Source organism: Cupressus sempervirens, chromosome 6 (genome assembly GCF_028749045.1).
Source record: "Cupressus sempervirens isolate cs-2001-9-10 chromosome 6, ASM2874904v1, whole genome shotgun sequence".
In the NCBI taxonomy this organism is placed as follows: Eukaryota; Viridiplantae; Streptophyta; class Pinopsida; order Cupressales; family Cupressaceae; genus Cupressus; species Cupressus sempervirens.
This window is the reverse complement of record NC_143123.1, coordinates 233,099,834-233,171,922: the sequence shown is the minus strand read 5'-3', so window position 1 is coordinate 233,171,922 and position 72,089 is coordinate 233,099,834. Positions and strand designations below refer to the sequence as shown.

The 72,089-nt window shown below is 34.9% G+C and overlaps 1 protein-coding gene across 1 annotated transcript; it reads right to left on the bottom strand.

Moving 5' to 3' along the window:
- Window positions 1-26,713: 26,713 nt before the first annotated feature.
- Window positions 26,714-56,179, bottom strand: LOC149552109 (serine/threonine-protein kinase SRK2A-like). Its single transcript, XM_089787584.1, has 9 exons — window positions 55,642-56,179; window positions 53,647-53,721; window positions 53,444-53,545; window positions 53,304-53,357; window positions 53,079-53,171; window positions 52,760-52,852; window positions 27,642-27,746; window positions 27,412-27,510; window positions 26,714-27,291 (listed from the first exon to the last, which is right to left on the bottom strand). The coding sequence occupies exons 1-9, from the start codon at window positions 55,807-55,809 to the stop codon at window positions 27,001-27,003; spliced, it is 1,080 nt and encodes a 359-aa protein (XP_089643710.1). The 5' UTR covers window positions 55,810-56,179; the 3' UTR covers window positions 26,714-27,000.
- Between the last annotated feature and the right edge of the window lie 15,910 nt (window positions 56,180-72,089).

The following is a 72,089-nucleotide window of genomic DNA, read 5'->3' as shown; positions in this document are numbered from 1 at the left end:
GATCACTCGATAAACACTAAGTCCTTCATTTACCTTGATCACTCGGTAGACATTGATGACTAGGTGAGCACTGAGAATTTGTTAAACACTGTGAAGCTCGGTGACCACTAACTACTTGGAGAACACTGTTCTGCTCAGTAACCACTATGAACTTGGTAAACACTGTTGAACTACCCATAAGCTTGGTTTCCAAAGGAATGCTCGGTATGAGCTCAGTAAGCATTCAAAATCGAATAAGTGTTGTAACTAATGACAAATATATCATAATTCCAACACATAGATCCTACTCATGATTATGAAGGCTAATAGTCACATCATGATTATCTTTGGCATAAAGGCCACATCATCTATCACATTTTGTTTAGCCCCAACCTCAACATGCTCAACACTAACATCACACTCAACTCCATTACTGTGACATCCTCCATACTCAAAAATTATTACATAAAGGTTAGATCAATTGCAATTTAATATGCCAAATTTTATTAATAACTACATAATTAATTTTCAATAAAAATTAAATATGTACCTCTATCACTGTGATGCACATCAGGGCCTTCATCATGTGTAGGATATGTGGCTTCATAATCATGAGTAGGATCTATGTCGGGAGTAGAAGGATGCAGTGATGGCACTCAAAGCACCAAGGAGGTCTATCACATCCATGAGAAGAAGACCTTGCAAAAGAAATTAAGGGTCTTTCCATCCATCAAAAAATCTTGATCATGAAACCAAATGGAGAAGATGTCGAGGGAGAAACACAAGCTTCACACAAAAGAACGTGACAAAACAAGATCCAAGACACACACACACACACACACACACAGCCTAGAGCTCCCAAATTTTGTAGCATATATTAAATAAAAAGCACATAGAAAAGCGACCCTCAAGAAAAAAACCATGCAGCTGGAAAAATATGCTTAGGATTGAACTAGAGACTTTGAGTAGCATAACAACTATAAGGAATTTAGTCTTAACATGAAACTTAGTAAATTAGTTGCAAATTTATCCAGCTAACTATCCAAGAAAATGAGAGAAACTTGCAAATTAACTCTAATTTATAATAGTAGGCTAAGCATCTGACAGAACTAAAGAGAGATTTGCAATTTAATTCAAGTTACGATATTTAGTATTATTGGTGACTCTGGCCCAATGGACAAACATTAGTCTTAGCTAAATTTTCTAAAGTCCTCTACATTCTACTAGATAATGCAACCCCCATCAAATCCATTTGTTGTTCACTAATTTGACCATGAAAATTTTTTAATTCTATCCCCAATTCTCACACTCTTAATTAAGATTTCTAGATAAAGCAGCTACAAGAGGCACCAAATCTTTAGTAGAACATGTAAAAGTGGCCACTTTATAGAGTACAACATTAGAATAGTTAGTTGTGAAGTCAATGTCTAAGAGTATGTAGCGTTTGGGCACAAGATTAAGGAATAGTCCAAAAATCATAAACTTTAGAAGTAAACAGATGGGCAAAATCACAATCCTAACATATCAATGTGTTATTTAATAATGTGCCTGCAATATCTATGGTGGTGACTTCAACAATTGAGGATGTTGAATATCATTAGTATCTTGTCTTCTATACACACCAATGATGTCAATCATGGTGCCATGAAGACTTGGTTTGCTATGAATAGCTACAACGGAGAAACACCAAAAGTGCAGAATGCAGATGAATTTACTTGGCACAATGCATCATATGCTCTACTATGAAGCAACTACAAGATGTGCAAACAGATAGCTATTATTTTGAAGGTTCTCAAAATATGAAGAGTGTTGTCAAGATTTAGAACCCAAAGTACCACTCAATATTGAAACATTTAAGTTTCCATATTCCTTAGCCATACCCTACAGTTGGAAGCAGCTTTCCTAGATGATGATCTTATGAGTCAAAAAGACTTCATGAGACTTTTCCTCTAAAGATATGCATCAAAGTAGGACTGGTGCCATTGAAACTCATTATGAGGCATTTCATTGGTACCATAAATATCTCAAATTATTTGACATCGAAATTCATTCTCACTTCAATGCAGATGTTTGTGGTTGGGCCTATTTTATATGGAAGAAAGCTTAATTGACAATTTAATATCATTATCAAAAGCACGGGAAATTTGATCAAATTCTCTAGAGGTTAGACATTTTTCCTTCAGGTTTTCTTACATTCTAGTTGAACCAATTGATCCTTAGTCACATCTACTGAGATAAACCTATTACTCAAGCATTGATATGTAGCTGACAAATGGTGGATTTGTCGTGCATTACAATGGGAACATGAAACCATGGTTGATATTAGCAATGAACTAGTACAAACCAATGAAGGAGAAGTATGTAACTTATTCACATCTAGCTATGGTAGTAGTTGTTAATTAGAATTTGATTTAAATCATCACAAAGTTTCTAGTGCAAGTAGAAGCAATGATGCACCATAGTGTTATGGGGAGTAAATCTCATATTTTGAATGAGGCCAAAAATTCTTACATAATACACTATGTATGCTTTCCAAAACTGTATAAGATAGCAAATGCTTCTCAATCATGGAAGACAAATAAATCCTTCATCACTCTTTTAGCTTTCATTCATATTTTGGTACTTTGTTTCCAATCGTACCTAATAATACTCGTTGTCATTGAACATCTAATTTCAACCTCCAAATAAATAAAAGCATAATCTGCTAATCAAGAATTATAGCTTTACTTTAGGAATTTTTATAGGGGAAAAATGTCTAAGGTAAGAGAAATGGTAGCTCCCAATAGAGGAAAAATTGAAGCTTTTGTTTTTGGAGAAGCAACGCACAAATTGCAAAATAAAGAAAAGATGTGACTTAATGAATAGTGGGCCAACTTAGATTATGACAAGATGGCTAGTCTGGATACAGCATTGGATGATTATCAAGGGGATCCTGGTCATGGTGATTTGATATTGGAGAGTTGAGGAGGCTCAAGCTACTCTTTTAAACTTATTTTTTAGGTGGTTTCCAAAGTCAAACTCCAATTACTGTGTTTAATCTCAATGGGATTTGTTTGCAAAGATTATCCCTTCTGAATTGGAAAGTTGAAGAGGCTTCTTTTCTTTACTTAACTGGAAAAGTGAAATTTCTTAGGCTTTGACAAATCTTTCAAATTTTATTTGGTGAATGACTAGATAGGCATCTCAAGGAAACAAAGGATGTGTATGAAAAAAATAGGCATTGATCCTTATTATTACATTCTCATAGTGTATGTTTTTTATTGGATTTAAGCTGGATAACATTTTAAAATAACAATAGTAGTTACAAAGAAATGTTTTATTACAAACTACAATGAGCTACAAGTTAAAGATTGCTTTGTAAAATGTCTAGAAGAAACCCATTAAAGTCAATTATAATGGTTGCAAGAGAAACAACAACTATGCTGACATAACTGAAATAGCACTCAGTCAAACACAACAAAGAGTTACTTTAAAGCAAAGCAAGGCACATGCAAGCTTGCAGCACCAAAGGTGAATGAAAATGATAAGCCAACACATTGCAACATTTGTGAAAAATATAACAATTTTTGTTCTGGACCATTATTCTGTCTAGACTCTCAAAGTATGACTATTTTCACTGGATTTTTTAATATTTAACAAATATCATTTTAATTAGCAATATATATAGTGTTCAATTAAAAAGACAAAAAAAATGGTAACATTAAAGGTTTGTGCCCCATATAATTCTAAAGCATAAAAGGCATGCCAGGTCTCAATACCAATGACAATAACCATAGTATTGCAAGAACTAGAAGAAATAAGCAAACCTACCAGAGTTGCTAAAGAAATTCACCCAATAAGCTAAGAAATCCAAATAATATGCTTAGCTTCCAAGTAACTGGAAAGGTGAAATTCACTAGAGTTTGGCAAGTTTTCTATATCTATCCTGCCTAGCTATAAACTCCAATTATGCAGCAAAATTGCAGAGCCTAAGACTTGCAAGTAAGAAACAAAATCTAACCATACTAAAGCACCTCTATATCACCTCTTTTTCCAATGTTAAAAATCTTGAGATGTATGCTTATGGGTAAGCAAGACCACTTCCTCCTTCCATAGCTAGTTTGTTTAGACTTGCTAGAGTTTAGATGGAACTCCAAGTGACATGTCTCTTCTATTTATGATGTTTATGGGGACAAAAAAAAAGACTAAATAGAATTTTATAGTTATAATAAGAGATCGTATAAAGACTAGTAGAAAAGAAGATAAACTAAAGAACATAATAGAAGATTTCACCCCACAATTATTTTTGTCTCATGCCTATTTAAACATTGTATGCTCTCAAATAGTACGATGATGGCTCTCTAAAAAAAGGCCATTGCTTCATACATTGATAGATTTCATTCAACTATCTTAACAAACAATGCTATCTTCTCAAATCTTAATAAATTATACTTAGCTCAAGTAAGAAGAGAGATGGATTCAAGTTAAAATAGATTTGATCACTTGTCAAAGAGGCTCGCCTAAATCCCCATTCTTATAGATCATAATCAAATCATAGATATTTTATATAAAAGAAACCCAAAAATGAACATACAAAAAGGGCCATAGCATAGATAATCATTATCATCAAATGCAATTGGAATGGTTGTTACAGTAGAAAAGGAGAAACCCCTTACCAATCTGGAAGATGCAAAGCGGCATAAGGGAGAGATAAGTTTTAAAAAATTAAAGCACTATCGTAGATGAATAAGTGAAGTTCAAGACAACGAGGCTAATTTGGATTATGTACAACACAAAGAAAACCAAAATGTAATAGCAATTTTTAGCAAAGAAATGAACTATATAAACTTATAAAGCTCATAATAATAATAGGTCATAAACAAGAGCTAAATTTTGAGAAGACAAAGTCTGGACAGATGAAGCGTACCTAACTGATCAAAACCAAATCACTACCAAGCCTTTTAACCACTCCTTAATAGAAAATCCATATATTGTAGTTAAATTTCAAAAAAAAAAAAAGTTTGCATCTTCAGCTGGGACTATAAATCAGAACAACCCACAAATGAGATGTAGATGATGCAAAAACATGAAAAACCTTCAAAAGCACTATAGCCAATCGACATTTCAAAGAAAGCATATAAACAGTTTACTTCAAACACTATGCTAATACTCTCTCAATGGTTAATCTAGTCAGTGTTCCTGGAAAATCTCTCAAATATTATTACCAACTGGACAAGATTTGTAGAATTCCTCTAACAGGAAAATCGTGCACTAAAGAAAAGCATGTTGCCTACACATTTCTATGTTGCCACTCTTGATTACGATAATCAAAAATGACTGTAGTTGATGGATGTACTAGATTTTGATATTATATGTTGATATTTCTAAGTCATGCTATTGTTAAAACTTAATCTGCTTGTCAATAACTAAAGGACATTCTAAGCCTATTAATCTTTGGATGTGTATGTTATTCTTAAGATAGACATGGTTGTTTAGGGTCTTGCTAGTCCTCATGGTAGTCATGACATTGTTTGGTAGATAATAATTGTTACAGTTTTGTCCATGATTGTGTCTGGTCCAGGACACCTGGCCTTCCCTAATAGCTTGTAAGCTTACAGACTTACAATGTTTATTGATACTCCTATAATATAACCTTCTCTATCTATTTTCATGAACTAAAAATAATGCTAAGATATTTTAACCACATATGCAAAAAGATGCTAAGTGACCATTGACAAAAGAGACCTTTGTTAATGGCAAATAATCAAATAGACATAGAACAATAAACAAGATTACCTAAATGATGCATCCCTTGAGATGGACTAATTCCAATTCTACATAATGTAAAACTTTACATAACAAGTCTGGTATAAAAGTGCACAAAATTCTAAGTAGTGATGAACTGACTTGTAGGAGAGTTCTTCCTGACCATATCATGACATCAACACTAAATGTATTAAGGCAACATTAACAAAGAACTAAGAGTCACAACCTTCTATATAAATCCTACCATTCACACAAAATTAGGCTAAGTCTTTGACAACACTTTACAATTGTCAGTGGTCACCAACTAAGGTTGGGCTCACAAAAACAAATATCCTCAACTACATTAGACATATTATTCTGATTGAAAATTAATTTTAATGGTCATCAATTGAAAATGTTTCAACCATGTTACATGGTAATTAAGAAATATCACAAAGGAATGGTTAATGTTTGTCGAATTTAATACACTAATCAATAAATCTCTGAATCTCTTATTCTATCACTAAGCAAATATCCACTACAGAGAAAGCACAAATATTCCTTTCTAGGGTAAAAGAATTGACAATAGGAAAGAATGGCATTCCACCAATGTGAATCATGTATCCAGGATAGTATAATTTAGGAATTTTGGAATTGTTTACCAATCATGAGGACCAAATTTCTTCACCTTGTACCTTAGAATCATTCCATCATTAGAAATAATGAGTGAAAGTTGGGTAAACAACCCTATAGAAAAGGAAATAGTGCTTTCAGATGGCAATTAATCTCATCTCAATATGAATCACTTTTCTCAAAGTTGGATCCAGTTGTTTGAAGTAAACCAATCTATCTAGTTTAGCACAAACTAAGATCATAATTGACACACATGTACTAAAGCTCAATGACCACATCCACTCTTTACCAAATCATAACATACTTTGCAAATTTGTCCAATAAAATCATGATCAATCATTAGAATGTATTTGATTAGTTTTAAAGAGAAGCAGGGATCAAAAATGTAAAATTGGCAAATTGTTAACTAGGTGCAAAAAAAATTGTTCCTAAAGAATAAGTACAATCATAAATGCACTTGAATATGAACTTGTGACAACTGCTTCTTCCAAGCAAATGCCCACCACTTGTGAAATATAATGCACATCTAAAAAGAACAAATACCATCAGGCTGCGAATTATCTATAGAAATTTTAAAATATATGGAACATTTCCTAATGACTATTGAAATTGTTGAGTGAATTTTTATCTTGAAAAGTCAAGTCCACAATTATAGATTTGGTAAGTTTTCCTAGCTTAAACATTTTAGAACTCTCAGTTCACATAGATACAACTAAACAAAAAAATTAATTTTTTTTGAGCTATAAATGCTCGGTGTTCTGCTACTAAGCATTGACTATATTATTCATGTTTAGAAAAGTAACTTCAAAGATCAGATATAGAGAAAATTATTCGTTTGGGGATATGCACATATTGACAGTGGAAGGCAACCTAATAACATGGAAAATGTAGCCTATAGCAGCATCACCCCAACATTTTGAGGTTCCAGCTTATTGCAAGTTCAACCCTACCATCCAAGCAATAAAGTATCCAATACTATCACCTTTGCATAACACCAATAAGTGGGCTTTCCTTACAAAACTGATCACTAACTCAATGAGATACCCAAATATATATTCATCAACAAATATGGGATCTAAATCTTAGGCAATTTATGCTCTTTTCAAAACATCAGAACCTCTATGAGGATATAACCAATGTTTGGTTCATGAGTATTTTGGCATAAGGAAACATTTCTTGTGGACTACTAAAGCTCAAGGATCAGATGTTCCCCATACCTTCAAGAGATCCAAGATCAAATCTCAAAGACATTAAATTTCTCCAGCAAAGGATACATCCCAGTTAGAACTGGCCTGTTGGTTCTAGTGAGCCACAGAATAAATCCAATTGCGGAGAATTATCAGGACCTTGTAAACCCCGAGGCCCTAAAGTTTTTCTTCTTAATGTCCAAGAAGGTTTCCCCTACCCCAATGAACACTACCTTAATATCTTGCCAGCTTAAAAGCACATGGGCATGCTCCTAAAATTACATCCCAATTTTCTACAATTGCTAAAGCAAGAAAAGAGGAAAAAATAACAAAATATATCCTACCTTTCAAATTTTCAATAACCTAATCTTCTCGGTACCTTGAGATTCATTTATCATCTCCACCTTGTAGTCCTCCATCATCCTATTCAATCCAGAGATTTTATTTAACAAACACAAACACACCTAACTCAATAAAATACATCTTGCTTGGAGAAGACATTGTGGTGCTCTAAATCCTACAACAATCCTCAAGAAAAAATTATTGCACCCAACACCCACCTCCAAATCGATGAGTTAAAGTGTACCCAATATCAAAATACCAGGTCTATTGGCCTCTATAGCCTCTCATATTGCTTCAGAAGAGCTCCAACGAACGTGTGTTAAACAAAATAAAGAAATATTCGAAACCCTTTTTAATTTTAACATGTTAAGCTCGTGTTGGTTGAAATTCTGACCAACACAAGTTGGTCGAGCTTGTGTTGGTCAAAATTTCGACCAACACAGGCATGGATTTTTAAAAAAAACATATTTTTCCTTCCATATTCTAACCAATCTAAAACATTTTAATAGATGGTCAAAAATTTTGTTCTAAAAATGGAGTCAAATGTACTAGTGCTATGTTTGGCCTTGAAACAGGCAAAGAGGAAATGCACAGTGTCTTTGCTAGGAAAGCGTTGATGGTTCAGGGAAATTCTAGAATTCTAAGAAGAAACTTCCAGGAACATCCTTAGATGTCTATCATAATAGAAGGTCATTGTCTATTTAAGGAACTTAATCCACCATGCAAGATATCTTCTATTGTGATCTGCATGAACATCATGAGATGTTTGGACCACAATAGAAGGCCATGGCCTATTTAACGAACTTAATCCACCATGCAATATTCAATCTATAATAGAAATTAAGTTATTGTAAGATCATCACCTTTCAATAACTTCCGCAAATACAAGTGATAATCATTTGGAAGTTGTCATGTCCTAATGATGTACATAGGGCCCATATAAAAAAAAAAAAGTAATTCATTAGTACATTAATCAAATATTTTGAGACTCTTCTCAATTACAACATATAAGGTTTTACCTTGATAGTGTTGTACTTTCAAAAGTTTTGTTTGAATGATTATGAACCCCCTCTTAATCCAATATAAATTTTGAGAATATTTATTTAGAATGGATAATACTTTGAATTAAAGTTTGGATTACTAGCTTCAATGAAGGAAGCTTGATGTTTGAGTCTGTCAGGACATATTGTCGCAGTGTGCCTATAGTTGTCATATCTGTAGCATTGAACTCTGGAGTGGTCTCTTTGTTTCTTGTGCAAAGGTTTACTATTAGAGTAATTTCTCTTTCTCCTTTTCAACTTAGTGGTGAGAGCTTGCATGCCTTCATTTGTGGATCCATTATTGATTCCTTTGGATATTAGATTACATTCTTCTTGAATGCAGTCAACGTTTAGTCGATCAAATTTAGGGAGTTTGGAGCAGACACATACTCCTTGTCTAAAAGTTTCCCATGAAGAAGGGAGTCCATTTAATGTTACCATAGTCAACTCCTTACTATCATAGACATGACCAATTGTTAAGAATCAATTTCTTAAATATTTTATCCTCATAAAGTATGAGGTCATGGTTTCTCCTTTATTTATTTTTATATTAGCAAGTCAGTTCTTTAGAGTAAGATGCCTACCAGTGTTGTTAATTTCAAACATGTCTTCGAGTGCTTTTAGAATGTCATATGCAGAGTCCAACTTGGTGATAATAGGTAGTAAATGATTTTTCACTCCATCCACCAATAACTCCATTACTCTCATGTTTTCCTTTTCCCATTTATTATTTTCGTTGTCTTTCTCAAGTTTAGGAGAATTTATTGTAGTTAATAGTTTATGCTTTCTCAAAACTAGCATCATTCACAATTTCCAAGCTTCAAAATATTTAGAGAGAAGAAAAATAATGCAACGATAGGAAGTGCCAGCAACTCGGGGTTCGCAACCAAAGTAATAATCTCAAATGTCTTTTGTAGATATGTTAGATGCTCATTAAGATTGACTTCGAGATTCCTTGAAGCCGAGGTAATAAACTTCAGAAATGGAGATCTTCAATAATTCTATTGAAAGTAATGCTATCGCTTTGAGTTTGTAAAGCGAGGTACTCAATGACCCTGACACAAGATCCAATTCAGTGGTTGGGCAGTCTTCTATCAACAAGGATTTCACTCATGAAGACTCTATACTTTAAATACTCTAACATAGTAATTTTTCCTAGACAGTATGGTAGAGATTCGAGTTTTCTTGCAACCATGTTGCATTTTCAACCGAAAGTTAAAAAGGATTAAACTTGTGAGAGCTTCACCAAAAATGCCCAGCAAAAACCTTTCCTTGCATTAAAATGACAGTGAAATTGAAGTCAGCGACCTTCCCCCTGACACACATTGCTAAGTCCAAGCACATCATTCTACCGTCATAGGTCAAACTCTGTGTGATATATGTGATGCTTATGGCTAGGCATACAACCAAGCATAGGCACAGCGTCTCCTCCCTCACCTTGTCGTGTCCATTAGCATGTCCGTTGGATGGTTGGGCCTCTTTTGCAATTGTGTTGGCGTTGTCCCTTCTCTAACCTAGCTAAGTTCATGTTACGCACCCATCCTCCTAAAAAATTAGTGAGGTGGTGATATTCTGGAAGTTTCTAGAATATAATTTTTGGTAATTTCTTGTGACGGTAAATCAATTTTACCCCTAAGAAAATGGGGATTAACCAATCATAAAATAAGATTTAATGAGTAAAAATTAATTTAAAAATAAATCAATTTGAAACTTTAACAATAAAGTGACTATGGTCATAAAATTAATTATGAATCCCAACTGAAAACATTAGTTCCCTGCCTTAAGGCGGGGACTAACAAGAGCTCTGGTGGAGCTGGAGTCCTTGCCTTTTTGTCTAAAAAGGATAGATTTGTCTAATGGTAAAAGTGTAGTGAATGTTACTTCTTTCAAAGTTTTGACATTTGACTAGAAATTTTTTTTTTGAAATATTTTAATTAATTTTTGTCGTCTTAAATTTTTATGTCTTACTTGCATAGGTTGTTGCTCAAACCTTCTACTCCATGAGATAAAATACTTTACATAGTGACATCAAAATTTGAGATATTTATTTCATGTATGTCATTAAGATTTTGAATCTTTGTTAGGTGCATGACGTATAGATTTAAAATATTTCTTAGATGTATGAGATCAAGATTTTGGATCTATTTTCAATGTGAATTTATATTGATATAAGAATGTCATTAAGGAAAATGTAAAAATCTATAAACACAATTATAGTATTAAAAATAAAAATTTTACACGAGGTAAAGGTAGAATTTATGAATTTAATCATTCTCCATTATCTAGCCATAGTACATGGTCATGTCTATATAGATTCAATATCATAACATACTCGTAAATTACTAAATTTATATAATTTAGTTACTAGTTATAGCTTTCTATATTGTTTAATTTTTGTTAACTGTTTTATATTTAGTATTACAGATTTATTCTATATGTTAATAAATTAATATAATCAATGGTCTTAAATTGACAAAATAATGAGTTATATTTGAATATAGTTATTGATTTTTTTTAATTAGTATTGTTTAGTTATGTCATATGTAAGCAAAATGTTGAATATATTTCCACAGTAATATTTAGTTAAAGATTAATTTCAAAAGAACTTTTTTTAAAAACAAAATACATTTTTGTTATCCTCTTCTAAAAGTTTCAGGTGGGGAGAAGCTTCCCATGGTTCTTTTTATAACCTTTTCAGAATTTCATTTTTCTCGTGCATGAATTGGGAGCCCTATAACAATGTATGAGTTACATTAAAGCATATATATGAACATAATTATAAGATTTGCACAAATTAATTTGTTGATTGTGACATGTGTATCGTATTTTAAATAATTTGATGATGATCATTTCGCATATATTTTTTTCTTTTTTAATATAAACGTACGTTAGAAATAAATAAATAATTTTTAAACTTAAAATTTACTTTGATAAAGTGTAAGACTTGTATTGTTTGGGATAAAATATTCTCAAAAATGAAAGAAGTGAAATAATAAAATCAAAATATGAGTTTCCATAATGTGACTAGTAATTAAAGAAATAAAAATATTGTGATTTAATAGAAGTTATATATATTATTATGATTAATATTGATATAAAATATGATATATTAAATTTAATATTTTCTAAAGATCTAACCAAATTAAATTATTTTGTGTGTCTAGATTTTATTGTGTAAATACATTTAAACATGAGTCTAATTAAAGCTACAATACATGGACTTTTTTACATAATCAATTTTATTAGCAAAATATAATATTAGTTTAGATTTAAAAATATTAAATTTTTAACATAAGATAGTTAAAATAAGAACATAAACATTAAGTTATCCAAAGAAATTAATGGGGTTCTTATTTAAGATGGGATTATGTTTTGTTATACATATATTAGATTGAAGAATTTAACTAATATTGTAACACAAATGAATGACTTTGATAATATGACAATTGCTTTTTCATTGTGGAGATTGTTATATGACAATTGTTTTTTATTGTTTTGACTATTCTTCTTATTATCATTAGAAACTAATATTTTTATTGTTTTTATGAACGTCAGTATGATTTTTATGACTAATCAAATGTAGATTAGATTTTTTTTTTTTTTTTTTAATATTCTCTTGTTTTTAAAGTAAAAACAAAAAAATGCTCAATAAGATAAGAATTCATTTATTGTGTATCAAATAAATAGGAAAAAATAGATAGAAAAGATAGATAGGATAAGTAACAATTTATTGCATGTCAGAAAGACCACTAACTGAAACGAATTTGTCCCACAAGTTTGGAATGATGTGCACTATTTAACATGACTTTAATCTCACTACCGTTGGTTGTAATGGCAATCACACTTAGTTAGACATGGCTTAATGAAGAAATGTTTTCTCGAATTTATCTTCAGTGCATTTGAGGATGAATATTACTATCCAAGTATTAAGTGTTTGAACTTGAAGGTAGTAAGTAGTTACATCTCCATCGATTGAGTGAATAGAATTATGATAAAAGCAATGTCATCAAAGTTGATATGTTGTTTTAACAATTTCTACCTTTTAACTAAGTTTAAGGAATACAGCAAGATCTATTTCCTTCCACTGAAGAATTGAATCATGGTCATTTTACCTCTTCTTGTTAGTTTTCTTTCGAACATGCGCTCCAAACTTCCTATGTCTGCTTCCTCCGACCTTGTTTTTGCTATCAACCTCACACCAAAATTTGTTAGTTGTGTTTCCTCGTGCAAAAAAATGGGGGTATCTCTATTATTTTTCAGAGAATGCAATTTAGACTTTTGAGACGTGTTTTGCAGCAAGTATACAAAAAATGATTTATTTTTCTTGTGTGCTCTCCTTCAAGTTTCTTTATGATTAGGCATCAATAACATTAGGTTACATGATATTGTAGATCTCTGTGTTAGCTATATAACCATATAATTTATTTCGAATTTGAACTATATCAAGCCTTTCAACTATAATTTCTTTTGAATGTATATCTATTTTCTCTCAAAAACATGTACTAATTGGGGTATAGATTTTAGCTTGTTCATTGAATTTCACAACTTAGTTTTTAAGAAACTCGACTCCATTCTACACACTTTGAAAAAAAAAAGTTTTAATTTTAAATTATTTTTTAATGATTTATAGGGGGAGCACATAGATATTTCACATTTTTGGGATGTGTCCAGTTACAAAATTCATTAAAAGAAAACACATTATAAAATTACCTGAAAAATCTAAGATAAACTACACAGTGTTAGGTAACTATTGACTAGAGCAATTAAAGAAAAAAAATTTAAAAATTAAAGTTTTGGAGGGCACACTTTGCACTATGTTATATTTTTTCTGGAAAAAAATAGTACAATTCTCTGTGGCCCCCCTTTTTGAGGACCTAAAACTAAACCATTTTGAAAAAAAATTAGCAGTTTAGAAACTAGATGCAAAGCACTACTACTTTTGTTTTTGTCATATGTTAATTTTGAGCATAACTATCTTAAAATTCTTGTCAAAGTTCAGAAATTGTTGATTTTAAGAAGAAAAAAAAAAGTCATTTATACCCCTCTTTTGGCACCACAATTTGTTGCACTTACTCTACTCTCATATTTTATTAATCATTGTGTTAAAGTGAAAGATCTCGCAACTCATAATAAGGTTGGGGTCCCATGAAGCGGGGCTTCCTTAATAATAGAGTGGGTGGATGCTAAGCCTTTTTAGGAATATTTAAAGGTGAGTGCTCCCATGCATGTTTTTAATTTGTTTCACCTTTGAAAATTTAACTTCTAAATTTAAGAAAGCAAGAGGTCTTATGAATATCACTATGTTGCCCGGCTATAAAATTTGTTTCGATTTTATGAGCCATGGTTAACATTTAAAACTTGCCTAGTTTTAAGCCTTAAATTGGCCATTCTATCTTTGAATTTTGTGAGTCTTTAAGCCTCCATGTCTCCTGCTCGTTGGCAGCTCCGCACAGCACTTGAAATCACCAAAATCTGACTCCTAAGCCTCAAGTTATTAAAGGTTAATGATCGCCACCCAAAACGTGTTTTTCCTAACCTCCCAATAGGTTAATGATAACGTTCAAAAATACGTTTTTCTTAACCTCACAAAAGGTTAATGTTAACACCCAAAAACACATTTTTCCTAACCATTAACCTCTCAAAAGGTTAATGATAACCACTAAAAACATGTTTTCCCTAACCATTAACCTCTCAAAAAGGTTAATGAGAGCTACCAAAAATGCATTTTTCCTAACTTCTATAAAGTGGTTATTAACTTGTTTGAAATTCGTCCATAAAGAGTCAAAGGGAATCTGGAAATGGTGAAATGATATTAGAATATAGTGAAGATTGTATAGAATTGATAGATCATAAGGGAAGAAACACTCTTCAGCTATCTGTAATGAATGCAGCGCGAATATTTGACAGGAATTGGTGAGGGACAAACAGCATTGGACATAACAGTCACAAATATGGAGAAAAATGAGCCACTTCTCTATGAGGAAAGCAACGTTTTTTTTTTAAAAAGACATAATAGTGTGCCACCTCACGCAATACATTGTTGGCCCATGATTTGGCTTCATTAGAATCAGTTTCAACCTGCGGTTATTGTTCCTGTTACAGCAGCAAGATGCTTCACAATTTGGCAAGTTAGATGGTATAAAGTTGAATCATGACATAAAGTTTGGTAAGGGCGTTTCAGAGAGGTAGCATATATTGTGACAGCGAGGCTTTTCGGAGTAGAATCTGCACAGAATGATGAGATTATGTGGATCGTGTAAAATGCTATATGCATTTATTGTTGCGAAACTTAGAGAACAAACCTTCCACGCAAAAGGTAGAACCATTAATACTGCTCAATACATAATCAACTCGCCAACTTTATAAAAGGCGTCACCATGATCATAACATTCTAGAATTCGCAGTTTTGTTCCCACATTCCAAATTGTGAATCGAAAGAAGATTGATAATCCAGTTTGACAGACTTTGGCTTTAAATGATGCTTTTAATCAACACGATATTTAATTGTTCCTTATCAAAGATTCCCTATTGCCCCCGTACATGAGAGATGGAAGATGTCTGCGTCCTTCATTGACACAATCTCATTATAGATAAAAGGTGATTATTCAGATTATTTCAGGAAATAATTTTTGTTGATCCATTTGTCAGTTTTGCCAGATTGCATTATTACCCTTGAGCTGGCGGGGTAGAGATAATTTGAAAATTTTAATTGTTCATTTCCAGATCCATGAACAAGTTGCAGAGGATGTAAGCAGCACCTGAGATTGCCCCTGACTTGTTTGACATAATGCCAAAATAAAAAAAAGGTGGTGGGCACAAACAGAACATATAGAGTGCTTGGAAAATGTTCGACAAAATGAAATATCCATTCTTGACCTGTAGCTATTAAAGCTTCACTCCTTAATTCATTTCCAATTCAGATGCATCCTTACTTTCTTAGGCAATCAACAATCTGCAGATGAGCTGGAGCATTATTAATATCATGCAGATTTATGAGTGAATCATAGTCTGGGCAAGATCAAATTCTTATGAATGTCTGTTACAAACATGGTAATTTTCAGTCCACTGTAATGTTGATAGATCTTTTTGGTTGGATGGTTGATTTGTTACTTTGAAGTCAGAAGTAAAGAGTGTGGCGCGAAGTTGAAGGCATCTAACAAATTTGATAAAGAAAGATCGAGAATCAATCATGAAGTACAAGTATCAGAGGCCGAATTATGCCCCTGTTTTAAGAAGTACGCTTCCAGATATCGGTGATACCATTTTAGGAAGTGTCTGCCTTCAAGACTTCTCATCATCTCTTGTGAATGAAGAAAAGACTCCATTAGCTGGAAAGATATTGTTAAGTGGCTTGGCTCAAGCAGGCGGACATCCCATTTCAGTACAGTGCCCAGATTTAGTATTGGAGTGCATGAAGGCTTATCATCCCAACACTAGAGAAGTTATTTCACTGAACAGTGAAGTAATTGTTCGTCTAGACCCTGCCTCTATTGCTACTATTTTTCGATTGCCCACTAGGATGCAATATGCCAACATTAACCTGAGAACTGCCAAGGAATATTTTACTGCCAATCAAACCCAATGTTTAAATACTATGGCAAGATCGTGCTTCTTCCAACCAAGAAGAGGAAAATCTCAATTAGGAAAATCCATTCATAGATCATCACTGAAAGAAGATGTGGCAAACATGGTAACTTTGTTGAGCAGGATCGTTGGTCTTCGGGATTCACACGAGTTCAAAGGTTGGATGTTTCTATTCATTAATATGGTCTGTGAAGGAAAACAATACATTGATTGGGCTGAAATTATCAGCGACTCACTGCATAGACAGCTCATGGGACCTCAAGAAAATGACTACTTTTATATGACTTCATACCTTTTCTATGCTATTGCAAGCACTAAAAGTTGGCCAGGACTTAACCGGAAGGGCGTTATGATGACACAACCATCATTTATAATCATCTTCCTCAAATTCAATATGATAATAGCCTACACCATTTTAGAAGAGTGAATGACACATTCACCATGCTAACTGTAAGGGAAATTCAAGGGAACATCAGACTCAGAATTTCATCAGAAGCAGCGACGGAAGTACAAAAATATGGAAGTGTTTTCATACAATTCCTGAAGTTCACTTATATCCGGCTAGCTGCCTACGATGGGTGTCCGTTGATGTTACCCATATTTGTTGATGATAAACTGGTCTTAATTGAAATGTACAAGCAAATTAGTCAAATCAATGAACTTTGCAGGAACAGGAGGATAGATGAAATAGCTTTTCCTATCGGCATTAGATATTATAGTTGTGATACTGCATCAGATGCCAGGAACATTGAAAGATCTATTGCCACAATAAATTTGCATCCTTACACAATACGTTTCCCTTATGACAGTAAGGGCTACGCAGTGAAGGAGTTAAAGTTAAATCCCAGTCTTGGTCACTTCCCGACTCTAGAAGACTTTTGGGAAGACTATGAAAATGATTTTGAAGTTAGGAAGAGAGATTGGATGCGGCTTACAATACGACAGGTAATAGACTTCAAGTTGGACATTGATGTGATAGGTATAGATGACGATGAGGTTTCTTTGATCAATCCTTACTATTATGAGAAAATTGAATTGCTAGAGCTCCCTCCTATTGATTGGTCAATTCCTGAATTGAAAAGCTTGAAGGAGAGATCTTCCTATGTTCTTAAAAGAACAAGAGACTGGATCAGTAAAGTCAGAGCCAAAAAAGCAACCAATGAATTTCAGAATAAAGAGAGGAGAAATAATATAGGGGAATCATCTCGGATGGCGATAGAGACAACTTCTAGTGAGAAGATATAACAACTGGATACAGGTGCTCAAGATCGAGATGAAGATTTGAATCAGCCAGATAAGTTTACAGTCAAAAGAAAAAGGACAAGAATGAAAGGTAGAAGGAATGAAAAAGACCAAAGAAGTCCTCAAATTGCTGAATCACATGTTCCTGTTACATCCCCTCGTGATGTAGCGATTCCTCACTTGAGTCTTTCTCCCCCTGATATGCCCATAATAGACATCACACAGTTAGATGACCCGTTATCTAATTCAAAAGACTTAATAATGGTTGCTGAAAATATAACAAGTGATGTACAAGCCTCAAAAATTACACATTCATGGTTCCAAGATAGTCTTCAGAAGAGGAAGAAAGTTGTTCAAATGGTCCCACCTCCATTTGATGTGATCTCTAGTATTCTTCAGAAGCCTCCTAAAATGAAAAAGACCAAGGTGATGTCCAGGTTAGCTATTGATAAAACTTCAAGCAATTTGTGTGTGGAATTAGCCAAGCCTATAGTTGAAAAGAGTGTTGATGAAGCATCCGCATCAGATTTCATTCTAGAAAAGGTTGATCTTGGTCCTTCTAATGCAGAAAGAGAGTTCCAGAATTTTGAAGTGATTGCTACTCAGATGTTGCAAAGGGAAAAGGAAGAGAAAAGTGCTAAGGAGCAACTCAAGGAACAAGTTCAAATGATGGTGGCTTATATTAATTCAATCAGCAATCGTTCTAATACCCAAGCTATGGTCACTCCGTCGGTTCTAACAGGTCTTGATGGTATTTTAGATCATACTGTTGTTCAAAGAATCGACCAACAAAAGTCACGTAGTATGATGATTGAGGCTTGGATAAACAGGATGATAGAAGATGCTTCAAAACTTATAAATGGAGTGAAAGAGATATATGGGAAAGCCATCACACAGATACAGGAAATTTCTAAGGAGTTGGAAAATAGCAAGGAACATAAATCCAACTGGCAAAAAGTAGCTGATGAATTAAAATAAATGGCCAAGTTAGATACGAGCACCCTACTTCTTGAGAAAATTATTGCTGATCCAAGTGACAACCAAACACGCATCTGGAGTAAAAGTGTTGGTTGGAAGGTGGTAAACATCAGCAAAGGGATCACCGAGTTCAAAAAGCTAATAGCTTCTTTGGAGCAACTAAAAACAAAAAGTACAGATGAATTAATCTCTACTATCACAGGTGGAGTGCCAGTAAGTGATCTTCAGCATGTTGATTGTCAGTTTCTCCTTGATTCCTTTAGTGTTCAGATTCATTCAGAAATAGAGAACTGTGTATCGTATGCTGAAACTATGATGAAGCTTAGCCTGGTTGCAGTCACGCTGGGAGATTGTAACATTTCAGCCTATCGACAGGAGTCAGAAGAAATTCAAGATAGATACTTCACAGCCAAACTCAAGATGGAAAATGTGTTCATTCTGAACTATGAATCAATGATGATCATCCTAGATGCTTACAGGGCTTTCCGAGATAGATCAATTGTGTCCGAGTAGATAGAGTTAGTAGCTAGAAGAATCAATGATTGTATATGCAAACATCTTTAGGAACTCTAGCTAAAAGTTTTGTTTTTGCAAGTTTCCTCGTATAGGTTAATTTTCTTGAGGTTAATTAACCTTCCAAAATTGCGTATTTTGGAGGTGGTTATTAACCACAAAGAGGTAGTTATTAACCTCTATGTCTATATAAGAACACCTATTGGCTTTGTAAAGGGACTTTTTGGTTTTAAAAATAAGGGAACACTATGCTGAAACTTTGATTGAGGGATAAATTTTGGAAAGTATGTACACTTTTTATCTCTGAAATTGAAAAATCTCTATTGCTTTCTTGGTGCAAGGAAACGAAATGAGATGTACTTTGGGTTTCTTATTTTAAAATCAAAATTGTTATGCGTTGTAGTAGACATTCTCATGGTATTATGCGAGTGTTTATGAATGTTAATAAATGTTCGTGATAATACTGGTTGCTTTCAAGCGTAGTCCTTGATCACCCTTGTTATCAATCTTGTTTACCAAAGAAGGTCGTGAGGGCGTGTGGTGCATTCGTCTTGGATGACTTTCTCTTGAACTTTGAAGTTTTAAATCTTTATTTGAAAATCTTTTAAAAAGTACATCATACGAGTGAGCTGCCCCTCTAAACGCGAGGAAGGCCGCATACCAAGGGCCTATCCAACTGTTGTGAACGGTTTGCCACACACTCCGTTGGGCAATTCTTTTGTGACAAATCTGTTTACCAACACACTAGAATAATTTAAATTTATGATGTCATTATTTTGATACTACATTAATTAAATCTTTAAAATAATTAATAAATTGTTAACATATGTCAAAACACACTCCTAAGTTGGTGGGGCTAAATCCAACCCCACCCCATTTTCATCTGCTCAAATTGAAAGGACAAAAAAATGAAAACCTCCTATTTTATTGAAAAACGACTCCAATTATAAACTATAAACTTACTTGACTATAGCTGTCATGCACACTTTGGAGTTGTCCAGACAAAGCATAAAATCAATTTGACAGAATAGCTCAGAGAAAATGCGACTTGGTAGATACGGGTTGAAATCCTCAATTATTTTGATACATTTGTCCAATGTAATTTCCAAAGGAAGAATGAAGGTACGATGATTGCAGATATCATATGAAAACAAACAGTGTGTCACAGAGATGTCACCTCATAGAAGGTCATGATTTCGCAAAGCTTTATCAGCAGGTTAGCAATGTTACAGAGGTTACCGAAAAGTGGTAGTTCTTATAACTCCCATTCTTTGTACCATACGAATATTGCTATAGTCAAATATATACAGAAAATGGAAAAGTCAAATATATACCAATAAAACAAATCCCTATGTTAATGTTCCAAAGATAGAGAAGTAGTTATCCTAAGTTTAATTACTTCTTGATCATTACCAGTGAGCCCATGAGCATAATAAAAGACATCAGATAAGATCAAGCTATGCAATATCTTTTGATGAATTCTATCATGTGTAGTCTCATAGGAAACAACAAATACAACTGGGATTTGTGTGCAAGGTTATTGAAACTCCCACGTTTCTATGTAGCTAAACTGTTGGACAGAATGACTTTATCGAAACATCAATCTCATGGAGCTCGAAATGCACAAATAAATTTGTTGAAAAGGCTTTAGAAACTTCTAAACAAATGGATGTGCTGAATAACAAAAGCCACAGTTCACCATTCTCACCAAGAATGTGGTTCTAGAATGGGCTACCAACATCTACCAAAACATAATGAAGGAGAGTTTTAATCAGAAATAGCAGTTATAAATTGCACTGGTTTATTGGCGTGTAACATGTGCATTTTATACAGAGAACCCAAATTATTTGTCAGATGCTTCAATGAGATATCATCTCAAGGAATGAAAGGCATTGAATGAGGAATGTGCAGAGAATGAAGTTATCAAGGAGGCTCCCCAATCTTTTAGTTAATGGAAGATTCTCTGGCACTTATTGACATTTGAAGTTTTGTTTGTGTTCAAAGAGGTGGATGCGAGTTATACATTCTCCAAAAGCATCATAATAGGTTTGTCAATGGTTTTATAAACTTTCATTGAAAGACACGCAGTTGATGTAAGCTTGATTCCACAAGCTTTCCATGGATTTGTATGATTTGTAGTTGAAAATGTATCTAATGTGTTTGACAAATGTTGCATTAGGGGATAAAGGAGAATGTCTTGAGAATGCAAACTCAATGGGTAGGCAGAATATATAGTCATCTATAAGTTGGAGAATTGAAATGTATAAAGAAGATGAGGTTTCCTCATGAAGAGTGCATGCGATCATTTTGCTAATTAAATGGATCATAAGTAAAGGCAGTGGATGTCATGTTATATTAGCAACAAAGGATGCACTTGATGCATTTTAATGGAAGTAAATCATCATTGACTTGAATTTTGATGGATGTATTGAATATAGAGTATGGTGTTAGTTATGATCATTGAAAGTGCCATATACTTTCAGGATATTGGATATTGGGAGGCTGGGTGTTTGTAAAAGTAAGTGGGATTTTCTCAAATGAATATTGGAGTGCATATCTCTGAAGATCAATTTGTTCGTGATTGCAAGTAGATGTTGTGCTTACCTCAGATCACTTATGACTTTTCTCTTTTTCCAAAAATTATAGATCTCAACTTCTCAATTGTAAAAGTGACTCACTTATTGTAAATAAAGATGGATTTGGGGCTTTATCATTGTAAAAGTTAGGTAAATCCAAACTTTATTCAAATAGGTAGTTACTTACACCAAGAACATCAATCCCTAACAATTTCTTGGGAATCCTCCTTTGAATACTTTCTACGAGATGATTTTGTATTTGTGTTACCCTTATAATTTAGTGGTGTATTTAAAACAATGTATATTTATGTTTTATTAACTTGTTATTTTATTTTTTTAATGTTTATACTCTCACCGTCTTTATTTTAATGTCAAGATTCATAATCATTGTTTAGGTTTATTTTTATCTTTGTTAGGAAAGGATAATCCAATGACTATTGATATCTTGAATATAGTGATTATATTAATTGGAAAATTGGATTTTAAAAAGAGAATTTTAGAAGGTCAAAAGACATAAGTGGATTGTCAACTTTACCTTCCCAATGACTAAGATAAATAATGGTTATGCTTTACAAAATAGTAGTTTACATATTGAAGGGTAAATGGAGACAAATTGAAAGAATACTAAAGAACTTTATCACTACTAACCTCAAAGTCAAATCAACAATATCATATGAAATCCTTTTAACTAAGTAGGGATGGATGTTTGGATGGAAGCCTTTGTGGCTATTCATTTGTTAAGCTATTTAAACAAGGTTGAAAATATGGACACACAACGAAAAAAAGAAAGCATGGATGAAGCATGATGAAAATGGCTAGATAAGTAGGACATTGACATACTAGAGGACCCCAACACCAATGAAGAGATAAAAAGGTTTGAGCTGGAAAAAATTAAAGCTACCATGTGGACAAAACAAATGGAGAAAAAAAAGTCTCATTATGTGAGAGTTAAAACCTACATGGTGTCATGAGGTTAAAAATTATCTAAGGGTGGAGATGGAAGGCAAAAATAGGCTGCTAGAGGCATAGTTAAGAACAAGATCTCATTATCTGCCATGTGAGACGAGTAGATGGATGGTACCAAAGAAGGATTAGGAAGAAAGAAAATACATCTACTAGAGTGAAGGGTGCATTGAAAAATAATGACACTTTAACTTTATCTTTGAGTGCGTTGCCTACCAGGATATCCGGGAACAGGGAAAATTTGAAGGAGGCCCACTTGCATCAGCTTTTTCAAGAAACAAGACTACACAACAATTAATTATTTGAAGCAAATTCACTACAGATGGACTGACATAGTAAAGAACATAGTAGTGTCATAAACTGATCGCCCTTATGGATGTTATTAAAATACCTTCATTCACTTATACAAAGAAATATTTTGATTTGAGAAAAAATGTTGTATTTATATAGTGACGTATAAATTATTCTTACTCTGTTTCTGGTCGAGTTTCTTTACAATGGTTTCTCCACATAAATCTGAGATTATTGGAGTTTGTTAGTTCTATTTTCTGCATTTGATATTCTACAAAATTATGTTCTAATCGTTTAATCGTTTTGTATCTGCATATAACTTAATTTTCAGATCTAAAGTCAGATTTCATTCCAATGGATTTAATCTCATAATTGCAACTAAGCATTTTAGAGTTCACTGCATCCAGCAGGACCTTTAACTTTCCTCGATATCAACTCTTTAGGCAGTGATATAGGAAAAGAAGAAAATAAATAACCGCAATCGCTGTAAATTTGTGCCCCCTCAAACCCAGAATAGTTCTTTATTGGTCTTTCAGAAGATATGTTCTTGGTTCCGTTTGAAATGAACTCGAACAGCTATTAAATTAACTCTTAGCATGGCTTTGTGTGACACTAGATAGAAATTTTGTCCAATCCGGAATGGTGATGTGTATGTTCTGATTAGCCCTGTTAATTTAATCAATGCCCTCTCCTGATTAGGTGAATCAATTCTGCGCGTCCTTAGGCTAGCTATAATAATTATTGACATTGCTCAAGGCTTGTTCGACTAATAAAATCGACCTATTCATGTTACCAAGCGGCGGTTTCTTGGAATTGTAAAATGTATTCTGTACCGAGGGATAAGTTTATTTTCAAGTGACACAGACCATGTCTCCTTTGTAGCTATTGTTATATGTTTAAAGGTGAGTTCATGTGACTCGAATACAACTGATTCGTAACCGTCTCAATCGCAACACTAAATTAACAAACCAAACTCCGGTGTTCTGTGGTTTTTAATATCTCGCTCGCATTCTCCACTATGACTGGCTTTTCTGCTCTAACTTTGTTAAACGTAATCTTCCTGTTAATTTTGGAGTACTGGGTGCTGCTTGTCAAAAACTGCCGATTTGTTCATAATTAGCCATGCATTTAGAAGCTATCAAAATTTGGAAGTTTACTAAAGCACGTGATGCAGATGGATCTGAGACACTTGAGAGCTCACAACTCGATTAGAGCTTAATACGACTTAGGCATCTCCATCAAAACTTTGTGAACTTTGTTATGACCAATCGAGCATGTAGCAGTAACATGACAACGTAATTCCTCACCAGGCTCGCGACAGCCATCTGATAGCAGATATCCCAAGAGACCTGACAGCCCTATAGAGAAATCGAGCCAGAATTCAACCAAGGAAATATAACTCTTGCAGCTGTCAAAACGGTCAGCCTGATGTTTCCATTTCCCATCTCGGCCGTGGATCGGAGGGCATCGGAGCACATTCGTCTGTGGCCACACCCTTTTTAGATATTGGGAGCTTCCGGGCGCATCTCTTCATGCAAGATGCAGAGGTTCGTTCGGCATGATCCGGGGCAATGGTTACATCACCATCTTGTGCATATAGAATCTATAGCACTGTTCTTTATAATAACAAACAACGTGATTTAGTAAGCGAGCTAGCTTAAGAGGTAGAAGTGTAAGGATAGCTTAGGCATTCATACATCCAACCTCTCAGATTAGGCACAAGACTCGTTGCATAATACAACTTTGTGCATTGAATTTTTTACAACAGCTTCTATGTATTATGTTGTGTACATTTTCTTAGCCTTTTCCACTCTGGCATATGGTTCTTGGCCTAATGTCATTCAATCATACGCTTTGCATTTAGCCCACTGCCCACTTTAAGTGTGAGTATCCTCTGGGTACCGCCAGGAACCCCAGATCAACAGGTGACCCTAATAAAACTCCTTTATTAGGTGTCAAAGCATTTATAGGATGAACAATGATTGGCCAAACATTAACATGAGAAAGTTGAGACAATCAACGGATATTTTGTATTAATGGCGAAGAAAAATGTCAAGAAAATAAAGTGTTAAGGACGGCACCTAAGCTTCATGTGATAAAAGATAACCATGTTAATTTGAAAGAAAATGAAGTCATTAATGTAGAAAATGATTTTTAAGGACAGGTATTAATGGCAGTTAGAACCTTAGATTAGCAAATGACAGTTGAATGGATATTCAAAGAGCTAAGAGACTCGTTAAAAATGAATCGAACTGGCAGAGGCTCTGGAATGTCGACATCACAGCTTCTACTACAACTGTCAATGGATCACAATAATATAAGATATTTTTCTTCAAGTGCTCTGCAACTAACCATTATCCCCATGTTACAATTAGGATATTTAGGATCCACTGGGAGCCACATTTCAATACAAAGGAACGGTTGCAGTCACAAGGTTGCGACCTTTGATGTAACACTTTTAGTAAATTGCAAAACATTGTTGATAAATTACATAACACACTTCCAATTTAACATTTATAATTGCAAAGCTCACCACAATTCATTTCTAACATTTAACAACTCAGACATTGCTACTTCCACAAACACATATTTAACAAACAAAACTCTTGGGTAGATACAGGGTAGAGCACTGTTCCAAGCAGGCTATATAAATTCTATTTGATTATTTTGTTGATGCATTTATCATTCCATAAAAAGTTTGCAATATTTCGACAGCTCATGATATATATGGGGTCAAAGTTGCAATATCATAATTCATCATGATGATGAATTTAAAATATCCACCCAGCATGCAAAGTTTTTCCCAAGAATCTCTCTAAACAGTGCCTATGCAGAAGCTTGTATTCTCAAATAATATGTACTTATTAATAGAAATGCCAGTGTCACCCACCCATGCAGGTACAAGCTTGAAAATGGATCTACATAGAAACATGAATCCATAAGCAGTAACTACATTCAATGTTGTAAAGATATCAAATCTTGATTAGCTGCACACCGAATCACATATCTGTATGGGCAAAGAACTTATCCACAATTCTGTAAAGATGGATGGTCCCACCATAGCTAAACAACAGGCCAAAAAAATAACGCTACAGTATATTCTACAGATATTGATAGGTTATAAGAATCAAGCAATTCAGAAGAACAGATGCATATTAGGACAAGTTATTTATATAAATTACAAAAACAAATGACTACAGTTGTAAGATTACATCAAACTCCAGGGCCAGGATATCCTATATAACAATATGCTGTACCTTCTCTCCTTACAAAAGTTAGATAAACATAAAAATAAGGCGTCATACAACACATCTGGAATTCAAAAATATACTGCAATCTTGATTAGTTGCACACCGAATCACATATCTGTATAGGCAAAGAACTTATCCACAATTATGTAAAGATGGATGGTCCCACCATAGCTAAACCATAGGCCAAAAAAATAACACTACAGTATATTCTACAGATATTGATAGGTTATAAGAATCAAGCAATTCAGAAGAACAGATGCATATTAGGACCAGTTGTTTATATGAATTACAAAAACAAATGACTACAGTTACAAGATTACATCAAACTACAGGGCCAGGATATCCTATATAACAATATTCTGTGCCTTCTCTCCTTACAAAAGTGAGATAAACATAATAATAGGACGTCATACAGCAAATCTGGAATTTACTTTCAAAAATATACTGCCTTGGTTCTATTTTTACAGGGCATCTAGCAATTCACTTATAGATGAACAATCGAAAACCTTCACATATTCCAATAAATAGCAATTACAAAAGCTACTGTTGTGCTATTAGATAATGGTTCACACCTCCAAAGCTCAGGGATATTTATCATACCAAAAAGAAAGTTTGTGTCTCACTAGTATGATATACAATAAGTGATGCAATCACTAGTGTAGTTGCAACACCACAAAAAATATCCATTGCCAATGAGCTACATGGCACAAACAAACTCTCCGCTGCTATCAACATCCAGGTCTGCATCATCATTCTCCAAATCCATATCATCAAAGTCTAGGCTTCCTCCAAAGTAATGACCAATCCCACCTACCCCTGGTGCTGGTATCTTAGCTTCAGCAATTATTCGCTGAATCTCAACAACACTTTGCTGTTGCTGATCCAAATCATCAAACTGACTGTCACTTGTATCAGCTGCATCTACCAAATCTTCAGGTAAATTCTTCAAAAACCATTCATGGTTCCGTATATCAGGAATTGATATTCTCTGTTTCAATCAACCAGAAGCTGAAGCATCAGTACTCAAAATCTGAAGATATAACAATTCTAGAAAGGTAGGATACTAAAATATTAAGCTTGTATTTAATAAAGAATAGAAGAAACTTACTGTTGCAGGATTTGCAACAAAAATCCTCGACAGAAGGTGTTGACATTCTGGAGAAACATGAATATAGTCTGGAATAGAATACTGCACGTTCAGTATACGCTGCAGCCAAGATTAAAAAATACTTTCAGTATTCATCAGCCTTAACCATGCAATAACATCTCATCTTTTAAAAAAAGCATGTTATATGAAGCTTAAAAGAAAAACATATATGAATCCAAAACATATCTTGCCTGGATAGTCTTTTTAAAATTCCTCGGTTCCTCAGGATCCTCAAATGGATATGCTCCTACTAGCATAACATAAAGAGTAACTCCACATGACCAGACATCTGCAATCTGAAACACGCAAGGGCATTTATCATCAACAAGATAAAGCTTGTTTTCCACTGAAAGAATTCCTGATTAACGGTATGGCCCCTTAACAATTTCCTAAAATGTCTCTACACCTTGGGATCAACTGTCTCAGCCCTATCAATTGTTTCTTGGCCTTTACCATAATTCAAAATTTCACATAATTGCAAGCAGCTTAAAACCACCAAGGTGGTTTTTACACGAAATATTTAATAACTTGAATGTTATACTCAAATTATTAGGATCCAAGAATGTAGTTGCTTTACTATTTCAACAGACCTTTGACAAAAATGTATCTTAATAATAACTGTTGACTATATGGTATCACAGAGACATGGAACAGAATATACAGTCAATAGACTTTGCTAACTAATTATAGTCAATGAATATGGGCTTAATAGATTTAAATCAATTGATTGTTTATTGCACTTAATACTCTAAAGTCAATAAGCAGCCCTGACCCTCTATGTAATGATCATAAATATTTTGACTATATTTTTCAGTGCTTAAAATTTAAATCTATTATGATAAATTATGTTCTACTGGACTACCGAATGTGATAAACCAGGTGAACATATGGTATCTCAACTGATACCAAAACTCTAAGCGTACACTAGATTATACAGAAATGTGATGAGGAAGAGGATCCTGTGCACCTCAAAACCAAGAAGAGAGATGGTACAAGATAATTATTTCAAGAATTGATTTGTAAAGCACTCAACAGAAGAAACCAATTTCTTCATATATTAAGAATAAGAGGCAATGCACTCAGCCACGAAATGATTAACAGGGCTATATGGGTGCTGCACTCAATCGACATCACAACCAAAACTACCTAGTAGGCTGATAGCTAAAATGTTCCTTGAAACTAAAGGTGCAAAAAAATTGCAACCACCAAGATATTCTGAACATCAATTTTTTGTATCTTGTTTGTTGCAAAATCTTCACCGAATGTTGTGCCTTATGAACCATTCATTAGAAAGCCACTTAAGCTCATCAATTGATAAGTAGGAGATATTTTCTACAACAAGTCAAATTGTGATATTACTATCAGGATTCAGCAGTGTAGTTTTTGAGTCAAACTCATTGACCCATGTTTCACGAGGAGTGGTTCACATGATCCCATCTCTCATGAGTGAATAGAACACTTGGCACTCATTGGATCTATGTGATGCTCACAAAGGTGAAGCACTGGGACTTTCCAAGAGATCACCCATCCCAGTACTACTCCAACTTGAGCACGCCTTAGCACTCATTGCATCTAGGTGATGCTCACAGGGGGTGAAGCATCAGGCCTTCTAGGGAGGTCATCCATTCCAATATTGTTCCAATTCAAGCACACTTGACTATGGAATTTCCTCCGAGGTTAAGCCCACTAAGCTTGTTACCCCATTTGAAAAAACTTCAGCAAGCGTTGTGCCCTATGAACCATCCACTATACATTATTATTCCCACAATAGCAGCTGGACATCCAACAGTGATATTATAAAGCAAAAAATTGCATAAGAATAGACCAAAAACATGTAAATCATTAAGGCAAAAAAAAATGAAATAGGTTGTTGGGGTTTGAAAGGCATGATAGTGGCTTAGCATCAATCACTTCAATGTCACTTGTTGCAGTTCAGTTCACTGCAAGAAATAGATTGGAGAAATACCAATGAACTTCACTGAACAGCGGTTTGAGAAAAAACTGTGCATTCAATGGGGAATCACCAACTTCCAAAATGTTATAACTTTAGATCAACAAGAGTTGTAGGCAATGATGGGACATCGTCTACCATATAGCAATTTCTAGTGGAGCAATTTGCTAAAATGCATTTTGACAAAGTCCTAATACCAGGCCCAAAAGAAAAAATTTGGCTGTTCACAAGACCAGATGATTCAAATCTACTCAATTGCACCATTTTAAAGAATTTTTATGAGTATCTTCATTATTCTTGCCTTATTGGCAGAGGGTTAAAATTTGTGCTGCTATCTAAAATTTCAGTATTGCTTTATCGCATTTTGAGTCTGATTATTGCAGTATATTGTGGCTTGTGCTCTGACTACTAATACAGAAGCTTCTTTGGGGATGGCACATGTTATTGACCAAATCATTATATGTTGAGTATAGAATATCGTTACATCAACTGAATCTTTGAAAATTGGTAATTCTGCAGGTTCTCCATGAATTCTGTTGTCAGAAACTTGAAATAAAATAATTGCTCACTACTGGCAGTTTCAGTGTACTAAGTCCTTGATTAATTAAAATACCATAAATACAGTATGCATGATAAAATTATTTATTTATCTACATAAATCAGCCATCTGATATGTTTTATTATATCAGTTAACTTGTAACTGTTGAAATCTGTTCATACTGTCCCCATATAATGCTATTTATTAGAGATAAGACATTGAGCTATACCAGCTCATGTGCACACTTGTTCTGTAGCAATTTCAATTACAAGACTTGAACTTGACAGGCTGATTTTAGCTTGGACTTGGCAAATTGAAAAAGCCATGAAATATTAAGATTTTAAAATTTTTAAAGCATTTATTATGCACCCTTACATAAATCAACTCAAAAAACAAAATAAACTAATCAAACAGAAGATACTTTGATCACATGCACAAGAAAACATTGATTGAATAAGTAAAATTGCAGGTTTGAGCTAAAGGAGACAAAAAAGTATATAGCTATTGTGATGTTACTATCAGGATTCAACCATGTGGTTTTTCAGTCAGAATCATTGACCCATGTTTTATGGTAGTGTACGCACAAGAACCCATCTCTCATGCAAATGAATGAAACACTTAGTGCTTATTGCATCTAGGTGATGCTCACAGAGGTTGAGCACCAGGACTTCCCAAGAGGTCATCCATCCTAGTATTACTCCAACTCAAGTGTGCTTAACCATAGAGTTTCCTCCAAGGTTAAGCCCACTTTTCTTGCAACCCCATTTGTACCCGGGTTCAAGCACACTTGAGCTAGAGTAACTCTGGGATGGGTAACCTCTTGAGAAGTCTTGGTGATTCACCCTCTATGAGCATCACCAAGATCCAATGAGTAATACATTCGTTCTCATGAGAGATGGGTTCTTGTGAACCACTACTCATGAAACATGGGTCAATTTGTTTGACTCAAAAACTACCCAATTGAATCCTAATAGAAATATCACAATTTGAATTGTGGAAAATATCGCCTACATATGTAGCTATTGTCAAGCATTTTAGGCTTACAATACTATGTAGTATGAAATATGGGGCATCAAAAAAAATTTAAGTAGTATAGCCATGGCTGAGATGACTAACCTTTGTCTCTGTATGGCAAGTCTCAAGTAGACATCTAAGATATATCCTTGATGACAATGTGGCTGTGATATCTACCTATATATAAGTGAATCAAAATCCAAGTAGTCTCCTCAAACTTTACTCTTCCATGGCTACTACCTCTACTCAAGATCAACATGGTCAATCCATGCAAGATTGTCCTTAATGAAAATAGGTTCCCAAACGTCAGAAATCCAACCTAATTATGGATCACCCTCTTCTGATGTGATGGGAGATTATGACTTGTATGTGACAGAGGTTAAAGTTGCAATGAACTTAGACAAGATTATTCTAAGTTTCAGTTTTAGTCTATGCCAATATCTTAAGCCATGGGAGACCAAAAGAACAGAATTGTCATGTTCTGTCAATGAACAATACTTAGACAAGATTATTCTAAGTTTCAGTTTTAGTCTATGCCAATATCTTAAGTCATGGGAGACCAAAAGAACAGTATTGTCATGTTCTGTCAATGAACAATGTACTTCTATGAGATGCATGTTTGTGATGATCCATCATGAGGATCACTCGGGAAAAAGATGTCTGTTCAAACTTTAAAGAAAATTTGAAACAACAGAACTGTTGAGTTCTGCAGTGAAGAAAATTATTTCAATTACACCAAAGAATTCACCTAACCATGGTGATTTCGGAATCATCACCTAGCAGAAATGCTGAAGTTGTCACTATGTAGACAAAGCATGAATGTGAACCCTTTTGAACTTTTCAATTTGTGTTTTTGACATTTAATCTTCCACCAAGTGCCTTAGGAGAGCATGTGACAGACATAACTGCTTCATAAAACATATTTTAGGCAAGTTCTCATGTAAAACTTTTAAGTTTGTTCATTTATAGCTATTGTATGTTGAGAAGAATGACTTTTGTAATGAAAGAACATGTTGCAGCTATATTGAGCTAGTTGTACATAATGAACATGTACATATTGAGCTAGTTGTACATAATGAACATGTACATATTGTAGAGACAAAAATCGCATACCCATCATCTTCTAGCAGAAATACTGAATTTGTCACTATGCAGACAACGCATGGAATGTGAAGCGTTTTGAACTTTTCAATTAGTGGTTTTGACATTTAATCTTCCGCGTGGTGCCTTCGAGTGTATGTGACAGGCATAAATGCTTCATAAAACATATTTTAGGCAAGTTCTCATGTAAAACATCTGAAGCATCTGAACACACAAGGGTTTGTTCATATTGTATCCATTTCATTTTTATTTAATCTCTATTATATAGTAATTGTTATTATACATCTAATTATGAGACTTGCGGGTTATCTTAAGTACACACCCTGATTTTTGCCACATTCTGGGTCTTTTCTATAGCAGTCCATACAACACTATAGTGTGCCACACAGATTTCTGTGCATCGCACTGATGTCCTTGATTGAGACTCTCAATTTCGGACCAAAAACCTCCTATTATCTGACCTTCCCATTTCTGTAACCATAAGATTATTTTCCTTTATCTATAAGAAGATATTTCCACTGGTTTAGCTAGTTATAGATATCTAAATGGGTGTTGTATACCTGGCTCTCAAGGAAAATAGTCTTTTGTTTGCGGGGTCGACTTCTTTCCTTTGAAGGGTTTCTACAAGCATAACCACATGTCCCAATCATTTTTGCTCGTCACTTATGCACTATTTTCTTTTTGTGATGCATTCCCTATGAAGTTGATGTTATAAACATGTTAAAATTATTAACTGCGCAGGGCAGACAAAAAATGTTGAAGAGTTGAAATAGAGAAATCTGTAAGTTGATGAGTTTTAGGAAAACTTCTCCAGCAGTTTGCAGGTCAATGATATTAAAGAAAAGTTATAGACATCCTTGCAAGAATTTCACAAATTGTGGCATCAAAAGATCAAGTGAAGTGATAAATTGATCTCCTTCGAGCCTGAGCTTGCATTAGTGGACAAGGAAGATAGGTCAATGCCAAAAGAGGAGGGCAATGTAGAAAAATGGTTAAACAAGTTGGACGACAATATTGCAAAGATATCTAGCATTGAGGGAAAGGTTGATAAGTTGAAGAGCACCTTGCATGACCAAAAAAGTCTCAAAAACTTATGACGAAGAAAGAGAAACTAAGAAAACCAAATAAGAACAAGACAATTTCATAAAGATCTATTCAAAGTTGAAATCAAGATTGATATTCCACCTTTTGTTGGTTGTATTTTAGCCTCCATAAGTGTCTCCACCCTAGCAAGCAATCTGGGGTGTTCTTGTGTGGTGTAAAAGATATGCTATATTCTTCACAAATTGGAGCGTGTTTGGGCCTCCACCAGAAAATTGCATTTACAAAACTTAAGCTACCCAGGCATGCTCTTGTGTGGTGTGAAAGCTATGCTCATGCTTTGGAATATTAAAAGATATCACCTATAGCTGAATGAGAAGGCATCAAATTGCTGCTCAAGAAGAAATTCCATCCTATATGCCACGAAGAAGAAAGTTTCATGCAATGGCACTACTTTTGAAAAGGCAACGACAAAGTGTTCAAGAGTCCACCAACAAATTTGGCAAGAGAGCAGTTCAGATGGAAAAAGACCATGGGCTGTCAGGTGCAAATGAAGCAAGTGTTATTCAAACATCTAAGGGGGCATGTCATAATGGAAAAAACCCAAGACGTTGATAATGCACGTGCACAAGAGAAACTCTTCCTGTAGATAAAAGAATAAAGAAAAAGAGCAGTGGCAAGGTGAGGTATTTAAGCATCTACAGGGAAATGTCATAATGGAAAAAAACCCAAGATGTCGATAATGCATGTGCACAACCAAGAAGAGAAACTCTTCCTATAAACAAAGAAAAGAGCAGCAGCAAGGTGGGGATAAGAATAAAGGCAAAATCAAGAAAAATGCCACTATGACATTCAATACCAAATAAAAAAGAAATTTTATTTTCTCGTTGTAACAAGGATGGTTATTTGGATGAAAGATGTTAGAAATGGCATCCAAAGTTGGCACCTTAGTAGAAAAAGAATGATAAGGCAACCACTTAAATTAACAATAGCGACAACATTGACTGCAACTACAAGGTGGATGAGGGATTGTTGTGTGCTACAATGTGAAGGATGTGTGTAGTGGTTTGATAGCTCTCAAGATGAAGATGAATTCACTAAGATATTCCACATCAAAATTCAAGTGGAGAACAAGAGGACTGATAGTTATTTTTATCATTTTCACAATAAACCACGATTTTGCAAAAACTGATAGGCAAGATTGGGCAGAAATCTGCAAACTCTCCATATCCATATTCCTTAGGACAACAGAAGCAAGGCATTGACATCTAAACCAAAAGATAATTTCACCTGACATTTGAGCTTAATTCAAAGTTTATGGATAACGTGTTTGTTTATGCCATACCTCAGTATCATTTTTTGGGAGCCCTTGCCTCTATATAGAAGATGCAATCTAATTTAGTAAGAAAAATGAACACAGATATCATTTGTATGACAAAGATTTCCCCTTCAATTCATTTGTTGGAAAAGCTAAGATTTTCCATGCTTAATGTTTCTCAAGCCAAGGAACTTATAAATGCAAGTGGTAAACTAGCTCTTTTGCTGCTATATGGAAAAGAATTGCATTTGGTGATATTATTTTGAATATTTCCTAAAATTCATAAAAGATAACTTCACACATAAAGGATGCAAAAGATTTCATTGTAAAGGGTTCCCCAGAACTTATTTCTTGTTACCACTTTCAGGTGAAGAACACTATTGAGTTTTACAAGAAGACAACATTTTGTGCTTTTATGAAATCTTGAGGAATAATACTTCAAGTTTTTTCATTTCCAAATAATCATTGTTCTGCAGATTTGTTGAGTTATCAATTCTATTTGATAAAGATGTGTCTTCTCCTCTCTTTTATTAATACTGTATAAGGAAATGGATTGGTTATCCATTCAATTATACATAATTTCTTCTCCTCTTTTATTAATACTGAATGTGGAAGTGGATTGGTTATCCATTCAATTATACATAATTTTTTCCTTTCCTTCCTTGCGCATTCATGCTGAGTAATCCCAGAGAGCTGTTCATGTTTTAGCTGTTCTGGGTTTCTTTGTTCTTTATCTTTTCATTCTCTTTAGGGGCTTTCCTTTTTGCAATCTTTAGTTTTTGTTTAGAAGTACAGAGAAATCCAAAAACCCTCATCATTACCCTAAAAATGCGAAGGAGCTGTCAAATGCAAAGGAAAATTGCCTGTTCAGTGGCAATTTCTCCAACTCTCACAAGCATTAGTTGCTTCCATTTGGGCAAGTCACGATGGTTTCAGCTAAATATCACAGAAACAAATCTGTTTACCAACAAGCATGAAAATAAAATTACACACAAATCCTTCAAGCTGCCAAAATAATAAGTGTATCTTAGCTTTAATCATCATCAGCGTACATGAGGAAATTTGTCATCAATATAATGCCTACCCATGGAGGTCACCTTGATATGACAGCACAGATAAAGTGAACTCCAAGAAAAATTAAACCCAATTTAACTTATTAAGCAATTTGCTATCAGATCTTTTGCTGTTCGCTCAGCAGCTGTATTAGCCTTTAGGCATAGGCATACGCATGGCAATTGGAAAATTAGTATTAACAAGTTTCAAAATTTAGACTCTATTTTTGACAAGATTTTCTGGATGAGGCTATCCAGAATTTTTAGGATGCAGATGTGCAGCTTTTTCTGGGCATTGAAATAACCTGTTGCTTGTCTTTAATTTTATCCTATTGGTAATTGCAGGTTCAATTTGTCTCTAAGTGCTTATTTATGTTAATAATGTTATTTTTTCTTTAGGCATTTCTTATCATAATTTTAGGGCAAAATTACTTGCAGGTACATTACCTATTTAGGGGATTGTTAATTAATCTTTATTTTGGTGTGGCTGGCTATTTGTGGATAATATTTTTACAGATAAAAATAATCTAAAAATAAGCAGATTCTGTGCATAGTTATTGGGCTATCTAATAACCACTAGCATCACTATTTTAGTGTAACGCAAACTGCCAAAATGTGCCTATGTACTTTTAAGGATACTAGATATTTTTTCCAAAATTGTAGACTTTTCTGATTATTGTTTAGGATTTCATATTTAAACACTTTTTTGTGTATATAAGTTAACAAACTATAACTGGATTTATTTTTTTTTGATGGAGGTCACCCACAAAGATGTTTTAGGTACCCGATATGGGCCCACGCATGCCTGAAACCTCTTCGGCTAAGAGCCAAGGACTGAGGAGCATCCACGCTGCCAAATTCGCCCGGGGCACAATCCCGGCCTCATCCCTTTTTGATGTCTTTGGACCTTGCACTCAGCAAGACTTGATCCCTGCTGAGCTCTTTGTGAGCCATTCAACTTCACCAGTAGACCAAGGCCCTGTTGACTATAGTTGGATTTGGTTAAAGGCTATAACAATCAATTTATTGCAAAATGAAAATCCTTGAGTACAGAATCTACATGCTATGTGCTGAATTTCAACGCATTATCAAACCTGAATATTGTTGATGTGAGTTTTGTACCACTACATAACATATTAGCAATTGAATATCTGATACAAAGCATCAAACACAAAATTCCTCTCTTGAAAAGTTAATACTCATGGGACATGAGAATAACTCCAATGTTCCTTACACTTGTGGATACTCACTCAGTTTTATCGATGTGATTCGCTAGTAATCACGTAGGCGGCCTTATGCTATTCATTCAAGGATGACTTGGGTTTTTGGTGAGATGGTGATGATTTTGTATGAGTGCCAGGTGATGTTGATGGTGACAGTGATGGTGGAGGATGTAGCGCCAGATAATGTTGATTGCGCAAGGAGGCAATAATGCTTCTTATGACTTCTACCTTCCTAACTTTCTCAGAATGAAATTCGACAACCCAACTACTCACTATTCTACTCCTACTCCTTCAACTACTCACTATTCTACTCCTACTCCTATGAATGGAAAGGTTAGCAAATGGATGGGGATTGAATATAATGAAGGCTACCCAGCGGCCCCACCTCCATAGATGCAATAGTTCAAAGGAAAATAAACTAGTTTACCACAAAAGGCTTCCCAACCAGCCGCTAGGATGCTAGTGGTCTAGTATTGATCCCTATCAAACATCTACCAACATCACCATACAATTAGCCATCTACTTCTACTCTAGCAACATGAAATAAAATCCTACTTTAATTTGAGAGATGAGAAGAAACATGCAATACACCAAAGTGATCATGTATATCCACCATGCAAGTCACAAAAATGAATAGAGAACAATTTTGATAGTATCTTGGCAACAATTCTCCAACATAACTCCCTCACAAATGAGAGCAAAATGGCCTTATATAGAGGCCAAAATTACAATTGACGGTAGAGATCAAAACGAGATCAACGATCCAGATTGGATCCTAGAAAACCTAATTAGGGTTGCCACCCCATCGGCCAATGAGAAGCTGCCACATCGTCAATGGACCAATGAAAAAAGTGCAAAAAGTGGCAACCAATGAGAAGGCACCAAAATGGTGGGCAATCAGAAATAGACACTTGTCCTATTCTAGAAGAAAGAGAAATTGCCACTTGGGCTTACATTAAATGATCTTCTAATATAACTCTCCCTTTTTCTTTCATTCTTTTAGCTAAGGCAATGAACTTAGCTAGCCTTTCATTGACTTCCTCCATGGGAGGACAAGGTGTATACTTCATCTTGAATTCAGTTGATTTCACCATGCTGCTTGCTACTTGTAGTGTCTTCTCGTGATCCTTCTCATACTCTTTTGCAAATCCAATGAAAGCGCTTAAGGAGGAAAGGGTGTTCAAATGTTTCTTCTTGATAGCAACCTTTCCTAGCTCATCCAATCTTGATCCAAGTTTTGCCTCATTGATATCCTCTTCAACGTTGCTCATCATGGTTGAAATAGAAGTGTCGACGCTTGGGCTGTGATGTGCAACCGTCTTCTATATATCTTCTTTGCCAAGGGGGATTGTCCTTTTTTTAGTTTGTCCTTTACCTGTATCATGTTTACTGTACCGATATTAGTATCGGTTATTCGCTTCATTTTCAAGAAGAAAGGTGTTTTGGGCATCATATCCTCTTTGTCTTTCTTAGTGTTTGTCCCATTAAGATTCTTTCTTGTACTAACATCCTCCATCTCATCGCCCTATTACGGGATGGTAAAGTGGTGGACAATTAGACTAGCAGAACCAAGGGAGGCAATCCTTAGACTAGAACGAAAGAAGGAAGTCAGCTTAAGGACCCCTTTCAACTCTAAATGATTTGAAGTTACCTTTAACTGCATCATGTCTACTGTAATGACATTGGTATCGGTTATTCGCCTCATTTTCGAGAAGAAAGTTGTTTTGGGCATCATATCCTCTTTGTCTTTCTTAGTGTTTGTTCCCTTAGAGTTCTTGCTTGCACTAACATCTACCAACTCGTCGCCCTATTACTGGATGGTAAAGTGGTGGACAATGAATGCAACAAAAACCAAGGGAGACAATCCTTAGACAAGAACGAAAGAAGGAAGTCAGCTTAAGGACCCTTTCAACTCTAAATGATTTGAAGTCACCTCCACCAATAATCGGATCTTTCTTTTCAAATTTAGGATCAAACTTGAGAATTTCATATTTACCCTCTTGCAAATCAGAATTTCAAACTCTTGAAACTTGAAAAAAATTGCCAAACATAGAAGAAGTTTCAGATCTGCCCCTTAGAAAATTCGCCAAACATGAAAATTCTGCCCAAGCATGGAAAAATCGCCAAAATAATGCCAATCTGCCCTCTCAAAAATTGCCCAAGGAGGAAGAAAAACTGCCCTTGCAAGAAAAAAAAATCGCCCAAGGTCTGAAAATCTGCTCCCTTAGAAAATTTGCCAAGCAAGAGAAGAAAGCATGCTCCAAAAAAACAAATCGCCAAGCAAGATAAGGCTGTGAGGAATGAAGAAAATGGGAGAGGGAGGAGCCCTCTTATACCATTTTCCCTCCACTCCTCCAAGCTGGCCGGCTGGGACCCTGGGAGCAAAAATAAATTAATTAGAACAAAAGGCATGGCCCCCAATTAAATGCTTAGCCCAAAATTAACTTTGCCAAGATGAAATTTACCTTTTTAAATTGCCAATTAGTTCCAAATTGCAAAAAAGAAATTAAATAATGCCTTGGAGGTGTTAAATGTTTCCATTTAATGAAGATTTAGCAATTAATGTCATTAAAATCGGATTTTGGCCAGCCAAAAGCCATTTTTTAATATTAAATTACCAATTTCATTAAAGGCTAAAAAGTTTTCAAGGCAATTTTAATCCATTAAAGGCAATTTTTGCAATTTTTCCAAATCGATTTTGCTATGCCTTTATAAAAAAAAAATTTGACAAAAATAAAATCATTTCTAGAACCTAAAATCGATTTTGCAATTTGACTTCATCTCCACAAAATTAATTTTTTATTTACCAAAAATTTAAGATTTTCCAAAAGACCAAATTTAGCAAAAATTTCACCTTTTGAAAATTATCCAAATTTATACAATGATATCCAAATTTTCAAACAAATCGTCTATGTACAAAATTCACAATTCTACCCTGCCAAGTGTTGCTCTTTAAAATTTGTTCAGCCCCAGGATGAAATTGGTAGTTCTAGAAAATCAAGTTGAAACCAAGTGAAAAATAAATCTAACCCTCTCCCCACTGGCCTGAAGGTGTCCAAGACTCAAAATTTTCAAAATTCAAATCAAAATTGTTGGACAATCAAAAAATTTGCCAAGGCGATTAAAAAAAAGGAGGGTCCCCAAGAATTTTGGGGTGATGGTGTGAAAACCTCACAACAAATATCTGAAAGCTTCAAGGGTTATGTTGATGGAAATGGTTGTTGTCTATGATGAGTTGAAAGGTTTTAGTAAATGTAATGCCCAAGCTCATATGTGCTGGTGAGAGATGCAAGGCCCTGCAATAGGTTGTTGGGTGTGAAGCACAAGATCTTCCAGCAATTGGAATCTTGATTTTAGAATAAGATAGGTGGCTAATTTATTTCAATGGGTGTGATGCCAATGGACTTCAATTAAGAAAGAGCTCACAAACTGCAAAAGGTCAGAGGAGTGCCTTATATACTCTGATGATAGTTTAATTTCACTGTATTTGAAAAACTGCATGCATGACTACTCTTAGTCTCAAAAGGGTGTGAGCACATAGAGGAAGTATCAGTTTTACTCCTTGGAAATGAAGGCCCCAGCCGTTGCTGGAAGAAAATAATATTTCAGTTTCTGTGGAGGAGCTTTAATGAATACAAGCTGATACCATGAAAGTATTGGATCGACTCAAAACAGCTAATTATTTGAAATGGAATATTCAAATCTGTTGACCACTATTTTGACAGTTTTTTAAATAAATTTTTTTGATATTTTCCTTCTAAAAGCTGTAAACAGTGTTTTTATTGCTCATTTTGACTTTATTCTGCTCCTGTTTTTACTGCAATAAAACAAATTGCTTTTTATTATTTAGTGTTTCTTGAGCATCAAATAATTTTCATTTCTAAGATGGTTTGGAATCTTTGGATACTACTGTTTCTGTGTGTTTTATGACACAAGCAACTCAAAATAAAATAATAGGGGTACTCTATCCTATCTTGAACAAAGTCTCCATTGTGCAACTCTGATCAAGGTAGACTCCAAGGCACCAAATGTGTGTGAGTTTTCTGTCCAGAATAGACTCTCGTGGTAGGATGGTTTGCTGAAAACCTCCAAGGGGACTTCTGTGATATTATTTCAATGCCTTCAAATTATTTTGCCTTTGTGCTTTTAAATTCTACTTCTAGTGAGATTTCAAAAAAAAAAGTTAGAAAAAAACGTAAGGGTTGAGGAAGATTATTCTAAATCTAAACTAAGCCTATGAACCTTTGGCGACAAATTTGCAGACATAGAATCTAAGCCAATCCTTGCTTTGCCAAATTCAACAACTGCACAAGGAAGGTGCTATCTTCTAAGGGATTCAAAGGATTTTCACATTAGACATGCTCACCAAAATTTGAACAATGAACATGATAATGGAAGTTAAGTTTTCAATCACAAGTTCAAACTAACCTTGCACAATATTTTAAGAAAATCCAACTATCAGAGATATGAACATATTGATTCTACAATAAACATTTTTATCAAATCCTTATTCATTCTAAAACTTGAAACTAAAACTACTCTAGGTAAGAGACAAGAAACCATGCAACTTGCAAAAGATATCGAATTCACCATCAATCTCTTTGAATCATTCCCTTACAAATGAGGGAGGAGTCTCATATATGAGTTCAAAAGCAGATGAAAGGCCAAGATCAATTAAAGATTGAGAACCAAGATTTAGAGAATACAATGATTATCTAGTGAGAATCAATGAAAAATGAACTTAGAAGGAGCACTTAGAAGGAGCTTACCCTGATGGAAGAAAAGTTCAGGCTCATTGAACTTGGATGCATTGTCTTGAAACTAATGATAGGTGGAGGCAAGTGGTTGCCACCTCAACATGCTCAGCTCTTCAAATGAAGTTGGCTTTGAACAATTCATCTTCAATTTTGGAAATAGAATATTCCCAAATTAAATCATCTTTTAACATCCTTGAACTCAAAAATTTCTCCCTTCTGAATTTTCTTCTTCATCTTCGATACAAGATCTTGGATTTCGTGGTGTGAACTTTGAAATTTAGAAGATGTCTTTGAAATCTTCGATTGTCCAGCCATCCTCCCTATCTTAAAATTCTTTCTAGGTGATTAAATCCTTGGTTGTGTTTGTTTTCCTCGTCTATAAATGTCATCTTTCCTTGTGCCCTTTTGAATTCCTTCTTTTGATCTTGATCTTTGAAAATGCAGGGTTGTCGTAGCATCTCTTTCATCTTTGTCTACCCTTGATTGTTTCTTCATCATTGAGAAAATTGTCAATAAATCATTAAAATGACTTCACCAATCATTCCTTTAATCTAAAGATCCTTTATGGATTAGAAAAATGATGAAGTCTCATCCTTGGAAATGCACTTTCAATTCTGATTTTCAGGTTATTTCCCATACTTGGGCCATTTTCAACATTACTTAATAATGATTTTACTCTCTTTTCCATGCATAAACTTAACATTTTCTCTTTAAAACGTGACCTTTTACTCTTCCCTACATCGAAATTTCTAAATATACGTAAAGATTTCTACCTTGAATGGCTTTGGACTCCACAATTTTCCAACTTTTCTCTGGCTCCAAAGAGTGAATTTTTATCACTTGGTCTGCATTCTTCACCTATGTTGTCGACACTTAGCCAATTTGTTATCATGAGAAGGAAAACTTTGATGACATAGAACTATTTTTTCCCTCCTTGCCAAAGCAGATTTCATCATGGATTCAAGACTCCCCTTGTTTTCCTTGGAAGCAATTCTTGCAGAACTGTGGATTTTCCTAACACTTGACAAGACTTAGCCAAATTTGAAGTCATCCTAGGCTGGGCAGACTTGGCTTGGAAACAAGAATTTCCATTTATTCTTGGGCAGACTTCACCCCTTGACGAGAAATTTGCAATGTGTTAATCAGATTTCTTGTCTTTTCAAGGCAGAATTTATCTTGGTTTGAGAAAAAAGAATCACTATAGTTTCCTCATTGTATTGGCATCTACCTCCTCTAATCCTTCCTGAATTTGAGTTCTCGGTCAAGAATTAGGACTATAAATATGAAAAAGCAAGGATGAACTTGCTCGACACTTGTTAAAATTCTGTCCAAACAATAAATGGCATTGCATCTCCCCCGGCTGTGAGAATTTGCCGATTGAAATCTTGAATTTGGATTGAAAATCTCTTTCAAGTCCACATAAATCATTCTGAACCTGTCAATCAGATTATAAAATCTTAAGAAAATCCTCAAGGAATTTAGGTAAATTACCTGAAAATCACCTGTAAACGTCAATAAAAAATTTGGAATATCTGATTCGTGCCAACATTCAGTCTGAAAAGCATCCAATGTCTCCACTTGGCCTTTGAAAACAAAATAAAAATTGCCGAGAACTGAACTCTACAGATGTGATTTCCAACTTGTGAATGAATATAATGCCAAGTTTGCATATAATATATAGCCATAAAGAGGTTGATCTCTATGTTTTGTTCTTATCTATTTTATTTCTTTCTTTCTTTAACTTTCAATGAACTTGGTCGACTTTATGAATACTTGGTTGATCTCTTGGCTTTCTTCTAGAATTTCTCTTGTGTGTAAATCTTTATCTTGCTTCTAATGAGCCAGTCTCTATCTAGCTTTCTTCTACAACTTCTCAAGGGTGGGAAGAGTTTGCTTGTGTTTGCGGATTTATCTGCACTTAGTCAATTTTTAAAATTCCTAGACTTGAGCGGACATTGTGCTGCAATGAGATCTCCAAGCTTCACAAGGTGGACTTGGTGTTGACTTCAGAAATTTCGAGCTTGGAGGGTGGAATCTATACATAAAATATAATATTAAGCTTCGTTACCAATTCGAATACGGATCCGGAAGCAGATACAGTAAGCGGGTGCACAATTGCGCAATTTTTTTATGGGGGAAGGGGATGCGGATGTGTGTATATATATATAGTTGTGTGTGTGTGTGTGTGGAATAGGTCCCAACTTCAAAACACAAAAAGATATGCAATTCGCTAATTCTCAAGAATGGTTTTCATACAAAGGTAATTTTTCTTCGTAGAGTAATTTCCATTGATATTTAGAAAAGATATTTCCATTGATTAAAAACCAACCTCTACTGAGGCAAGAGAAATAATTCATGAAAAAAGATGACTGTAATGTTCATCCTAATTAACTGATATGTTTACTTCTGTTAGGTCAAAACACCATTTATATTATTTCTATAAAGAAATCAGTAATTACATCCAATGGCGAGTAATCTTGAAAGAAAAAGCCAATATAGCGCTATGGTCTTAAATATATTGAAAATTCAATAAAGCCCACCTAAGTCACAAGGTTCGAATTCGAGTTCGAGTTCGACAACCATGAAGTTCGGAAAAAGTTCGGGAAGGCAAAAAAATTGAAAAAAATTCGACAATAAATTCGACTTATATAATTTTCAAAAAAATATAAATATATAACCTTGATTCCTAACCATGGGAGAGTTCAACTTTGTAGAGACCTAACCATGGGAGAGTTCAACTTTGTAGAGATGATTATAGACTATGATATTTTTTTTACTTTTCATTGCAAATAAAAAGAATTAAAATAAAAGAATAATAATATTTTTACCTAACCTTTACTATTAAAATAAAATTGTGAATATTACAAAATAAAAATAAAAATAATATTGTAATAATAAATTAATTAATAATCGTAAATAAGTATGCAAAATATTAATATCTTATTGATGATAAATAAATAAATAGCATAAATTATACACAAAATATAAATATTTTTGTAGATAAAATAAATACACATACAAATGTTTTACTGGTAATACAGGTATAATAAACATAAAATGTATTATCATAATCTTTTTTTATGGGTATTTATTGTCATAATCTATATAATATTAAAACATAATAATAAAAATAACAATGATTATTATAATCTTTTTAAACTTTCCAGCCACAATAAATAAATACAAATGTTATTGAAGCGAGAACGTCAGGCACAAATGGCCATTGCGGATGACACAGTATCTGTAAACAGGGAGCGAATGGAGCAAACAAAGAGTAAAGCAAATGCAAACAGAAATGGAATAGACAAATGGCAGGAGATTGGAGTAGACGAATGGCAGGAGGTTGGAGTAGACAAACGCCATCAGACACGACCCTCGAACAGCACTGGAATATTCAACAACGGCACTGTGATATTCAGACAATCATTTTTGCCCTAACCGAGCTTCATATACGCAAGTGAAGGTTATTGTTTTAGAAGCTTTTTTTGCCCAAAAACCCCAAAACAACTTCACACGAATTTAATGACGAACTTAAACGAATTTTTTTCATTTCTTACAGATTCACCAAATTTTGAACCTCAAGCCGAAAATTCGGCAAACCTTGTGACTAAGAAGCCCACCATGCCCAAATAAAAAAATCAAAAGAAAAACTTCACCACGGTTAGAGCTCAGAAGGAGAAACCTTAAATTGGCAGATGCATTCGAAATTAAAACCTCTAATAGGTTTTCCACACTGAGGAATTTGGAGGAAGAATTGCGTCCAGCAGGACGGGAATGGCTTCCGGCCAGCATCAGGACAAGTCCGCACCTGCCTCCACTTCAACCAGCTTCCGGATTCAACCTCCTGCCTGTTCTAAGGCGCATCAGTAGCTAGGACATTTAGTAATAAGCCAATGTGACTTTAAGTTATATTTTATGTATATATTGTCGAGATGTTTGAAAGTGGTTTCAAATCCCTAGGAGCAATAATGGAGGTTCCATATTTTAGAAGATCCAAAAAAAATTCAGACAGCCGAATTTCAATAATCAGCACGCTCCCATCAGTGTTCTTTTCCGTAGTTTTTCTTTATTTTTTCAAGATTTTTAATATATTTGATATTGGAACAAGGATTTTCCAAGAATTTTCACAACTTTTCCTGGATTGAAATCAAGAATCTTTACAACTTTCCATGCTTTTTCCTTGAAATCCCAGACAGATATGGTACAGAAAATAGGGAACTTTGCACTTGGCTGATTTTTCACTTTTCTTGGTTAAAGTTGTAACCTTTGGCCTTCCCAAAATAGAAACTTCTAAAAATAGAAATCTGGGAAAAAGAAAAAAAAAACTCAATTGGCCTAAATGCCGAAAATGAAAATTTGAAAAAAGCAAAAAAGCAAAAAAATCAATTTTCATAAACAGTAGGATGTCAAAATTGACATCAAGCAATGTTGATCTTCATCCCTTGGCCCTTTTGAACACTTCTGCAGTATCAGAAAACTCATTTGGTCAGGCTTTCTTCCTTTTACTTTTTGATGACACCCTTGAACTAGGTAAACTGAATTTGAAAACCTTAAACTGCTGCGACTATCTAAACTCTCACTGGCAAAAGACCATTGACTGAAGCTGAGACACTAAAACCCAAAAAACTCAAAAAGCGAAAAAAATGAGGGTCTGCATTTGCAATGGGACGATGAGTGATTATGTCACAACATGTACTTTGCAAAGCACACTTGCTATGCAAGTAGTTGTTGAACAAGCTATTGTTGTGGTGCAAACTTCTAGTGCAAGGCACAATTGCTGCACAATTTTCTATTGTTATGCATGTCAGTACCCGATGGAAGAAAAAATGTGTGAACTATGTCAGTATCCCTACACCTCTTGTGAAAGAAGTTGTCATTAAGTCAATGGATGTAAGATAAAGTTGTGTCAAAATTGTCAATACTCTATACATCTCCATGCAAAGGTGTCATCATAGATTAAAAACTCATCACCCAACACAACTCGAGGAACCCAAATTTGACTCAGACTTGGCAAACAACCCAAAAATTTCCAGACACAAAAGAAGACATATTTACTACTAATCTTAACAAACATAAACGACAAACAATAAAACTTCAAAATATCATATTTCATACTTATTAATTATTAGTAGTTAATGTCAAGCTCAACAATGAGTGGTGTATCATAAATTTCAGAATCATGATTTCATAATCATAGTTATCATAGTGGCCTGTAGCAGTTACAGTTGCTGCCACCTACTATTCTAATGTAACTCCTCATATAAAGAAGGGGAGCCATAACCTCTCATAAGAGATTGGGCTTTACTAGATCAAAATGTGAAACATTTGTTTTATGCATCCATGCAAGATGATACTTGAGGCAGTCAAATTAATTTTTAAAAACACAAATTTAATTAAGAGCCATGAATTAACTCCAAGAGCCATGACTTTAATGGGAGAGACCCAAGTCGGCCTAAACATGGAGACGCCTCCTTTGATGGATCAAGCCCATATAAACTGAGTGCGAAAAGGGGGATACATCTTCAAACATTTAATAGTCGTCGGTGAATATTCAATTTTGTAGCATTGAAAGAAGAAAACAATCTAATATATCAACTATATATAAGCAAGGCCATTTCAATACTTCAAAACAAATGCAGGTCTTTCTAGAGCAATTTGATCCACATAAGGGGCAAAGTAAAGGGAGTTTAATTAATTCTGGAGGAAGACAAGTGCAGAGAAGGCTGATTACAAGGCTCTACATGCCTAATTACATAGATTTGCAGCATTCTAAGCACGTTTGCAGACTTGTACTTGACACAGATCCACCAACTAAGCTGAGCTGTGCCACCAAAATGACGTTGGTGTACTGGAGTATCGTCGTTTTGGACATATATCAGACTATTGAATATTCTAAGCCTTCAAAAACCTCAGATCCGAATTCTAAGCTCATCAATTTCTCAGTGCAGCCAAGACTTCAAAATTCAAGGAAATCAGAACATTAAGGGAGGGCTGTGAATTTTATTTTGGAAACAACATCAGGCCTGTAGGTGGTGAAACATCAAATTTGGCCACATTTGCAAAAGAAGTAGGAAGTCCATCAAACTTAGGTGCTGAAAACTAGAATTTACAAAGTGTAAAAGCACCAACTTATTTGCAGACCTAAAGAAATAGACTTTTAACTTTTCATCGGTAGCAAGTTTCTCCAATTGTGATAAGATTCTCTTAGCACATTCAATGTTGTGAAAACATGTTTAGCAGGTGAGTTCCCAACCAAAAAATCAGAGAATAATGAAAGTTTTGTAAATTTGAACACTGATTTCAATCAGACTTTCATAAGGTGATTCATAAGAGATATTGTTACTTACCATGTCATAAATTAGAATATAGAAATCTAATATATGATGTTGTATGGCAGGTTGAACATGGATGGAGCTAAGGATGGTGAAAATTCAAAATCAAAAAACAGAATGGACCAGATCAAAGATCTTCAAGAACATGGTAGTGTTGTGGCAAGGATTTCAAGCAAAGTACAGCATGAGGACTTCATACAACAGCGAGCTACAAATTAAATGATCAAGTCAAGATGCAAGTGCAAGGTCAAGTACAAGTTCAAAAGCATATTTCTGTTTCAAGATCAGGACATCATGAACACGTCAAGAAGCCAAGAATAGGCTTGATAATGTTGATTATCAAGAGATATTTCTTCATCATTAAAGGGTATTTATCAAGTCTATAGGTTGAGCATGCTGAGGTGGTACCCATTTCTTCAACCATTCAAATCGTGTCAAGTGTCCCAGTGGGAGAGCTCAACAATACTATGTCTAAATTCATTGAATTTGCCAAAAGAGGAAAAGTCAAAGAAGACTTGTTGTAAGCCTATGTGGCATTTTATTATTGGCCAATTGATGAGTGTCTTCTCTTGCAAGCTTCTACCTAAGCCCTCTTCTTATTGGCCCACGATGCAATGTAATTTTACCAATGGCCCACGTGCTGGTGCTCTTTTGTAATCAGGCAGACGTTTGATAATTGTTTTTAGAGGTATGAAACCTTAATTAGGATTGTGCTAGATTAATCTTGGCCCTTGATTTCAAATCGATCTTGGACACTCATTTTACTGGAGACTACTATAAAAAGCCAAGGCCTTCTCATTTGTAACTCATTAGATTAGATAGAGGAGGGGACTTGTTGAAATTGATGCCACAATACTAACAAAGTAATTGTTGATTCATTGTTGATCTTCATGGTGGATTGCTTGTGTTGTTTTTGAGTATTGCATGGTTTCTACATTTCCTCACTTAAATTAGAATTTTATTTCATGTTGATTAGAAGTAGCATTGAGTTGACTCGAAGACATTTTGTATGCATCTTTGTTGAACTCTATTAGACCAAACCACTAGCTACTTTTTGATCGTAAGTTTTCCTTGAGTGGTCAACTAGCATAATCATAAGCTTAACTCCAACTATTGCTTGCACATTGATATGTATCAATGGATGGTGTTAATGGAATGGAGGTCGTTTGAACATCTTACATTTAACTTAGGAGATTGCACTAGCTTGGTTGATGTTGAAGGCTAAACAAAGTCTGGTAGACTCACAAAGACATCTAGTGTCTACTACATTGTAGAGATCGATTAGAAATCCTAGACCCTTATATGTTTGCAAGTCGTTTGGTTGGAGGAAATTAAAGACAAGTTGGTAACCACTAAAAGTATAGTGTAAGTCTTTTAGTGACAACCAACATATCACATCATAGAACTTAGTTAAGTCCACAATAAGGAGGAACCCTGGGGTACTCTCGTATGGTCACACAATCCATTTACATTGTCTAGCATATGAGCATCCTTATTCAAGAGAGAGTTGGAGATTTGGTGTTTCGTTAGGAGTATAGTATTTGATTATGTATGTTGTAGTCAAACAAAACTCACATCAATAGATCTTTCAAGGATCTTGGGGATGTTGGGAAGTCACCTAATTATTCCAACATGGTAGTTTATTGGTTCGCAATCTACATTTTATTTATATTTGCAAGTTTCTTGCTTGCATGAGCTCATTCTTGTGGTCAAAGACTTGTTTGATCGCCCAGCAGATTGGCTAATTGTGCTCCTTGTTGGCCCACACTTCTTTGTTGTCATGCTATTCATACTGAACAGACGGGTTTGGTATATGATTGTGTGAGTTTGTTTAGGTCCTTAATACTTTGTCCACATAGAGAGTGTTTTTGTCAACTTACTTTATTTATTGGTCAGTATCATGTGGGAAATAATTTATGTGCCATCTCATTTGACGCTTATTTTAGTTTTTGCTATGACTCAACCTGAGGTGACGTGAGTGATGAAGTGTTAGCCCCTAGAGGGCTTTTATTTGCTCCAAAAGTGCCTAAAATAGGATTTTTTTGCAAACTGGTGCAACTTTCTCATGTGGAAGTGAGACTTCGTAAGCATGATATCAACGGAAAGATGAATGCATCAATTTCATAGTAGTACAAGTATCTTTTAGTTGTTTTTTTGTTTGATGCTGATTTTTCCAGTTTTAGTATGATCTTGGTTTTGCACTCCCGAGCTTGTCAGCTTTGGCTCCACGCTCCAACTTTTGTGATTTAAGCGGCATCAGAAAGGCATTCGGGAGCACTTCATTTCAGTTTGTGCATTTTTTGCATATTTGTTTCCACAATTTAAAAAATTCATTTTGAAGCTGGTTTGGTATAGTTTTTATACATCATTGTGAATTTGCAAAAAAGTGTCAATTCCTTGTGAATGAAGGGGTTGATTGTTTGTATTGTGAGGGACAATCAGCTGGATTCTCTTCTTTGATCATGGATTTACCTAAAATTGAATTGTTGACTTTAAACAACTATCATAAGTGGAAATTCAAAATAGGATATCTTATTTTTGAAGTTGAGGTTGCAACAGATTGTATAAGGCCAAGAATCTGACCCTATATGTGTTATAGGAAAGAGAAAACGATATAATAGAAGTGATGAAGCTCTTGGTACTGCTTCCTTTGTCGAGATGAGTCCTAGAAACCTTAATGATCATTCCTCTGCCTTAACACTTCCTTGCCTTTATCATATAATCCATATTCAAATTTGTATGTTAGCCTTGTTCAACAAGCTTGTAACCCTCCACTCATAAGCCCTACCAAGTTTTAAGAATACAAAGGACTTGAGATTTGACTCACAAACAAGAAACTATCGAATTGTGGTCTATAACTTGAGACAACATGAAAAAATTTCTATGCATATAACGCAGCGTTATATACCATAAATTATGTTGTAAACGGTATCTATTTTTTATCACTTAAGTAATCTATATGTTTGTATCATATACATATTAAATTTCTTTATGTGCTCAAGTGTCCAGCACCCCACCCCCAAACAAGATTTCAATTCAAATCACGACATAGGTAATTTAAAATCTTTCATTTAGATTTATATTTAAATGGGATACCTATAAAAATAATAAATTTGGATAAACAATGCAAACAATATTATCATATCAATGCCAAATAGTTTAAAAGTTAAAACATTAGGACAGACGTCATACAATTATGCATTACCGTGTGGTGGAAGAATCAAATATACCAAATATAACGACAACATCTTCAAGAGAAAAACTCGTTCATTGATAATATTTGTAGTAGTTTCAAAAGAAAAGAAAAGTACTTAGAACCATTTCATATAAATGACATTGACACTAAAAAGGCCACAACTGATCTCCATCATCAAGCAGTAAAAACATATTTTATTAAAGTAATTACATTAAAGAAAAGAATATGTAAACCACTAACAGATTTGACAATTTCAAACAACCTAGGGAGAATTATAACACCAGGAATAAAGCTGTTCCAGTGTCATTTACTTTTCATAGATTGAATATATAGGCTATTATTTCAAGACGTCCCATACTTAATTTGACATGCACGACAAGCTTGTTTTCGGTCAAACCTTTCCACAGCTACCATTGCCACAGGCAAGAAAGTGTGTGAGATAGTTGACAGACGAATCTCAAGTGATTTATCAGACCTTGGGAGAAGGTACAAATGAAAACCAGGTAATTAACCTTGAGAAACAATTCAAAACAAGAGAACTTTATAATCTGTACAATGATTTGTGAATTGCTAAAAAACGTGTGTAATCAATTATGCCAGTAGTAGCCTGATAATGGACCAGATGAAATGCATGATGGAATGGGAGGTATGATTATAAAGAAAGTTTACAAGATTTAGAGCCTACATTTAAATGAACTAGACATGATCATCCAGGATTAATCACCATCATTATTTTTGGTTGGAACGAAATTTTAAACAAGGAATTGAAGCTACAAGTAATTTTCTAGAGCTTGAAAAAGAAGCCCTGTCTAATGACATCCACTTCAGAGATGGATGGCAGAAAGGGAACAACAAAAGCCAAGGTACATGATGAGAAAAAACAGTGATCCTGAACAGAGAGAAGACTATGGTAATCAATGCAGCTACAGTTTCTTCTCAGTTTGTGGATTACATCTTGAATGAAATCTCAAATCACTGTCTCGGCATTTGGTTGTCATGGATGTAGACTCTTGCTAAGGACATGGGCATGCATCCCTCTGTTAATATCTGCAAGGCCACGGAAGATTTATTATTAGATCCCTATCAGCCACTTGGGAGAAGGATATTTTTGGTGTAGCTCACTGTCTCAGCTATGGATTCATGCTTTCAATGGCAACAAGATCCTTCAGAGATATCCATTGAATCCTTCCACACAGTCTCAGATAATCAAGGTAAGTTGATTCATGGTTGACAAAAATTAACTGCTTGCTTGAATCTGAAACTTTCTTCTGCGAAAAAAATTGAGCCAGCTAATTGTCTTGAGTAAGGATATAAAGAGTTCCCTGCAGACAACAGTTAATTCAAGATGTTTTATCTGCAGTTAAGGGAAGGCCTTGTGGAATTAGTCCATCCCTGAAACTAGACTATGAGAACAATTATTACTAACAAACTGGTTCTAGAAATATAAGTTGGTTGGATACTTAAGAATCAAATTGGAAAAATTGAGGGTCTGATGAACCTCTGCTTCCCAGAATCCAGCACTTTGGCACTTTTTTAATGTCACTCTTGGGTGTCAAACCGAAGTTATATATAGTCAATAAATAGTTATGAAAGTAATAACCTCAAGTTTTTGCCTAACTCAAACTTCTACCCTAGAAGTTTGCATTTCCAAACTCCTATTCAGAAAGTTGTGATTAAGGAATTTTTTCATTTTAAAAATGAAAACACATAGCCAACTTGAATAATTTCCATGCACACCAACTACCAAATTGGAATGCAACTAAACACTATGGATTAGCTTTCTTACCTTCCCATCATATTCTTTCTTTGATAACACTTCGGGGGCAATGTAAGCAGGTGTCCCAACAGTTGACTTAGGTTGTGAGTGAAGCAAGGAAGACTGCAAGGAAAAAACATCATCCAATCAAATGCAAATTCAGTTTAATCAAATAATATAAAAAATTCATAGTATCAAAGATCAAAACTTTGATCAAAATGTTGAACAGAAAAGCAAGTAGTAAAGCAGTTTGCACATATTTCTGTTAGTAGCCGTAGAACTCTTTGATTGTTAATGATCTCAACAGATCAGTAATCAAAGATAATATAAACACAGCAATTTATCAAACCTTTGAATAGCCAAAATCACAGATTTTCAGCCGTGGAGCAGGACTTCCATCCAAAAGTGTATTTTCCAGCTTTAGATCTCGATGACAAACTTGCTGCAAAAACCCAATTGCAACTTATTTGAGAATTAAGAGCAATTTAAAAATTTACTCTGACCCAAGTGCTGGCTCTAAATCGAACCAAAACAAAGCATGAGAAACATATTCCTACTGCAGTCTATCACATACCATTGAATGGCAATAGCTGACTCCTGAGATAAGTTGCTGGAAGAAAAATCGAGCCTGCAAATCACTTAAAATTAGCGGAAAAAAAAGAGATTTTTAATAAGTAAAAAGCGTCTGATCCAACATAAGAGAAGAAAGATAACCTCATTCTCACTAAAGCGCCCAGCATTACAAATTCGCTCAAAGAGCTCACCACCAGATGCATACTCCATAACAATTGCTAAGTGTGTCGGAGTCAATAGTACCTGTACTCAACCAACAGTTCCAGTTACAAATTGCTACTCAGAACTCAATTCATAGTTTTCTGTATCAGATCTTCCATGGGTTTAATAAAAATTATGCTTGCCTCTCTGAATCTGACAATGTTTGGATGCCTCAATGACCGATGATTGATGATCTCCCTCTGCACATTTTCATCAATCTGCACATAAAAATTCAGATTAGATGATGAAAGCATTGCAAACATTGTCCACCCCTACACATGTTGTAAATATCTTTCTGTATTGCTCTAGCAGCAATTATACTGCACTATAGCGACTTCCAGAATTTTTAATGAACAGTTACTTCATATGGCCCTAGAAAAGAAAATTAGTTCTTTCTACTATATAGTTTTCCCTTCAATGACTACTTAAAGAGAATTTCTCTGGGTTACTCTACGTGCAATTGTCTTAACTATAGCCATTTCCAAAATTTTAATAAAGAGCTACTTCATACGACACTAGAAAAGTAAATTTGCTCTTTCTGCTATTTACTTTTCCCTTCAACAATTATCAGGAAAGTGTAAATGCATTTTTTGTGAATAATCATTTTAAATTTTCCATTTATGCAACATTAGATGGAAGAATCAAATTCTGGAAATTTTATTTTTCCAATGCACTTCTCTGTTGTTCTTTCGAGTGTTTCTTCAAATTAAAAACTCAACTGTCTTGATCTCTACTCGCTTCCCTTTTACAGATGCTTGTACAAGAAAATGGGTGATTGTTTAAGTTTTAATCACCAGGTATTTCCATTTCAATCAGAAAATTGTTGCAAGAATAAACGGCTTTACCAACTTTGGGGTAGTATCCCCCATATTATCAATACAGTTACTCTTTTAGCTTGATATTTCTTAGGGTCAGCATAAACATTCAGTTGCTTCATCATTCTTTAACATTTTGATTTAATTAAGCCTGTTGTGAAAAAGGTTAAAAAACAGATATCCAAAACCACATACACCTCCACTTTGTATAGTCCCGAATACTCAGAGCTCATAGATAAGAGCCTTAAAAAATAGCTTGCCGACTCAATTTCTATCAGAATAGGGCAGAATAGTCTATAAACATCAATAAGCAGATCGTCACCATGATTATTATCTCCTTCTTCAGCACTGCTGTGATAAACTGGAAGTGTATAAAGCCTTCATTTTTAACAGAACTACTCATACAAATGTACAAGTCTAGAAGTGTATTAGCTGATTATCTAAGCGTGTCTTCTTCTTTAGACAAAGGTTTCTAAAGACATCCCTTACAAAACAAACTCGGACTCCGATACTAAACAAACGCATACATATAAAGTCAGAACATAACATAACTTCTAGCCCCATATTTAAGTCCCGCTATTGACTCTGCTTCTAGTCGGCCGTGAGCCTTTGTTTCTATTTTCAAAAGAAAGGCAGTCAGTACGCATCAGAAAAATTAGCTATGATTGAATTTAAATACAACCTATTTCACCTAATTCTCTGGAACCTGCTTCCTGATTCCTGCCATTGACTTCAAAATTCTTCAAACCAGAAGCCCAAAGTTCTAGTAAAAGTCGGCCTTTTTCAGAATATCCAAAGCAACGAGGCACAGATATAATGGAGTTCCCGGAATTCAACCTTCTCTACCAACCTAAAGGTTTCTCTAGCCTGTTTTGAAATCAATGTACCGGGAATTTGAACAGTAACAACACCATCGTATGAGTAGAATCCTCTTGTGTCCATTTTACATTCAGCAGAACACACTTAGCTCTTGATCGACACTGAGTCACACCCTCAATCCAAGGAAAACGAGGCTGTTATACAAGGTCAAGCCCTAAACATCAATCAGTATTAAATTCACCCTAATACCCTGTTCAATTTAACTTCATTGAAACGAAAAAAGACATCAAAGTTCCATATTCAACCTTCCCTGACATGAAATTCAATTCACGTCCCCGAAAAGCATTTATTAAAAACAAGTCTATAAGCCCCACCGATTTTTTCCAACTGTCAAATCCAATTCCAGATCTACAGTAAAACCCCAAACTTTAGTCCACGGGAAAGGGGGAAAATTAAAGTCAAAGCTCAATTTTTGAGAACATAAAGGATGAAAAATCCACTAACCTTGTCACCCCTCTCTATATACTTCACTGCCACCAGCTCTCTGGTCTGTTTGTCTCGCATAAGCCTGGCGACCCCAAAATTCCCGGATCCTATATCTTTGACGAGTTCATATCGATCATTATCGTGCATAATGGGCATGTCCAGCCCCATCCCTCCGCCCCTGTCCATCTTTCTTCTTCCAGAGAAGAATCTCACATTCTAAGATAAGACCTCTGATCCAAAGATCCTTGATACAAAAATCCTCGGGCGCAATCAACGTGGCACCTCCGGAACTGAAAAGAGGGCAGAATTGTACCTCCGGCAGCAACACCAGCTGTGCGTGCGGGAAGGTGGTTGTTTTGTCTGCGTGAGCGAAAATCGAAGCACTTCGATCACAATTCACAACAAAAAATAATAATTTTATTGCTCCAGCAGGCAATCAGATCTCCCAACCGCGAATTGAATATTATTGTGCACAGTAACTTTGTATTAAATGTATCTATGCAGACAGCACTTGGTGTTTGTTTTGTGCAAAATGAATTGTTTTTAGTTGGTGGGTGTGAATCGAGAATATCAGTTTAGATTATATAACTTGGGGATGTCATTTTTTGAAGTTTAATCAAGCCCAAGTTGAAAGTAGCTGCGGCTTTCTACCAAGATGAGTACCAACATGGCGCAATTATTATAAAAAGGCGATAATAAAACAAAATGTCTGAGGAGGAGATGGCCGCCCTGAAAGGGATGGTGAGGTGCACGAAGAGCTTTAAAGAGAAAAAGTGGAAGATGGTGGTGGGGGTTGGTTAAAAGTTGTGGCGCAGTTCCTTCGAGTTCTCTTGTACTTATCCTCTCGTGTTTTAAGACCTGCGTTTTCTCAACACATTCAAGTGATGCGCTGGATATTCTGACATACTACACCTTTCCTTTCCCCAATGGGAATGAGGAGAAACGCTACTTCTCTTGTGCCATCTTCTCTAATGAAATTCAACATGTCGCAATGCTGATGCCAATTCCATTTTGGTTTTGGGCCCATTTTGACATTTTGATGGAATGTCTTTGATACAATTTTATATTAATAGATAGATAATAGTTTGGAAAGCTGGGTATTTTTTTATTGTGTTTATTAGTCTTATTGTATATATTTATCAAAATATTTTATTTTAAGATTTGGATTATGTTTTCAATTATCAAAATAGTTTATTTTAAGATTTGGATTATGTTTTGAATTAAGTTTGCAATTATGTTACTTCCAATCTATTCATTGTTGTTACATATAAGTTGGAAGCAAGGTAATACATAGATTTTAAATGTATGGCACATGTTTCAATAGATTATTCATGTTCTTGTAGTCATGCTCATGTAGTACAAGTCTATAGTATCTTGATGACTACTCTCCTCACAAGGAAGGAGTTTCCTAAATGTAGCAATGAGATTATTTTGTAAGAGAATTGTGATGTTTGTTTGATCACTTTCTTCTTGAGAAGGGCATGTTTGATGATGACTTGGGTTGTTGATTTGTGGTGGTGTTAGCAAGAGGATGGGTTTGGCACATGTACATAGCTATATTCATTTAATACAACCCAAAGATGTCTTAAAGACCACTCTCTTAGCAACAAAGGAGTTTCCCAGCTGTGGAAATTAGTTTCTTTTGTAGGAGAGTGGTGATGTTTAATTGATCGATATCTTCCTACGAATGGGGTGTTTGTTGATGAGTTGTGGTGGTAGTAGTGTAAGCGTGTGCTTTGACAAATGCAAGAGGTGTGTGGGGATGGTAATATTTTTATAGACGCTTGCATTATTTACTTGCATTACATTGATATATTGGTTTTACCAAGAAAAGTGTTTGAGTGATGATTTTCTAATTTGAATTACTCTAGGAGAGTTATTCTAAGGCTCTTTATCTTTCATTTTCTTCTTGAATCTATTATAGGATACCAAATTTCTCTTAGACTTGTTCCTAAAGGATTGTTTCAGAAATATGGCAAGTTTTTGTCTTAGCTTATTTAAAGTCGCAAATACTTGATCTTCTTAACCTTGAGATACATGAGCATAATATGTTAGGATTGTGGGTTTGTGCATGCACGTGTTTGTGCACATGTGTACATGTCTCTATGTGTGGCACATATTTGAATAGATCATGCATGCTCATGTAGTAATACACATATAGTACAAGCTAATAATGTCTTGACAACCACCATCTTTGCAAGTATTTCCTAAATATGGCAATAGAATTCTTTTGCGAGAGAATGGTGACGTTCATTTGATCACTTTCTTCTTGAAAAGGGGGTGTTTGATGATGACTTGGGCGTTGAGTTATGTGTGAGGGTGGGTTTGGTACATGCACATAGCCATGCTTAGTCAATGTAATCTGATGGTGTCATGCAGAGATTACTTTAGTGGCGAATCTTCACCTTTTGGTGATCCCGTCTCATGGGTCAATCGTCATTTGGCGAATAGCACATGTAACGTAAGTCAACTGCGTCATCGGATATTTATCAAATTTGGGTCCAACACCTATGGTAGTCACCCATTAGTTATCACATGATTGGTCAAAAATATCAGTCCAATCACCAATGTAATATACGTTTTGGATACATTTATTTTAAAAATTTTGCCATCCTTTGCATGCTGTTTCTTATTGGTCAACGTTCTTTTTCCATTGCTATAACCAAATAATTTTCCCTTAGGTTGGGTGTCGCCTACCATTTTCTCGACATGTGTCAACCACCAGCCTCATTTAGCCAACTGTTCCTATTGTGGGCTTGCATAGGAAGGTGTGTTTCGCCTACATTTGACATTCTCTCTTGTTAATCTCACATAATTCACCAACCTAGATTGGACTATAAGATATTATTATTCTACACAATTCGCTCTTTTCTGGTCTGGAGACTAGCATTTCTTATTGTTGTTGAAGTTTCACAGTGTTGAGTCCATTGCACATTGACTCATGGACCATGGTTTTCATAAAAGTTAAGTGATTTTTAATTTATTTTTTATGTGGACAGTGGTACTGGTACTAGTTTTTTTTAGTTTTACTGCCCAGTGTCCACTGGTGACTAGACATCTCACATGCTAAGATAGGTTGGCAAATTTTATTAGGCAATATCGTAGACTGTAGTACTATAGCAATAGTACCCTTTTTATGAGAATGAATCATATTATTGTTATTATATACAGTCTAAGTAGTCTACTATCACTGTTCACAGTCTTTGACTCGTCACTATTTGAGTCTTTTGTTCAACAACTAAGTTGATTTATTTTTTGCAGCCTTTATCAGTTTGCAATGTCAAACAAGAGGGGTAGTAGGGGTTCCAATAAGATCCCTGAAAGCCAAGAGAGACCACCATTACCAAAACCTAGAACCATATCTGAATATTTTGGTGGTGGAAATGTTGGCAACCTGCAAGATTCACAAGTTAGATCTCCAAAGCTTATTGAAAAAGGAGATTCATCACAAGTTGGAGACCATATTGAAGAAGTTCAAGTTGGTAAACCTAATATCTCAGTCAAGGGTAAACTTGAACGCAATTTGGAGGCGCTTCCCCTGAGTAGGGAGTCACAAGCTGATATTATAGACTTGGAACCAATTAATGACCAGTCAATGAGAAAACCAAAGTGATTCTATAAATCATGTTCATACACAAAAGGGGAAAAGAAAATTGGAATAAAAAAAAGATCGATCTCACTGGGATCTATCCAAAAGGAATTTTTAATTAGAATGGGTAGAAAAGTACTGATTCATTGAACCAGTGGCCAATCCAATTGATGGTGAGCCTCCTATAGAATGTAGATGCAAGATTTGCACAGAGATAACAAAGAAGGAGAAAAGGTTGCAGCTTAAAATTGATACCATAGAAAAGCATGTTGGTAAAGTTTACAAAAAGGAAACTATAGACGGAGTTGAAAAATCCATGCTAACTTGAAAAACAAAGGACAACCGTGCATATCAGGAATGCCAAAATATACGAGTTACACAAGCAATTATGGGAGAAGCATTTTGCAGTAAAAGGTTCCATTGAAGATTTCATTAGGAAAGAAATGGAAGTGCAAAATATGGGAAAAGTAGTTCAATTAAGTGTGGTCTTTTATATTTTGAGTAGAGGACATCCTATGATAAACTACCCTTCAATTATTGTTTTATCGCACTTTTTTAAAGTTCAAAACTATCTGAACAGTCATTGGTCAGTAAACAGTGGGTGGGAATGGGCTAGTTGTCTTGCACAAGTTGAAAAAGAAGATATGAAGGAAAAAATAAAACACTCAAATTTCATTGCATTGTCTCTAGATGAAGTTACAACAATTGATAATACTTCCTGAGTGTGCATACATATTTATACTGTAAACTATCTTTGTCGTCAACCCTTTCTACTATCTATTGCTAAATTGAATTGTAGTATGACAAGTAAAAATATATATGATTTATTAAAGAGTACTCTAATTGAATGTGGAGGTTTAGATAACATGGAGATTGCCAAAAAGTTGGTGTGTGTTGGAGTGGATGGAGCTTTGGTTATGCAAGGTCATAAAGGCGGTCTTTGCAAAAAGATCAAGAATGATTTGTCACTCTATTGTTAGTCTTAGATTGGTTTTGACATTTGAGTGTCAACAAACTTAACCAATTCTCAAGATGATGTTGAGCTACAATGTGTGTCGAGTCAGTAAATGCAATAGGTGCCTAGTGAACTTCAAGAGCCAAGCAATCTTCAGGTGTCGAGTGAAGTTCAAGTGCCAAGCAAAGTATAAGGTGCCAAGTCACTACAGATGCCAAGTGAAACAAAATCACTATAGGAGTCGAGTGAGCCAATTTTCCTATATGTGATGAGCATCAGTAACATGTGCCAAGTAACACAAAATCAGCATATGAGTTTGTGCCTTCACAAATTCAAATGTAAACCATTTTTGGAACCGACATAGATGAATTTCGAAGGATATTAAAGATAAGAACGAATCTTTTGTATTACTTATGCAATCGGCGTGTATCCAATAAGAAAAATAGAAGAGGCATGCAACCAATAAGAAAAGTGCAAGAATTGAGGGGGAAAATGAAGAATGAATATGGATCGTAGATTCATACCTAACCCTAAGTCTTCAAAATCCTTAAAAGAAGGATGAAACCCCATTATATGCATGGATGAATGAAGTGTATGGGTGAACTATAACGAAATTCAGAGAGAAGTGTAAAAGACCTAGTGAGAAACAGAGCAGCATTGCAGAATCTAGTTATTGAAGAGCAGAGTATCAATATATCGTAGAGTGACACATCAGATCAAGCAAGGATCAGATCAGCAAGAGTAGAACAAGGATCTGGAATTAGCAATTGAAGATTGCAGAGCTATCAAGTCAAAGACTTTCTAATACTCTGTAGCAATTGTATTAGATAATGGAAACCCTATGGACTTAGGTTGGCCTAGCAGCCATTTGTAAATCCTTTAATGATCCAAGTGGATCCAAAAAGTCTAAAAATTTTGTAGTCTCAAAATCTCTCAAAAATGACATCATTGTGAAGAGCTTGGAAAATTAAACCCAACGCAACTTGAATGGGTGAAAAAGGAGCTCGTTTGCTCAAGATATGCTTTGTCAAAGTTTGAGTCAAATTGGTGAACTAGGGGTGAAATTTGACTATTTTGAAAGTGTTCAACAATGGGTGTCAAATTAAAGAGCTCATCAAGAGCTTTCCAGTGGCCTTCATTTCATCAAAATTGGAGTACGTATGTGAAAGTTATCATCATTCAAAGTTCGGAGAAAAAAAAGTATTGATGATGTCATCATTATGTCATTAGAATTTTGGAGGAATTTTAAATTATATTGGGAAAACAATTCCAAATATAATTTAGAATTTGTACGGGAAGTTGTTTTGTACAAATTCCCTCTTAAAATATTTTGTCATTATGTTCCCTATAATTATGGAGGTGTTAGCTTTATTATCATTTTTTTTGTAAGACTTATAATTATAAAAGCCAAAAATGAGGTTAATTGTTATTTTAAAATGAGGATATGGTTGTAAATTTTGTTATTTGGTTTTATACCAAATAAGGGAAATTTTATGTATAAAAGGAGGCGAATTCAGAAGAGATGGACAATTAGCTTGGAAGGAAAAATTTGCTCCTGGGAGAATTTGGAGAAGCTTTGTAATTCTTGAGAGAGCTTGTAGGTGAGAGATTATTCTAAGCACGAAGTTATTATCTTCAAGTGTGAAAGAGAGAGACCGTAAAGGCTGAAGCTTGGATGTTGTAAGAAGGCGTGTTTTGCCTAGCGACATTAATAAAGCAGTCCCCAATTGAGAAGTGGACCCAAAGACGTAGTCCTACCTGGACAAACTCTATATCAAATTATTTGTGTTTCTTTATTCCCTTTCTTACTCTCTCATCCATTATTGTTCTCTTTTATATGCATTAAATACATTATTTAATTAAGTGATATAAGCAAAAATCTTCTTGTAATTTCAAAGGTTTTAAATACATAGCCACACATTTACTACTTGGATCGGGAAAGTATATCTGATTGTTGGGATTAAGTCATAAAACTTGTCAATCCTAAATCAGATCATTTAACAGGGTGGTATTCCAAGTGAATGTACTGAAGTCCTTTAACCAGGCCTACTTTTAGTAGGGTAGTGAAATCCTTTAACCAAGTTACTTTTAATAGGGTGTAAAAGTCTTTAACAGGACAGGCCTTTCGCAGGGCAGATCATTGGAAGTGGTCAAACATTGTAACCTTGAACAGTTATACATTGTTGTAGTGATATTTTGTGGGTGTCATCCCCACCCCAGTTTTACCTTCTCATTTTGGAGGGTTTCTGGGTTACCAAATCTTGTGTTGTTTATTTTCATGCATGTCTTTACTTTCATGTTTATTAGATGGATTAGTTGCATGTGAATGTTTTCAGCTAAAAGGTTTTAGAGGTTAAATTTAGATACTTCTAATTCACCCCCCCTCCCCCTCTCAAAAGTAAATCTTCCCACTTGTTAATTCCAACAATTGGTATCAAAGCTTAGTTCTCTCAAGAAGGAGCCTTACAGCTTGGAGAAAAGATCTAGAAAATGGAAGTCTACAAACTTGGGAAGATCATAGAGAATCAAGCAATAGATATACAACTTGCTTTTCATGCACTGGAGGAAGCTAGAGAGGAACTGAGAAAATCCTTAAAAAGAAGAAGAGAGATTGCCATAGCTGAGAATGACACATAGTACAAGGAGATTGACACCTCAAATCTATTTTCAAATGGATATTCCAAAGAATTTGATGTAGCAATAGTAGACCTGATGGAGAAGAATAGAGCTCAAGCAAAAGAAATCATAATTTTGAAGATTAAACAAGAATCACAAGCCATAATGCTTTGTGAAGTAACTAAATAGAAGAAAAGGCCATTAAAGAAAAAGCCATGATAGAAGATGACAAGAGAATTCTTACCAATAGACTGGAGGAAAAGATAATTGAGTTTGAAAGAATTTCCAACATGTAGCTAGACACCCTAAGTCAGAAGATGAATGCACATCATGAGCTGAATATGAAAGACATTGAGACCTCTACACTGAAAATGCAAAATGATCAACTACAAAATGACTTGAAAAGATAAAAGGAGATTGCAAAAAACTTCAACAAACCTAATGAGGCAATCAAGTACTTTGAGCAACTAATGAAATCACCTAGGGCAAACAATGATACTTTAGGACTTGGTTACACTAGCACTGAACAAGGAGAATCTTCCAAGGTTGTTGAAGAAAGGAGTAACAAAGGTAAGAACACTAAACCTACTTGTAATTTTTGTGGTAAAAAGGGACATACCTCTAATGTATGCTGGAGTAAGAATGCCCATTAGCATGACAAACCTAAGAATGTGAGTCACTATCATAAGTGAAAAAAACAAGGACATCAAGCACATAACTGTAGGACTAGGACTATCAAAACACCAAAATTTGAAGGTCACTGCTACAATTGCAATAAGTATGGACATAGAGCTTTTGAGTGTAGATCAAAGCCTATGTGGACACCTAATCAACTTGCAAAGGGAAATAACTATGGATATCACTACAATTGGGATTACAACACCAAGTATAGTTGTCATTACTATCAGGAATATGGACACATTCCTGAAAATTGCATAAGGACACATTTTAAAGGGAACTACAACAGATGGTTAAGTCAAACCACATGTTTTGGTTGCTTGAAGACTAGTTATATCAACAAGAATTGCCCAACAAGGTCAAAGGCACCCAAGTCAAAAGTCAACAAAGGAAAAGAGAAGGTAGATGTTGAACACATCAGAGGAGAAATGAATAAGACATGGAAGAAGAAAGATGAGTGTAGCTCATCAACTAAAGGGATCACTTCACCTAACAGGTCAAGTGATCACACTTCATCAAACTAAGCAGATAGAAGGCATGAGGGATTGAATTACTAAACTTTATCATACATCAGTTCCTAAATAAGATAGTACTAAAAAGAAGAGATCAGCATGATTAGAGATGCAAAGTTAAAATTCAATTTTTCACCAATGTTGTTGAGTTGTCCTTAGATGCCTAGTGAATGTCAGTATATGTCGAGCTACTAGTAGGAATCAAATGAATGGTAGGAGCCGAGTTGGTAGAGGAAATTGGGTGAAGAAGAAATCTCAATTGAAGTCGAGTAAATATACTCCAATGGAAGCCGAAGTGATGGAAAGAGAATGGAAGCCGAGTAAAGTAGAGTCCTTTAGAAATCGAGTGGACAGTTGTAAATGTACTAAGCATTAAATACAATGAAAATAGGGTATATTATCGTATTTTCATTCATTTTTCTTCAGCGAGAACGTAGAGCAAAGGCGAGAAAGAGTGCAAAGTGAATCCAAAGCAAAGAAACTAGTGTATACGAAGATTTCAACAACATTCCAACACAATTCCTTCGATTACAAGGTATTTACGACTATGCCAAGCTACGAAGTTTTGTGTTTTCTTTGTGAACAAACCCTAGATTGTGAAAAATGACGTCTAGCTCTAAGAAAGCTTAGGAGAAGGAATCATTTGAGGTCCAATTGGTATCCAAAGAGGTTAGAAAACTAGATTTTCATCTAATCCCAGAGGTTGCATATAAGAATGACCCAATCGGTGCCCTTTCCATCATACCCCCAAAGGTCATAATGGTTCAAGACGTAAGGAAATGTTATAATTGCAAAATTGGAGCTATAGGTGACATGGAGATGAGAGAGGCATATGAAAAGTTGTGTGAAAATGGAGTGTTAAAGGATGAATACAAAATTGTTGAAAATAAGAGTTTAACGTGTGCCTTAGAATTCCCCATTATTTTTAAAACTAAATGGATTAGACTAGTGTTGAGCTAAATGCATGGTGGTAGTTTATGGTTGGAGGATGATCCTATCAAGATCACAAAGAGAATAGTACATAGAGTGACAAGGTACCCAACCCTAGATCGACTGAAGACTCTTAGGAGTGATGCCAAGGAGGCAATTGAGAAGAACACAAGTGCAAAATGGAATAAGAGAGGGGTGACAATTAACACTATCCAAGACCCTCTAGTTGATTTTGTTGTCAGGGTTATAGCACACAAATTTTATCAGTCCAACAGACTCAACAGTGTGCCTTGTATTGTAGTAGATGTTGGATACAAACTGCTGAAGAAGGATCATACATATGATCTTGCAGAGCTACAACTATAACAAATCAATGAGAATCTAGCAACAATTAGGAGAACAAAGGGAGCCCAATGCAAATTTGGTGCCATTTTGATATGTATTTTCTTTTATGATCAGAATGAATTCCCTTCTTTTGGCAAAGTTGCATGGAGAAATGATAGGTCAATCATAGCTCAAATAAATGAATACATAGAGCAAATGGGAGCTAACTTTGAGACCTTGATGACTAGCTGTTTTGAAGATTTTAAGAAGTCAATGAAGCAGAGGCTCTGAATTCCAGTTTCTTTGGTAGAAAAACATGTAAATGATGTATGTTTTCTTGTAGATATTGATTTCACATACATTCAAGCTTCCATACCAAGAGTGAGATGGATGAGACCTCTTGGGTATGAGATTAACATAGATGAAGCATCAACAACAATAACTACACTACTTGCAGAGGAGATTGACAAGGATGTACCACATTCTAGAACATATGACGTGGTAAGATCAAAAGTGGATATGAATTCGAAGACTGCCTCCACTTTGAAGAAGAAAGACAAGCTTGTAAAGAAGCTGAAAGCCAAATTTGGGGAAGGCACTACAGAAGAAGTTGAAGATGGTGAGGGAGAGGAAGAAGAGAAAGATCAAGGGCCACTTGCCCTAACCCAAGGTATGGAGGAGGATGCAGATGAAGAAGAAGGTGTTGAGCAAGAAGCACCAAACGTTGAGACAAAGAAGAGGAAAGCTTAGAAACAACCAATTGCATAGCCTAAAGGGAAGAAGAAACCTGCAAAGCCAAGCCCAGCCAAGCCAACTACAAGGGCTGATACCAGGGCTACAACACAAGGGGCAAAGGTGTAGGAAAAACAAAAGGCAACAGAACAAGAGGGGCCTATAAAGCAAAAAAAGAGAAGAAGGTATGTTGCACCTCCTAAATCAGACAAGGAGAGGACATAGTCTGATGAAGATCAATTTAGATTGGTAAGCCATTCAACCACTTCTAAATTGGAAAGCATTTGCAATAATATTAGAGATAATGCAAATTTATCTAGTCTAAAGACCATAGATTTCAATAAGTTGTCAAAAGAACAACAGAACATAGTGGAAGAGTCTATCCATACTATGACGGCTAAGTTCAAGACCACCCTACTTGAACTAGACACTTCAATGCCTAAGGAGCTAAGCTCATTAGTGGAGAATAAATGGCATTACTATCTCAAGATGGAGAAAGAAATAAGGGAGTCTACATTGGCTCATGTAATGCCTGACCTTACTAAAGGTTAAATAACAAAGGCTAGCAAGAAGCATGGGAGAAAATTTGCACCCAAATATAGAGCCTTCAAGATTTTGCAAAACCAAATAGAAGATGTTGTCCAAAAGTCCACACAAATGTGGAAATTAATCTATGGACTAACAACTATGAAGGAATGACAAGAAGACCCATTTGAGGGTAGGAATGATGAAGAATAAGAAGAGAATGAGAAAGAAAAAGATGAAGGAGAGAAACAAATAGAGAAAGAGACAGAGATAGTGGAGAAAACTCATGGTGAAGAGGCAACAACTAAGGAACAACAAACTGAAAAAAGTGTCCAAGACACTCAATTGCCACCACCAAGTCCTCTAGATACAACACCTACAGTTACAGTCATTGGAAAGGATGTTCTTGACACTTTAGCTCATAACATCAATCCTTTAACTACAAAGGATCTCAAAAAGATCCTTCACCAATCAACAGTGCAGGCACAACTTTGCACAAATCCAATTTTGGTGAGTGTTGATGAGTTACAAAAAGCTACAATAGAAATAACTAGGGAGAAGGATAGCATACAAGAACAAACTACACAACCTCCCACAACTACAACAGATCAACCCAAAGGGCAAGAAGAACAAGACAAAATTGCCAAGGTTGATTCTATAGTCAGAGTGACAACAACTACCATGGAGCAAGCAAAGGAACAAACAGGACAAGATGTTCCTATAGCACAAACCCAAGGTGTACCTCCACAAATTTTCATCATTGATCAAGGTAGTAAAGAAGAGGAGAAAACCCCTAAGGAACAAGAGGCAATACAAACATTGGTGAGCTTGCCTACCTCAGGGACTCCTAATAAGAAGCCAAGCACTGATGCAATACCATTGCAGATTTCAACACCAGGCTCGAGTACTACCAAGGTTGCAAGGGTACTTCACTATGGAGACCCTACACTTGATGAAGAAATATGACTCAAGAACCATGAATCTACAATAGATAAATGAAGTGCAAGAGGCACTAGAAAGGAGAAAGAGACAAGAGATACTTAGAAATGAGTATAAGCAAAAGCAAGCACTAGTGGAGATCAAAGAAATATTTCTTGATGCATTTAGCTTGCAAGTACCTAATGAAACCTAGCTCATCATGGAGCAATTGGCCAATATTGTGGACTAGGTACAGAATGAGGACCTAGAAACTAATGTCAAATTATTAGAATGGTTAGAAAAGAAGTTTCAGATGAAAGTGAATGAGAAGATATCAAGTGAAATAGCACTCTCACAAGTTGAATTGGTAAAGAAGATTGAAAAAGTGAAGAAAGTACTTGAGAATGTATTCTCATTGTATAAAAAGTTGTGTGATTTCTCATACTTCACACAGGAAACAAGCCAAAGGATACTAATCTTGGAGCGAAATCTAAAGATTTCCAACACTTAGCTACCAAAAGATCCAGCTCAGAGTGAGAAGCATTTTTCCCAAACGCTTCACACATAGAAAGAGTTAGTTGTGTTGACAGTAGAAGAGGCCAACATTAAGGCCAAACTAATGCAAATTTAGTCCTCCATTACCTCTCATCTGGAAGTACTCCATACGGAACAAGCCTATGTAGAAACTGTTCTAAAGAAAGATCCTAATCTTTCTACTTTGGAAGGACTTGTTCATCTTGCAACAGAGATAGCTATCCAAAATAAAATCATTGGAAATTGTTTTAGACAATTGGGATGCATCTCTCATGATGATAATGGAGCTCAATAAAACATTTTTGGCAAAATATGGTCTTAATCTTTAGAACTCTTTGACATAAGTGTCAAAAAGGGGGAGAATATACTAAGGGGGAGATTATATTCATGGGGAGATGATATAATGGTTGAGAAGATATAATGTTTTAGGAGCTGTGAATAAGAAATAGACATAGAGTACAGGGAGTAGAAACAAGGTATACATATGTAGATAAAACAAAGAGTATCAATATCAGCATGAGACACATTCAACACAAGAATTTTGGTTACAGGAATGGTAATGGCACATCAACTCAGAGGGAATTACAAGATTTTGAGGTATACAAAATTTTGGATAAGTTTTTGAAATCTTATATATATGCCGAACACAATATGTAGTATACTCATAGAGATCAGATGCATAAAGTCTAGTTAAGTGTTTTTGCCACTCATGTGAAATGGGGAGATTGTTAGTCTCATATTGGTTTTGACATTTGAGTGTCAACACACTTAACCAATTCTCAAAATGATGCTGAGTATAATACAGATGTCGAGCTATAGTTTGCATTGAGTCAATAAATGCAATAGGTGCTAAGTGAACTTCAGGAGCCGAGCAATCTTTAGGTGCTGAGTGAAGTTCAAGTGCCGAGCAAAGTATAAGGTGCCAAGTCACTATAGATGCCAAGTGAAATAGAATTACTATAGGAGCTAAGTGAGCCAGTTTTCCTATATGTGTCGAGCATCAATAACAAGTATGTGCTGAGTAACACAGAATCAACATATGAGTTTGTGTCTTCACAAACTCAGATGTAAACCATTTTTGGAGCTGACATAGATGAATTTTGAAGGATATTAAAGATAAGAATGAATCTTTTGTATTACCTATGCAATCAACATGCACCTAATAAGAAAAATAGAAGAGGCATGCAACTAATAAGAAAAGTGCAAGAATTGATCAGCAAAATGAAGAATGAATATGGATCATAGATTCATACCTAACCCTAAGTATTTGAAATCCTTAAAAGGAGGATGAAACCCCATTGTATGCATGGATGAATGAAGTGTATGGGTGAACTATAGCGAAATTCAGAGAGAAGTGTAAAAGACCTAGTGAAAAATAGAGCAACATTGCAAAATCCAATTATTGAAGAGCAGAGTATCGGTATATCGTAGAGTGACACATCAAATCAAGCAAGGATCAGATTAGCAAGATCAAAATAAGAATATGGAATCAGCAATTGAAGATTAAAAATCTATTAGGTCAAAGACTTTCTAATACTCTCTAACAATTGTATTAGATAATGGAAACCATATGGACTTAGGTTGGCCTAGCAGCCATTTGTAAATCCTTTAATAGGGTGGTATTCCAAGTGAATGTACTAAAGTCCTTTAACTAGACCTACTTTTAGCAAGGTAGTGAAATCCTTTAACCAAGTCACTTTTAATAGGGTGTAAAAGTCTTTAACAAGACAAGCCTTTCATAGGGCAGACCATTGGAAGTGGTCGAACATTGTAACCTTGAACAGTTACACATTGCTACAGTGATATTTTGTGGGTGTCATCCCCACCCCTATTTTATCTTCTCATTTTAGAGGGTTTATGGGTTACCAAATCTTGTGTTGTTTATTTTCATGCATGTCTTTACTTTCATGTTTATTAGATGGATTAGATGCATGTGAATGTTTTTAGCTAAAAGGTTTTAGAGGTTAAATTTAGATACTTTTGATTCACCACCCTCCCACCCCCACCTCCTAGAAGTAAATCTTCCCACTTGTTAATTCCAACACCAATGCTATTCCCATTCATTGCATGGCCCATCGAATGAGTCTAGCTTTTGGAATTGTCAACGATTTTGGTTGTGTTAGTAAAGTGGAATCTCTAGTCACAGAGATTTACCAATACTTTTGTCGAAGTCCAAAATGAGTCTAGGAATTTCAACACTTTGCTCAAGGACTTACTAATGGGAGGAAGCTTCTTAAAGACAATGATACTAGATGGATCTCTTTGGATGGACCAATGCATCAAGTATTCTTTGAATATCCATCATTGCTTGGACTAACCCACTCTGTGCGAGATAGATTCCCTCAGCTATATTCAAGTCTAACTAATGTTAAGATACTCTTATCTTTAGCAACTATTCTCCCCATGCTACAAGATATGAGAAATATTATGAAAAAGGTTCAACAAAGAGCTATGTACATTGCAGAATATAATAAGTTGTGTAAAATGATATGTAATAGTCTGGATACTCTGTATCGATTACTACCATTAGATGAATCAAAGTTTGCAAAGTGGATAGAAATCATAGATTTGAACAATCCTGGGAACTTTTTACAAATTGGTGTAAACGATGAGGTATGTTCCAGGGTACATGGAGTTGATATACCAATGCATTACTATGCTAGTGTCAACCCTGACTCTAACCCCAATGAAGCAAGAAGCGAAGTAGAATCAGAATTAGAGAAGGTACTTTCACGTGTTACAAGTGAAGACTTCAAGAAGATCAAAGACTCTATGCTAGACTCTGTCAAGCGAGTTTACTACAATCTTTCATCACAAATTAGATTCAGATTCCCTCTAGAGGAACTACTCGAAGCAATGTCTATTGTTTTTCCTCAATATTGGTCTCTAAACTGTCCGACTAATTTTTAAAGAAGGATGATAACTTTGATTCAATATTTTTACAAACCTAAAGTAATTAATGGAGTAACTATAAATGAAATTTTAGATGAATCTCGACTAAGAGATCAATCATATTCTTTTACAAACATAATGAGAGAACAATATGATCTTATGGAGAATCCAAATGAAGAGGGAGTGGTAACAAAGCTTTGGAAAAACCTTGGTCAGAGAAATCAATTGAGAGAGTCAATATCTAATATTTCAAGCTTACCAGTTTATGTTTGACAATGATATTGCGTTTAGTGGAGGATGAGAGAGTTTTTAGTACTTTGGGCTTCTTGACGTCAAAGGTTAGAAACAAAATAGACAAAAATTTGGATAATTGTTTGAGGCTCTATAATTCTAGCTATGAGGTAGATAGTTTCCCTTATGATAGGGCTCTCAACATCTGGAGAAAAAAATGTGGAAGAAGAGGGATGGCCAACATTTCAAACCTAAGTGGCAGTGGCAGTGGCAGTGGCAATGGCAGTGGTTCATGTCTTGATATTGGAAGCAATGAAGATGATGTTGACTTTGGTATGCATACTGACATTGACAGTGAATCTAAAGAAAACACAACGAACAATGAAATGTTAAATGCAATAAATGAGGAGGATTCTAATAATAGTGATGTTGAACTGGTCCAGGTAGAGTGGCAACTATAGTAACTTCTCAACTTCAAGTTCTAACTTCTGCGTGAGTCAACTAGTAGGCTAGTAGCTCTAGTCTAAGACTCTATCTACTAATTAATTATATTTGTAGAAGTTAATTTATAGCCTTAATTCACTATCCTTTTATAGATGCTTAATTTTTCTTTTTTAAGCATGTTGATGTTACAAACTTACATGTTGATATTTCCATTGAAACTAGTTTTTACTTTTAGAGTCTCCACATGTTGAGATTTTCATTGATTGTATTTTTAAAAGATGTTGAGATTTTCATTGATTCTAGTTTTAATACAATAATATGTGTTGAACTTGAGATTTTCATTCATTCTAGTTTTTATACTTTTTAGATTTTCATTTATTCTAGTTTCCTTAAGAAATTGTAACATAATTCATTTAATAGATTACACTTTATTTTAAAAAAATTGTATTATAATTTATAATTGTAAATCAACCTATAGCATAATACATTTAAAAATTACAAACAATTACAACCCTTTGCAAATGACTCAATGTCAAATGACCTTCAATTCCCTTTTACAGATACAAGGAAGCAACAATAGTTGTAG

Bases quoted from the DNA above. Each gene is read 5' to 3' on its own strand.
- LOC149552109 (XM_089787584.1), bottom strand. From the start codon at position 55,809: ATGGACAGGGGCGGAGGGATGGGGCTGGACATGCCCATTATGCACGAT. The intron at 53,722-55,641 runs GTTAGTGGATTT...TTTTATGTGCAG, and splicing joins ATATAGAGAGGGGTGACAAG to ATTGATGAAAATGTGCAGAG. The intron at 27,511-27,641 runs GCAAGATATGTT...TCTTGGCTGCAG, and splicing joins ATTTTAAAAAGACTATCCAG to CGTATACTGAACGTGCAGTA.